Genomic DNA, 60,948 nt, shown 5'->3' with positions numbered 1-60,948 from the left:
TAATTTTTTTTTTTTTTGGGTTGGAATCTTACCGAGTCTGAAGTATTTATGTATATTGTTATGATTAATTGTTGCTAAATTATTTTAATTATATACACTATGCAGTATGTTATTAATTTAATAGATTTAAAATAATTATAACAATAAAAATACAAAAAATGCCTTATTTTTATACCCAAGCTTGTAAAGCTTGTGCTTGACTTACTGCCTTGTCAAGCCTCTATAATGTTACTCCAAATGCAACCAAATATAAGAAAAACGGATAATTGGAAAGAAAAATTTTTTTTTTTTGATATTTGAAATAAAAAATTCAAAATTTCAATCATTATTCAAAAAATTAATAAATTTTACCATTGACAATTCTTGCATGGACAAAAAAGAGAAAAATCCTTGATAATAAATTTTTTTTAATTTTTTTTTTACTGCAATTTGGGAAGAGGGATATTCACTCAGATAAAAGTATATTTTTAGTGATTTTACGGATCAAATCTAGAATAATGACATAAAAAATAATATGAATTATACAAATATTTATCTTACCTTCCTCTCCTTGGGATTTCCGTAGAGGGTACAATATAAGCAGACGGTCAGATTGCGTCAGCTTGCAATTAATTCTGATTGTGGGCTTTTGGGGGGCCATATATTAATGGGCCCACAACTCATTCTTGTCCAAATCAACTGACATCACAATCATTGGGTCCATAACCGGCATCCTTAATAAATAAAAAATAAAAAAATAAAGATTTATATATTGTACAGTGTCAATCAATGATAATTGACAAATTATTTAATTAATTAAATTATTTGGTAATTTCCTGGTTCTCGAACAATTTCCAAATTCAATGCCTCGTGTAATCCATTTTACACGTTTAAGAAGTTAACTTGTAGGGATTCTCATATGTTCATTCCATACAACTTCCTATATTACAACTCTAATCTTGACCATCCACATATTATGTGATAAAAAAAATCTTATTGATTTTTTATTATTATTATTTTTTTTATGGGTCAAATCTAACTAAGGTATCAAAATTTAATTATTTTTAGCCAATGAATCTTTGTATTCCGAATCATAATTTTGTTTTATTGGTTTTAAAAGGATAAAAAATAATAGTTAATTTAATTAATTAACGAATAAATTTTGAAATTAACGATGGAGTTATAGAGTTGTCAAAGCATTTTCAATTAAAAAAAATGAAAATGAATATAAAACTTATGCATTAAAAAATTTGACATACAAACCAACAATTCTTCAATTATAAACTCCTCTGAATATAAAATATATATTTAAGAACTATATATTATATTCGTACAATTAAATGTAATATTAAAAAATTTAAAGGCTTTATAATCCAAATCATAAACCTTGACCGTTGATAATTTTTTTCGGTGAATACCTTGACCGTTGATAATGATAAGAGAGAAGAATGTGGAAAGTATAAAAACATTGTACGAAAACTAAGGGCTGAAGAGGTAGTAAAATGACCAAAAGGACCTCGTGGAGGTGTCGAGGCAATGACATGGTATGCGAACAGTCAAAGTTGTCCGATATTTGGGGCAGATTATTGATTTTATTACGCGAGGAGACGGCCGTGAGTTAACATCAGAGCCCACCATCTCCTGCTCTGCTTATTCTTCTTTCTTTCTCTTTGTTGGTCTTTATAATTTCGGCCGGTCTTTGTTTCGTTTTCGGCTTTGCTTCTGGGATATTTTTTTTTTTTTTTTTGTTTTTCTTTCGTGTTCTCACAATCAAAGTCGGTTTCTTGGAAAGCTTTTATCTACCTTTTGCATCTTTAATTCAGGTTTGGTTGTTTTTCACCGTTATTAGATTGGTTTTTTGAAGCTATGTTGATCTTTGTGTTGAATTTTGAACTTCTTTTGTTTTTGAAATGTTGGGCATTCGAGTTTTTTTTTTTTTTTTTTTTTTGATGTTTTGTGATGGGTTTGTGGTTTCTGTGATTTGGGTATGTAGCAATTCGGTCAAAACTTTGGAAAGTTTTGGACTTTTGAGTCATTGGGGTTTGGATTATCTGCTATTATACCATCTGGGTTTTTGTTCTTTCTCTTATTTCTGTATATCTGTGTATTGAAAGACTTTGCTTGAATTTCCTGGACATGCTAGAAATGGAAAGTTTGATTTCTACGCTTTGAATTTCCTGGACTCTGGTAGAAATGGAAATTTTGATTTCTCTTTCTGTTGCTTTCTAACCAGCTTCTTTACTTTCAGGGATTCTCTTCTTTATCAAATTGGTGCAGTAGGATTCGTAAAATTAGGTCGAGCTTCAAGGTAGGTGATGTTGAAATTTGATATTGCATGTTTAGAGTGCTGAGCTGAAAGAGGAGTCTGCTCTGAAATTCGCTTTGTTGTGAAGATGGAATAAATTTGTTAAATTTCTTAAAAGTTACTGGCATCTACAAGTCTGTGCTTCATGGTGGTGACTGCCAGAATACGGAGATGCTCGCTTTACCTTTTAGTTCTGAAGCATCGGAACTGAATAGCAAATCCTGTTGAGAATGGATATAACTGTGTGGTTAGGTTTGCTTGTATTGGTGCAATTGCCAACACTCTATGCTTCTGGTTTCCTCATCGAGTCAGAAGTCTGTGGTGGCCTCATTGCCTATTCAACTTCATCTGGCCATGAAGTGTTTAGCATAAATGGGAATTCAGTTGAAGTCTGTGGTGGCCTCATTGCCTATTCAACTTCATCTGGCTATGAAGTGTTTAGCATAAATGGGAATTCAGTTGACAGAGATCTATTCTGTGAGGCTCTCCAAATATACAATGCAAATGGTTGTATTCTTGAGGGCTATCTTGGAAGTAATCCCTGTAGAGTGGATCTTTTAGCAGGTAGGGTAGTATGATATGTTGTGCGTAAAACATGTAGTCACTCATTTTCGATATATACTTTCTTCTTTTCCTTTTTTTTTTTTTTTTTTTTGTGTTTTTGGAATTAAAGTTAAATTTTTTATTACCTTTATTATGTGTAACTTCTTTTACAGCTGACAATTTGTCTGAGACAGGAAGGAAACTTTTGCAAGAGGATTCAAGAGATGAACCGACGGTCCATGATCCCAAAAAGATTTATCGAACAGGGGGGAATGATTCCAAAACTGTGTCAACACCAAAAACGTTTGGTATGGTAGCAGCCGGAGCTTTTTTAGCATGCTGTTTGTTTCTTTGTCCCTGCTTTCATAGGAAAAGGAAAAATGCTGCGCACAGTGTTCTTGAAAAGGATCCACATTCAAGTAAGTCTATCTTATATACCTTGCCATCTAAGATTTTTTTATCTTAATCTATGTTGCAATGGAAAAATGTCACAAATTGTTTTTGATGTGCCCTTTAAATGAGTTCGACATCCAGTGCATGGTTCCCTCCGGCTTGTCTGTATTGTCTTTTTGCAACATTCTACTATAATTGCATTTTTATCATTGCTTTCAAATCATTTCCAGCCTAGCTGATTCCTTAATGTAACTTAATTTTCTCAATTTGTTCTTAATATAGAGATGAATGGTTCTGTTCCTGCAGTGGATTCAACCACTTCTTTTGGAGTGAATTCTCCTGCTGAGAATATAAAGGCCAGCCCTCTAAGGATACCAGCTAGTCCTAAATTCTCAGCGTCTCCAAAACTCTCCAGACTTGGGTCCGTACATCTAAATTTGAATCAGGTTGCTCGAGCAACTCGTAATTTCTCGCCATCACTACAAATAGGAGAGGGGGGGTTTGGAACAGTCTACAGAGCGCAATTAGATGATGGCCAAGTGGTTGCCATAAAACGAGCAAAGAAGGTAATGATATACGGCTACTGCAATACGTTTCCTGCTGATGATACATGTTGTCAGTAGTCAAGAAAATTTTGTCTAATTGAAAATATTATCTAGTGGTTTGCTTGCTATATTAAATTCAAAACACTTGTTTACCCTAGTCAGAAGACTACAAAAGGTCAAAAGGAAATTTACTTGAAGAGAATTATAACAATGGAAATCTATTAAAACTTTATTAAATAGAGAAGAGAACTAAATTAGCATTCTGAGTGGTTATTGTTGAATTTCGCAAATAAAAGTTTTATTTTTACAATGTGAATTGAGACGGCTCTATCATTGCACTTTTAAGACAAATTAACAGGAGCAAATGCAAAACATCACCAATAAGAAGTATCTTCAATGAAACCTAATTATTCTAAATTCAGTGGATAACTGTCCTAGTGATCATTGAATAAAGATCTAAATACAACATCTAAATACAAAAACATATTATTAAGCTGCACTTTGTATAATATGTTTAAAATTAGAAAATGGATAAAGCTGCACAAATAATGATCAGATAAAAATTTTAGTTTTCTCTTGTCATTTATTCTCTATGATGGGTCACTTTATATTTGCAGTAGTTCTAGTTGTTGACGTGGAAAACTTTCACAGGAATACTTTGAGAATCTCAGAACTGAATTTAGCAGTGAAATTGATCTTCTTGCCAAAATCGATCATCGGAATCTTGTAAAGTTACTTGGTTATGTTGATAAAGGAAATGAACGCCTTATCATTACAGAGTATGTTCCAAATGGTACTCTTAGAGAACACTTAGATGGTAAGTATACTTAACTAGAGGATCTGATAATAAATTATTTTAGATAATAACATCAGTGTTAAATGATTTTCTGCTATTACTGGCAGGTATACGTGGAAAAATTCTGGATTTCAATCAACGACTTGAAATTGCCATTGATGTTGCTCATGGTTTAACTTACCTCCATCTATATGCAGGTAAAAAAAAAAAAAAAAAAAACTCGTTGATTTGATAGACATGTTACTGGAATGATTAGAATTTCAAGGATCAATCTGATTTGAGGAACCATATCTGTATTCGAAATCTATACTGTTTGTTGTTTGGAGCATTACTGTAGGATTTGCTATTTCCTTTTCTCTTCTCAAAAAACAAGCTGAATGTATTAGAAAGCCCATGGTGCAGATTTCTTAATTACCTTTGTCTTACTTATTTGACTATGAAATTCACATGTAAAATAGTCCATGTCCTAAGAGTCCATCTATGAATAGGCAACATTGGACCAGTATCAACTCACAGAGCCAAAATATTTGTGTAGACATTGTATTGTACTGGCAACGAAAATTACGAATGAGGCTATCAGATAATATGTTTATAATCTCAAATGAGAGAAATTTTCTTCTCAAAATGCACCAAAAATATGCCTTACAGCGTTTCATACCATGTTTAGCATCCATAGGACACTTTGTGTCTGATACGTTATTCATACATTTGGTGTTGTTTAGTAGTAGTGTTTCACATAATTTCTTACAGCCTATGTATTGGTTTTTCCATCAAACTTTTGATGGCTAATCTTCTGTTCATCTCAAAACAGAGAAGCAAATAATCCATCGAGATGTTAAAGCATCCAACATTCTTCTGACAGAAAGCATGAGAGCTAAAGTGGCTGATTTTGGATTTGCAAGGCTTGGTCCAATGGATTCTGACCAAACACACATTTCGACTAAAGTGAAAGGCACAGTCGGTTACCTAGACCCTGAGTATATGAGGACCTATCAACTCACTCCAAAGAGTGATGTCTACTCATTTGGAGTTTTACTTATTGAAATTATATCAGGGCGCCGTCCTGTGGAGCTAAAAAGACCTGTGGATGAGCGGGTGACACTCAGATGGGTGAGTTTATCTTCTGTTAAACAATTTTTTAAGTGGCAGCATTTGAACCTTATAGCATTCATGAAACATTTGCTTTGTAAAGCCATTTGCACTGGAACACCAGGACAGATAGATATCTAATGATAGGAGCACTTTGATTTTATCTCATGAGAAGTTCACAGATAATGGTTTTTCAACAACATGATTAAGTGGTAGAAACTTTACTAAGCATTCAGAGATTTAGAGTTTCCATGTTAGTTTCAAGATTGGGGTTTAAATGATTCCATCATGGTCAAAAATAAATCATGGCAATCTAGATTTGCACTGAGCCCTCATGGGGAGAAGGAATGTAGTAGGGTCAAAAAAAACTATTTGCGCATGTAATTAAATTGTTCTTTAATGGTTTGATATCCTTAAAACGTAAACACAAGCAAGCATTGTGAAGTAGTATAGTCAGCTTGTAGTTATACTCTGGTGCCTAGTTATCCTTTCCAATCTAATTCAAATTTACCATCTACTATAAAGTACTCTGCTTTCTTATGGACAATATACAATATTTTGCAGGCCTTCAACAAGTTTAATGAAGGAAGTGTAGCAGAATTGGTAGATCCTTCAATGGGGGAAGTAGTAGATGCAGAAGTACTCACGAAAATGTTGGAGTTGGCAATCCAGTGTGCAGCGCCCATCAGAGCCGATCGGCCAGACATGAAATCAGTGGGGGAGCAGCTTTGGGCAATAAGAGCTGACTACGTTAGGAGTACAAGAAGAGGGTAATTAATTCGAGGAGTGGTCCCCTTTTTTACTCTTTTTTTTTTTAATTTTTTTTATAAATTCCTTTCTACTACTTTTTAATCCATATAGTTTTTTTCTTCAACTTTACCTGTAAAAATTATTTGCTTTTGAACAATGTTTATTTTTCAGTATGTCTATCCATGTCCATTGTCATTCTTGGACATGACGTTTGAATATGTAATATTTGTGCAAAAGAAAAGCGTATTCACTTCCTAAATTATGTGAGGCTGATGATTAAAGTGTTGGTGATGGCAAACAAGTTGTTGATTAATTTTCGGACATGGTAGGTCTGCAGCTGTCATGGTATCATTTTTCCATTTTTCCCTTTTTTAACTACTAACTACAGCTTTAAAATCGTAGAGGGAGAATTATCAAGAAATAAATTGGTGGGATAATTATATAAACTTTTATGGAGTTTGGTTTAAAATTTTGCACATTTACCATTATACTTCCTTTTATATGTTATTTTCTTCTCGAACCCATCCATCTTTTGCATGAAAAAAGAACACTCAAAATGGTACAAGTGAAAAATATGGAATGGCTAAATAAAACCTGTAGAACTGCAAGTCCATTTCGAAACAGACAAAACCATAGTTTCCAACTAATAATAATAATAATAATAAATAAATAAATAAAATATAGATGGCCATAGAAGAAACGTAACCATTTTGAAGTTTCCTCAGTCTTGTATCCATCTGCATATATTATCGTAATAAGAACTACATCCTCGACGATGGAACGGAATGTTCATGCTAACGTGTATATGACAATAATTGGTACATGAAACGACGTTTCTCATTATCTCTTAACTTTTTCTTTAATATAGGCAATAAAAAGTTTTGCTTTTCATTTACTTTTCACAAATAAAGTTCGAATCTATTTACTCTCTCTCTCTCTCTTTTTTTTTTTTTTTCCCCTCTCCTTTTGGAGGAAAAAAGTTATTGAAAAAAGGTGTACTAACGTAAAGTTACAAGATTACCCTTTTTGGCTTTCTTTCACATTAAACAGTCACATTTCAATTACTCGGTAATTCACATTTGCGCATTTTCATTCGTTTAATTACTAGTAAAATTTTCAAATAATTATGTGCCAAATTGGATACATTCTAACAAAAATCTGTGCTTCAATAATTTTAAGAAAATACGAAGGCCTATATGAAACAAGTAAAGCAAAGAGGTTGTTAACTATTTGTTTCTTCGAACACAAAAAATACAATAATCCATTCTAACAAACATATATATATATATATATATATATACACACAAAAAGAAAAATGTTAAATTATAAAGATAATCTTAAGTAATTATCCCAAACTTTTTACCTAGTAGATAAGAGGTTCCATGGTTAAAAGATTAGATTATACACATCTTGTATTGAATAATAATTTCCCTCCAATTGAGTACCTTTACTCCTAGATTTACTGGGCTATGTAGCTCAACAACTTCGGGCTGCCTATGACAAAATCATCAACCTACGTACACCCTCCACAAAAATTTTGTCAAGCAATGTCAGCCAACGCTATTGAAAAATAAACAAAATGTCCACCATACATCATCCTTACCTGTCGAACTTGGAGAAAGGAATATGATGAGGCTCGTTACCAGTTACCACATCCCCATAGAAACAAATTTTCAAGTATAAGTTCTCAAATAAGGGTATTCAGGACTTATTTTTGTAAGCAATGTACAATTCAATTGTCGCACAAAAGAAACAACATTACATGTAGCAGTACATCATGAAACAATTGCTTACCCCTATCTCATCGGGCATGTATTGGTTATATTCAGATTAAACATATGCGACCACCGTTCTCTTGTCATCTTCATCTCTTGGCTCCATGAAAAATTTGAAAAGGTGGAGACATCCACTTCTCATGATTTCGTAACTTAAAGCAGCTCAAATAAGGATATTTACAAACTTCTCTTCAATGGCAATGGAGATGCTTGGCCAAAATGCCTTAAAACATTTTACGAAGAAGGGGGAATCGAATTCTCAATCTTTTCCACTTGCTCTTCTCCAGCAAAGGGTGCAAACTCAGTATATGTTCAGGCATGAAATCATGTCTCGTCAATATACCAACCACAGGAGATCTCTGAAATTGGGCACGCATGGTAATTGATTGCAGTTAGTTAACAAAACACATCAGGATAGGCTATTTCGATAAACACATCAAGAAACAAGAAAATGTAGCTGACGCATCCAGACTATAAGGGTATATCACTATGCTTTCATGCACAAACAGCAAGGTCCAGATGACCAAATATACACTCTTGTCAGTGAAAACAGGATTCGGATAACTCAAAAAAAAAAAAAAAAAAATGGAAATCTAAGGTAGCAGAGTATGAAAATACCCAGATACCCATGTATTAAGATAATGAAAGTAAAAAACCATTTTGGAGATACCAGACTTAGAAGACCATGTGAAAAAAAGAATTCATCAAACAAAGTAACAGATTAAATTTTTGTCAAGCACGTGCTGCAATGGACAAATAAGTTCCCCAGATAATTTAATCTTTCTAGGATTGTGATGTTAAAAATGAGGGAGGACAATATCACTTACGCCAGAGATCTTGGGTATCACCAACAAGTGCCTTAAACCAACTTCCCGAAAAAGTATGAGAGCCTTTGCCAGTGACATTGTTTCCACAACAGTATAAGGTGAAGCATTGGTAAATGGATGCAAGTCTATGAACATTTCCTTCTCCTCCTCAGTCAATTCTATATCTTCTATCCTGTCACCATTGCCCGATCCCCTCTTTGCAAAATCCACCGATGAGAATTGCTTAAAGGCATCGATATTTGAGCGTACTGGTGAAGATAAGAAAGCTTTCTTCTTCAATAACGTAATAAGATGGGCGCGGAGTATTATACCAAACAAAACTGGAGTTTCAGAGATTGGAGGCTCATCAATTACAGGGAACCCATTGTGCTTTGTGTTTCTGAGAACATGTAATATGTTACCAACCTTCTCAATACCACTAAAGAGCTGAAGTGGACCTGTTACCACATCGCCTACCGTGAGCTGCCTCATATATGGTTCAGCATGAGTTTCCAGATAAGGAAATCCCTTTAATTTCATAATAAGATCATATATGTTCCCATTGAAAGCATCTGCCACAGTCTTGGAAACAAGAAGAACCAGCATTATTAAGGGAAGCAATAACAGATTATTTGTCAGTTCCAAAATGATTACACAGAGAGACACCGTCATCCTCATAGATCCACCAAGAAAAGAAGCAGCACCGAGCACAGCATAAAGACCATGGTTTAAGTTTGAGTGTGAACCAATTAACATTCCGACAAAACGTCCATAAGATGCACCAGTCACAATAACAGGCACAAAAAGACCCGCAGGAGCAACAATTCCATAGCTAAAGATGCTTAAAAAAAAGCAGGTGACAAAAAATACGCCCATTGACGAGTAGTGAAACTCATCATCGGTGTTTTTGCTGAAAAGATTTCTGATAGCATCATCATTTGTGTTAAATATTAGGCTCGCAAGATCATTATACTGATCAGGAAGACATTGGAACTTCTTGTAATTACCAGACCGGCCAATTGTTGGACAGGCTTCTGATGCATCAGATGGACAAGCCCGGCAAGATGCAAGCCATGGCAATCCAAAAAGAAGGCAAGATGTGAAAATGGAGATTGAACAAGCAAGAAAAATTCTGTAAGCAGCACTTTTCCTGGAAAACGGAAACATCAAGGAAATTGAGCTAAGCAAATTAAATTCATTATTCTACTGTCCAAAAATGAGAGAGCCCAAAAGGACACTTACTCATTGATGATATTGTATAAACGGAGAACTTTGTCCAAGAGAAAATTGTATAAACTTCCTAATATGCCCCCTACAACACCAAGGACAAGCACAGGAGGCACATCGACAAGGTGATATGAAATACTTGCTGAATAAACATCAAACATTATCAGCCCCCCTGTACCAAATAGACCACATTTGCCACTTAAACAAACATCAATCAAAGCCCGGAGCACAATAGCAACTACAGCAGTTGAAAAGAAAGATCTCCACAGAAGGGCACTTCTCCACCTGCATAACAAAATATAGGGATTAATAATTAATTTAAAGTTTTTAGAAAAAAAAATTTATTTAGTCAGATGCAGCAATACATTTTCAAGACAAACACTGATACCCGTAAACTAGAGTATTGTTGGACCAGAGAAAAAGGAAAAATAATAGAGTAAAATATTAGTATTAATTGTGGAAAAGTAAACAAGAAAAAAAAAAAGGGAATTCCAACTGAAACTTTGGTGAATGTAAGTATAAAATGATAAAGTCAGAAATTCCTTATATTAATTAAACCATGAAATTGATGTGTTCAACAAGAACATGATATCTAGAATGTTAAAACTGTGATTGCAGAAGATTAAGTTGTCATTTAGGTAAAACAGAGAAAATATATTCAAGAACAAAAAGCTAAAAAATATTACTAGTTCAATAATAAGGCTTATAGTAAGTAGCCAACACACTTGAGTTTCTTGGAAACCTGAGAGTATCATGTTTACCAGAGATCAATATGGCCACTCAATACATAATATTTCACAGAAAGTAGTAATTGCTTATTTGCTATTTCCTTTATCCATAACTTTTTTTCAACTATGTATTGTGCTAGCTTAATATACGAAGTTAGACTCATTTCTCATTTCCTAACTGTTTAAACTTTGATATTGATGGTTACTCGAAATGCAGTGGACCCTGATTATTCAACAGTACCAGTCTAATCCTAGACAGAATAACAAAAATTAAGTACAATAGCTTTGAATATGGATGACCTACGCAACCCTAAGGAGCAGTTATAAAAATGATGTAGGTAAGTCTGGTAAGACAAAACATAGTTGTCAGCTTTTTATTACTACAATTATTGTTTTTTCTTGAATGATGGAATAAAAAGATTTTTAGAGTAGTCCCAGATACTGATACAGTATGGAAAAATGCAGGTTTTTAATTGGAAGTTTAAAATAGAGTTACAAGGGAAAATCAAAGACAAATGAAGAAGTTCAGCTAAAGGGACGGTACCAAGAAGACATCTCTTCAAGAGCAAATAGCACACCACCAACAGGGGAACGGAAAGAGGCAGCAATGCCAGCTGCTGCTCCACATGTTACAAGATCTCGTCGGTCTCTATCATTTTTGAAAAAACGTAGCCATCTCCATGTCAAACCATATCTCCTTGATCCACCCTGACCCAATAGTGATGCAACACATGCACCAGTATGCACCATGGGCCCTGCCTTCCCAATAAGAAGAGATGATGAGACTGCAGTTACACTGCCAACAACCTGTATATAGAGGAAACATGACTCTCAGATCTCCCCATAAAATGATAGCCTTCCATTCTTTTGAAATTAACATATATATCTATATATAATATAAAATTATTTTTTTCCAGAATAAGAAAGAAATATAAAGCACTGAATTTCTAGCTCTTTAGTAAAGGTAATTAACATACTTCCCAACTACTTCCCATGAATTAACCAAATCGAACGCAACTTCTGCAAATGGTGTTCCTTCCCCATAGTTTAATAATAGCCTAAATATTGGTTTGGATCTAAACAAAACACAACTAAAACTCAATGACTAAACACAGCATGTACCTAGTCTCTGTAAAATTTAGATAGGAAAACCAAAAAAATAAAAAAATAAAAAAATTGCATCCCCGTCGAGTAACAGCTTCGGCAAATTAAACAATCATTCAATGACAACAATGATGCACATACTAATTCAGAATTGAATCAACTAAATATCAAAGGATTCTTCACACTAATAAGCAACTCCAATCGAACTTATGAGAAGAGAGTAATACACAACATCCAAAACAGTAAAAGCAATCACTAACACTCCAAAGCATTACCTTCACAACCAAAGTCCGCAACGAAAAGATTCCAGGCGCGTCAACGCCATTCAGGTAAGCCTTCACTTCCGGTATACCCGAACCTGCAGCCTCAGGTGATATAAAGGCCGTGATCATGGACGCGAACAGAGTGAGAACCAGATTTGAAAGGGAAAACACAAGAAAAGCAATCCCGTACCTATAAATTTCCACACATTGAACACTTCAGAAACAGAAGCAGAAACAGTAACATAAAACTGAAAGTCATTTTTAACTTGTTCTACTAATTTTCCAGGGAAACAAACAGAATTTAAAGAGTAAAAGACTGGTATTAAAAAAAGCCAAAAAAAAAAAAACTACCTCCCCTTCAACATCATGTTGGAGGTGACGACGAACTTGACACCGGCTAGATTCTCAACGGCGAGGTTATTACAAAAGCCGATAAGGCTGACGATCAAACCTATAAGGAAAGCCAACAGCCACTTCATGAATATGTACTGAAATATATGAATCTTTTCGCGGCTTCTCCAGTCCTGCTTGAAGAACTCGTTCTCGAATATTCTGCACACAACCAATCCACACAGCTCAGACAACAACCCAAAAAAATTCTATTATCAATTTCCTAGACAAAAAAAAAAAAAAAAAAAGACGGACTCGTAATCGAGGCTCTCGATGGGGCAAATACTGGCGCCGACGATGGCGACCTGAGAGGTGTTGTTTGGGGTCGATCTCTGAATGGAGAGTAGAGGAACGGTGAGTGAATCCTGGTCATGATCATAGCCATTTTCGTGCTCTGCTGCATTGAGATTTGCTGAGTCATCGCTGTTGCCAGACATATCTGTTTGTTTGTTTGGAGGTGTGAGCTCCGATTCTTCAGAGCTTCAATGGAGGTCAGGGAAGAGAGAGAAAGGATAGTCAAAACGATGAGCTAGGTGCGTAGTCCTGAAAAACGTGGTGGGGTTTTCTATTTTTTTATTTATTTAATTAGTTATTGAGTTCTGAATTCTGGACCGATTGGAAGGTGCTAGCAATTGCAATGTTATGGCCACACCCCCCATTTGGATATGAGAACGACAAGTTCTGAAATCGAAAATCAAATCAAATTAAAACTTTCTCTTATTTTTTAATTCCATTTTTATTTTTCAACTTGACACGTATATCGTGTGCAGCATTTTTTTTTTTTTTTCTTTTGGTATAATCATGTGGAGCTATTATTTATGATTTCTTTTTTCTTTATGATGATTTATTTTATCATGATTTTGTTTTTCTTTTTCTTTTTATTATATAGTTAGAGTGCTATTACCACAAGCAGGTAAAATATGTACTTATTACCAAAAATAAAATATGTAGAAGAATGTTCATATTTTTATGAATGCTTCAACAAATTTATTTACTTACCGATTAGGAACTATCATATTTAATGCCAGAAAATTATATTTCTTTGATCATTTGTGAAATAGCAGTTGGTATTTTCTTCTTCTTATTTTTATTATTATTATTATTTTTTTTTTTGGAAAGAGATTTTATCAGCCAATTCCAACGAAAAACACGTACTAAAACCTTTCTAGGATGCATTCTATAATTTTGTTACCTTACATTTTCTCATAAATGGTTTACATTATTTTCATTTAAAAAAACAAAAAAAAAGAAGAAAGAAAGAAAGAATAGTTTACATTATGTCTTTTTCATCAGTAGTGTTAAAGATGTTGAAAAATAGTTTATATTATGTCTTTTTCTTGAGTAGTGGATAAAGATGTTCTATTTTTTATTTGTATCTATTATATGTATGATGCCACTTAATTTAAAATAATAAAATAAATTAAAATGGAAAAAGTAATTAATTTTTAAATAAGATAATATTGTATCATTCATGATAACCCATTCTCAACTTAAGTCTTAGAAGGTAAAACTTCTACTTCAAATATTAAAAATAATAATAATAAAGGCAAATTTTTTTGTTTTTACATCTTTAATTTTGTTATTGTTTTTTTGAAATATATTTTGAAATATAGGATTATTAAATATTTTTATAGATTTTATATTCATATATTTTACTAAATTTTTATAGAGATTACAAAATTAGAAAATATTTTTATTAACTTATATAGACTTTCATTTTTAAAAGATTTAAGAGAGTTTTTTTTCTCAGGTCAATAAATATTTGTTTTTAAAAAAATAAAATATAAATAAATCACGTCAAGAAGGAAACTTTATTTACAAAAGCCAGCAGTTTTGGAAATTCATAATAATTCTATAAAATCTATATGATACAATCGAATAAGCTTTAATTAAATAGTTTTTTTATTACTAGTTTATTAAAATTTAATAGGTAGTATCAGTGAACAAAAAAATAACAGACCAAGACCCAAAAAAAAAAAAAAAGTATTGGAAATTTTTTTCACTTTATCTAATTTTCTTTCACATGAAATGCAGAAAAAACACAAGAAAAAAAAAAGGTTGAATAAAATGCTCAAAGCCCTACACAAGGACAATGGAGAGAAAGAGGGTTTGAGAAACAATATATAATTCATTTCAATTGAAGTCAGGAAATCTTCAAAAATCAATAAAAATTTTGAAGGTGAAGGATGGAAAAATTTTAAAACAAATATTTCCTTTTTCAACAAGTCTACTGAAATTTTAGATTTAGAAAAAACTATAAAAATATCATTATCTTTTCTAATACACCCGACTTTTATAGATTTTTTAAAAAATTTAATTGAATATTTCATAACTTTTATACTTTAAAGGCTTACATTGAATGCTTCGAGAGTTTGCATTGAATACCTTAATATTTTTATAGAGTTTTTAAAAGTTTATATTAAATATATCCAAGTTTTTCAAATTTATAAAAATCTTTAAAGTTTTTTAATTGTTTTTAAACCTTTACTTTTGGCTTGTCAAATAATTTTTTTTATTAAATGTAGTGTTTGGCAAGCCTATATGTTTTGAATTCTCTAATAATATACCCTTTCCATAAGCTAAAATAAGAGAAACAATGAGGGTAGCTTCTCAAATTCTCCTAATAGAATAACTAGAATTTTCAAATTAAAATTACTATTATATCATTATTTTGGTAATAATACATATATATATATATATATATATATATATATATATATATATATCATTATATATATTATTACAATTACATATATCGTCAACTAATAATAACTTTTTTTACCATTTTATATATAATAATATATATACATAAAAAAATAATTATTCATATTTATTTTGATTATCATATCTAATCAAGTAGGTTTTACTCAAATTCTAATTCTTTTCGAGATAATTATTCGCTAAATACTAATCAGATTAGTAGAAAATTTTATTATTGCTTTAGCTGAACTTTTGCTAATTCTTTCTAATTTACAGCAACCTCAAACTAAACGTATTACATGCTTTAAAAATAATCATTAACTTCTATTTAGTTCTTTATATCCATTAAAATAATTTATTTATCAATTTTTATCAGTTTTACTAATTATTATGATTTATAAAATTTTAGCTTTAATAGATAATATTAATCTCTTTTGATAAATTTTAAAAATTTAAAAAATAATAATTTTCTAAAATTATTTAAAATAATAATAAAATTGAATAAATATAAATAAAATTTCCTTAATAATGATGATGATGATACCGATGATGATAATAATGATGAGGATGATAATAATAAGCTTTACTCGAAAACAAAATTTTTTATTTTTTATTTTTATTTTTATTTTTTTGGTTGTCTATACTTACTTTCTTCCTCTCTCAATAGTTACATAAAGTTCGGGTTACATGAAAGCTCACCTTTGGAAGTAAGAACCCGACTTTAAAAAAAAGACAAAAAAAAAAAAAAAAGAATCAGCCAACTTAAAACAAATTGCACTTGGAAAATTCAAAAAAACAAAATACGTTAAATATTTATTGTAATTGTTAGTATATTAAGAAAGAAAAAGGATAAGAGGCTGTCGGCTCCGTTTCTTGATCCAAAAAGAAAAACAAAGGGAAAAGGAAAAAGAAAAAATATGAAAAGTAAGGCACGTGGTTAGAAGGAGATTTGGGAAAGCCGCAAAACGGTCCTAATAGATTTGGATTCACCCAGACATTGATTCAACGACGGAAGCTTCGTCAGCAAAGCTTTTGGCGTGGAAGCCATGCATTGCTGCAAGTCGTTTCGCAATCCCCTTCAATATGGGACCCACGCATTCTCTGCTTTCCTTCCTTTCCAACCTCCCACTCCCTACCCTGCCACCACGTTCCAACTACCACTCCACCACCACGCTGCTACTTAAAATTTTCTTCGTATAAATCATCATTAAATTAGAGATAAGTCATACAACATCTATTTTCTTTTCTTCTTTTAAATCTGGTCATGATAATTGTTACTTTAAAAGGGAAGAGATATATCTCAAATGTATGTGAAACTCGTGCCGTTGAACCAATCTTATTTTATTATAATTTTTTTTTTAATCCATTTTCTTGTTGGGCTATAAGCTATTTTAACCTTTTTTTTGCCTTTTCGATAATATAAGCTCTTTAACCTGGAACTTCTAATACGGTGGCACATTCTTTAACGGAGAGTATTTTTAATAGTTCTGTATATTTATTTTATTCATTTAAAAATTTTTTTACCACATAAGATAAATATATAAAATTTAAAAAAATTATTTTCAATGATTCTGTGTATTAGCTCTGTTAAGTTGATGTGGCAATAAAAAAAATACAAACTATAAAAGATACTGTTTACTTTTGAAATCTCTGATAGATAGATTGAATCAGCATTTTATTTATTTTTATTGACTTTTGTTAAAAGAAAAATAACTACTATGTGGGTTTTTGATTTTTTTTAATTAGATATAATTTTAAAATAAAAAATTACACATTAGCATTCCAAAATATTTTAAACAAAATCCATTGGAGAAAAATTATCTAAAACATCATTTATTAAATAGAAAAAATACTATATAAAACATGAACACTTTTCAAAATTAATGGCACATACATTCCAATAAAAAGAACCATTGGCGATATTTTAAACATGATTTTATTTTATAATGAGATCTGTGTTTGGGTTGAGGAAGGACCCTGGGGCTTAAAAGTTTTTTATGGAAGGATATTTCTATTCCTTATTAATTAATGAAATGTTTATTTCTTTCAACAAACAACAAAAAAAAAAATCCTTAAAACAATGGATTTTATATTGAAATAAAAAAAAAAAACTATATCATAAATAAATTTTAATTAAATTCAAACACTGTACTTGTATTCTGCATGTGCAATTTAGCAATAAAAAAATTCGGCATCTATTATCATTGCTATTTATCATCACAATTTTTTTTTTTTTGGGATAAAAAATTATAATTCATTTTATTTCTAATATGATAAGTATTAATTGATTATATTTAATTTTCTTTTAACTTTTTACATTAAAAATTTAATATTTGAAAATATATATTTTTTATCAGGTAGAAAAAAAAATTGAATAGTCAATTAAAAGATTAAATGGAAATACAAATCCCACGAGAAAAAATTGTATAATAATATGATGGTGCGATATGATTTTTTATTACTTTCATTAATCATGTGCTATACAGGTTTGATAATTTATAATCACGCTCAATGCTACACTTTAAAGTAAAGCATATGATCCCTTCAAAATATTTATTAAATGTTTTATTGTGAGTGATTTGTTGCAATATTTATAGTGATAAATATTTATTTGAGCTATTTGTTGCAATAATTATAGTAATAAATATTTATTCATACAATATTTATATATACAAGTTTTTATGTATATTTCATGGATTATGGTTTTTTATAGTGATAAATAACATTTTTTCTAATAATAATGATACAATATGCTCAAAAAATAATTTTGAATTGGAATACCCCACATTCAATATCAAAGACAAAATATAAAAAGGTCTGAACACTCTGTCTAAGTGAATTAAATATAATACCTGAGTAAATGTTATTACCAAAAAGATATATATTAAAAAAAAGAAAAGAAAAGAAAAAAGTTGAATGAATGTGATTTTTTTTAGTTAGATTACAGGTCATGTTATTAATTTAAATAAAAAAAAAATCGAGGTTGCTGTAAAAATAATATAATTTAAATTCAACTTGTGAACCATGGTTTAAATAAACAAAATGATTATAAAAACAAAAACAAAATGACTGGTTTAGGTAAACAGCATGATTATAAAAGCGTGAGGATGCTTTCCATTGTTATTATTTATATATTTTTCGGGTCATCAAAGGCTCTCGCTGTTTTCATTAAAAGTAAAAAACGGAGGCCTCTCGTTGTCGATTGTCGTTTTCATTATTTGCATGATTGCTTGTGTTTGGATGTGTATTGTTTTTTTTTTTTTTTTTTTTTTCATATATAATTTTATAGGGCATATTGGTATATCATAATTATTGTCTTTTTATAAGGCAAATTGCCTGGTCCTTTTGTTTGTTGCTCTTGCAAGCAAACACGCTCCTAGTGCGAGTCTCATTGGATGAAATGAAGCATCCATTATCTTAAAATTATGTATATATGTGGCATGAAACTGTTCTTTATGAAAAGAGGAGAAACTTCTATTAATTTACAAAACTTGTATACGGTAACAAATATATTTATATATTGGAAAAAAAAAAGTTGTTTTTTATGACAACTATATCCAAATTTATAATTAATTGAAGTGTTGCTATGCATCTTCAAGTTCAACTAGGGTTTTTTTTTTTTTTTAATTATTTTCATTCACCCCAGAAAAATATTTTTTTTGTTTAAAATAATTAGTTGAAGTTTGAGTTCTTTTTTTTTTTTTTTTTTTTTGATGAAAATTGAAGTTTGAGTTCTACAGTTTACCATAGCAGTATATCAATACATTGTAAGTTAGGAATAGTTTTTAGGAATACATTAAAGGGCTTAATATGATGGGTTTTAAAATCAAAAGCTTATATTGTAACATTTGAAACTAGATTGTATAAAAGTACAATTGACCCTAATACTAATTGACGATGGAACTATCTAAAATTTCCTTTTTAAGAAATAGATTTTTTTTTTCTTGACAAGGATTTTTAAAAATTTTTGCTGAATAATCATACTGTCTAACTTTTTTTTTTTTTTTTTTTTTTGGGGCCAAATGTCTAACTATATTTCTAATGTGGCAAAAGATAAAACTATATTTTTTATATGAGTAATTCTAGTTGCACTACTATTTGGACTCTATACAATTTTATTATTTATTTAAAATTACTATTAAAGACATTTGTTAACTAAATCTATTTAAATAATTTTTTTATACAGTTTTATTCTTCTTCTCAAATAATACGTTAATTATATCCATCTATATTATACTCCATTAAAAATTAGAATTGCAGATATAACAATTATTCACAAATTCTTGAAGCTCAAAAATATAAAACAGTAAAATAAATTTAGTTTTTTTTTATTTTTTTTTATATTGAGATGATTGATTTAATTTGGATTTTTTTCTTTTACTATCGCTTATCAACAACCAGGTCGGAACAACACTCTTATATTTGATCCTGGTATATTAAAATTTATTTTTTATTTGAAAGTTTAAAACTGAACATTTTTTAATTGTTTAGAAACGTGCATCTGAACATTATTAAGATGTTTAGCTTTTATCTATCAAACATTGTATGTATATACATATATTAAATACCGTATATTATGAAATATGCCAATTTTTTTTAATCATTGATAATTTATATGTAATTGAATGTAAAAAATATGCAGGATAAAAAATATATAGATAATGGAATTATCTTGGAAAAATGTGATGGAAAAATAATAATAAAACTTTTTGGTATTGAAAAGAGCAATTATCTTGAAAAATGAGATGGTCATGTCAATCCCAATCTCCAATACCCTCCATTGTTCGTTGATTTTTTACTTTCAAATAAATAACCATTTATGTCGTTAAAAAATGAAAAATAAATAAATAAATAAATAAAAATAAACCCTAATTCAAAACAAGAAATAAGAAAGAAGAGAATAAAATATTTTTAGTAAAATTAATTTTTATCGGACTGTATATAGTTATTTTATAATTGTAAAAATAATTCTTATTTGTAAGAGATATATAATTTTAGCATGATATGAATTAGGTATATTTCAGGAATAAATAATAATATTAAGTAATTTTATATTTTTTATACATTTAAGTAGTAGTGTATAAAGAATGGAATTGTAAAAAGTCATTTTGGAATTGTAAAAAGAACTACTCTTTTGATATAACAAGCAAATTTTAGCAAATGTATATAATTATTAAAGATGCTCTTTCTATATAAAAACATATATGCATTTATATATAGGAGGAGGTTACAGTGCGGTTCGTCCGCATGCGAACCCGCACTAAAATTGATGTTTTTTAAAAATAATATCGGTTTTGCTGTATATATGTACACAACAAAATTAATAAAATTTTTTTTAAATATCATTTTTGATACAGATCTGCATATAGATAGACTGTACCTTAGCTTTTCTATACATATATATATATATATATATATATATATATATATATATATATATATATATATATATATCCTTTAGTCTATACTATAAGCGAGAAGGGCTCCCAAGTTTTGGTCATGTTTTACTGTTCAAAATGGTTCCAAAACGAGTACTTTTCGTGCGTTTTGGCTTTTCTTTTCTTTGTTTTTTACTTTTTTTTTTTTTTACAATTTCATTTATCCAAATCTATCCTTTTTTTGTTTCATTTTACAATAGTATGCCAAGGATAAAAACATCGTTAAAAACCTATACATAATAGTTTTCTTTTCTTTGTTTTTTACTTTTTTTTTTTTTTTACAATTTCATTTATCCAAATCTATCCTTTTTTTGTTTCATTTTACAATAGTATGCCAAGGATAAAAACATCGTTAAAAACTTATACATAATAGCCGATGTTTTTACATAAAAAAGTAAGATTTTTTCCTTTTCAACGACTGAATTCCAAAAACCATCGCTAAATTTTTATTTTTTTTTTTATTTTTTTTTTAGTTCTTGCTGCCAAAACGAGAACAAATTGAAGATCTAAGAAGAGAAAAAGAGTCAGCAGTGGACAAATGAAAGAAATGGATAGGATATGATTATTTTCAGGTAAATTATCACATTTAGTTATTTATTTATTTTGATATCTATTTGCAAATATTATGGATTAACGCACGAAAAGTAGTCGTTTTGGAACCATTTTGAACAGTAAAACATGACCAAAACTTGGGAGTCCTTCTCGCTTATAGTATAGACTATAGGATATATGATTTTCAAAGTAAATTAAAAAGAACAAATTTATTAAATAAATTTCTGTTAGTTCGGCCAGACACAATTTAGCTCGGCCAGAAATATTAAATAAATTTCTGTTAAATGGGCTGGACTATTTTGTTAATAAATAATGGATTCGACTTACTCCAACTATTGATTTGCATTAGCCTTTTATCTTTTATCTATTACGTTAATTAAAATCCTTGAATGTTCCATCACATATTTGATCTTCAACAGTTGCCATACTGGTGAGATCCACATTTTATGCTTCTTTTTTTATTTTGCCATACAGGTGTCAGGGGTTGTGGTATGGCATGCATTATGGTTATGATGACTTATAGTATGGTAAGGATAGAGTTGGTGTACTTTATACAAAATTCTAGACTTCATTATTGTACTTCAGAAAAAACTTTGCCTTACCATGTAAGTAAAGATTTTGATTTATAATATTTTAAAGCCTATTTCCTTGGTTTTCAGTATTTAAATGCCATTGGCTTTTTTTCTTTTCTATTTTTTTTGTTTTTTTTGTTTTCAGCTTTTCTCTCCCCCTACTCTCTTTATCAGTGATGACAAAGAACCTGAGGATTGTGTTATTCACTACAAAATTGGTAACTTTAATTTTTTCCATTCCTTTGTCTTATTACTTAATTTCCTCGTGCATTTCAATTCTTTTGTGAGTTCATGAATTTCATTGTCCATGGATCTTTGCATTTTTCATTGCTTTTATGTGCATATACATATGATTTATATTTCAGTTCTTCACCCAATATCACATATTGATATATGAAAAACCAACATGTATTTATGTTGGGGAAAAAAAAAAAACAGAAAAAAAAACAGAAAAAAAAACAGAAAAAAGAAAAAGTAGTAGGAGAGCATGCAATCGCACAAGAGATCGTGATGGTCATTGTTTTTTTTCTCTCAGTCTAAAAAATAAATAAATAGTCAATGACTATGTCATCTATAATTTGGTTTATTTGATTCATAGTGATTTCATTTTATGTTTTTCTAAAATATAATATAGCAAAATGATTAGAGAAGTAAAGCTAATCAAGGATATTCAAGCTCAACAAAGAGGTTGGACAGTAAAAGTGGTGGTTATTGAGAAAGCAATGCCACGAGTTTCTAAATCAAGTCCAAACAAATATCAAAGGTTAATCTTAGCTGATGAAGAAGTAAGTTTGTTTTGATAATATATTTATTTTGTATAATTTGTTTCATATATAACTCAATTTTAAGTCTCTTGTTTTTCTTATACAGGGTAATAAGATCCAGGCCACAATATATGGTGGAGACATCCACATCTTCCGAGACACACTCATAATTGGGAAAAATTATTATATTTCTAATGCTTGGGTTAAAGAAATTGGTGCACAATATCAGATTGTTCAAAATAATTTGCAATGGACTATAAATGGTCGAACCATTGTGGAAGAAGTGACTGGAGATTCAGAGATAATTGTGCCTGCTGTTTACAACTTTGTTCCGTTCTCACGACTACACACTTATATTGATTCTCTATCCCACGTCGGTATGTTTGTCTATATAGTCAATTTGTTCAGCTATATTTTATAACTTTTCATTTATATTTAATTCATCATGTGGACAAATTTCTAATGATCTATAACATTTTAATTAACTTTTGAATTTGTTTATCATAAGATGTGATTGGAATAGCGATTGAAATCAAGCCAAAAAAGGAGATAATCACGAATGATGGCTTAGAGACTGTCCAAGAGATGACTTTGATGAATGATAAGTAAGTACTCCAAAAAAATAAAAATAATTATTAATTATTAAATAAGTTAATAAACATTTTTCTGAATTTTGATTTTAATTTTATGGACAGTATGGATACTGTGATGCTCACCATGTGGAACCAATTTGTGAACAATGAATGTACTCAAATTTTGAATATTATGAATAGAAAACCAATCATAATTGGATGTCGACTTAAAGTTAGCTCATATAATGGTATGTTTCCTTAATGACTACACTACAATTGATGTTATTTTTGAACAATTTTTATGTAATTAAAATAGTCAGCAATTTTCTAAATTAGTTTTTATTAATTCAATTTTTACATGCATATTTGTATTATTTATATCATCATACAGGTATTTCGCTTTCAACCAAATCCTCCAGTTCATTTGTTATTGAACCGGAGATACCACAAGCAGCTGCTTTATCAATTTGGTAAACTAATATTGGAGTTTAAATTTAGAACAATTTTTCTTGTATAAAAAATAAAAATAGCAATAATTAATTTGAGCAATTACAGGTATAATGCTAATGCTGAAAAAGCCATGGACATAATATGTGGAAGGATTGGTCTTGAGACAAAGTCACTGTCTACACTTCCTTCTGCTGAGGACATCATTACCATTAAGATGATAGATAATCAACTTAATACGGTAAATTTCTTGACTATTATTTTGTTTATAATTATTAACAACTATAATATTAAGATATGTTTGTACTTTTCATTATGTAAACAGAGGAGAAGCTTTTGGATCAATGGTCACATCAAAGTGACAAATTTGATTCAACCTTTTTGGTACTTAAGCTGTGAAAAATGCACAAAAGCAACTGGATATGAATTTGAACAGAGGTTTAACTGCTTGTATTGCAGACATGATCAAGTTAAAGCTATGCCAAGGTATGCATACAAATATTTGTTGTTATTATTATTATTATTATTGTTATTATCGTCCAATTATGCAATCATCATTATATGATTGTAACTTACAACTACTGGGTTTTTTTCCCCATTAAAAACACACTAATTAATTATGCATGAAAAATTTATAATCAATGATATTATATTTTTCATCTCATGTGTGAAACATAAGATAAAGCTTTGATCTAAATGAATAGGACAAGAATAAAACAGAAAAAAGATATGATTATACCTTGCACTGATCGATTTGTACATTTGTTGAGCCCCATAGCAATCACCCCATTCTACAACTTTTGCTCATTTGTCAATATGCTGCATTTAAAAGCAAAAACATGCTACATTATGATTGAGGATCGTGCTTGCTAGCCAAAATAACAAGATTTGTTGCAAGAAAAACTCCACTGTCTTTTGAGTATTTTCGGATATTTAGTTGCCATAATAATTGAGATCCACAAAAATTAATAATTGAAATTAATCATCATTATTTGAAACTCAAAAATCAAACTTAAACAGAGATCGTGTTTAAGGATTGCAACACAAAACAAAGAAAAATAACAAAATGAGCCATCTTTTATGTTAAGCATGTTCATTAGGAATTTTTATTTATAGTTTAGTAAGCAAAATATAGAACTCCATAAATTTTTGTTCTCTAAATACTTAGCTTATCTTTGTCATATAGATTATTACTTCATCACCTTTTGTTGTAATCCATTAGGTTAATGCCTCAATCTTTGCCTCTACTCTCTCCACCCAGTGCCACTTCAATTTTGTATAATATGAAATACTTTATTCAATTATTGTATAAGACATTTCATATTATTTATTTTATGATTAATTATAACCTCTAATTGGTAATTCTTCTTTTATTCAGGTGCCGAGTCATTGTTGATTTGATAGATGAGTCTTCATCATTGAATGCTACATTGTTCGGAAATCAAGCTGAAAATTTTCTTGGTTGCACTGCATATGAGTTGATGAATAAATATGATGGGGTAATATAATTCTTTTCATATGTGTTTGTGGAAATGACTGGTTAGTTTTAACTTGTTCTTTGAAAAAACATATATAAATGATGTAAATGCTTATGTGAGTACTAACTGTGAATCTTTCTTTTTTTTAGGATTCTGTTAAAGATATTGAAAAAATTGCCACATTATCCAGTAGTCATAAGCTTCTAATTCAAGTTAAAGCATCTAAACATGAATATCGTGATATTACAAGATGGAAATACACAATCCTTTCTGTTTGTGATACTATTTCAAAAGAAATCAACACATTAACATAAACAGATACTTCAAATGATGCTGAAGTTAGTCAAGTTTTAGAAATTGTTGAAGAGTAAAGTGGAAAATCATTAGGCATAACTGAATTGAGAGGTATGAACATGTTTGATACGTTATATCCTAAGTGAAATTACATGAGCTTTTATTTAATGTTCTAATGCATATATATTGCAACTTTCAAAATCAGATATATCTGGAAGTGTTGACAATGCTAAGATAGAGCAAATGAGCAATGAAGATAAAGTCCTAGCTGATTTGGTTTCAAAGCCTCCTGCAAGAAACAATGCAACAAAGAAACTAAAGCTGATGATTTCCAAAAGTGCAGGTGAGGCAGATCCAATAGCGCTGAATCTTGAAAGTTCTCATTTACAATTTGGTGAAGGGAGTAGGAAGCAGTTTGCCGAGCTTAAAGACAATGCTTAATTCGTTATCATGGGAACCATCTTTTTGTTAATGTGGACATGATAGATTACTATAAGTTCATAAGTAGATTATTATCAGTCTTTTGTGAATTTTGTACATTGCAAGATGTAATAGAAATTGATTTAGGTATAACCTAATACATTTCTATTAAATCTTGCAATTTATCTTAGGAATATAGCAATGATGCTAAGATAGATTCATCTATGACACAAGTATTTTATGACAACTTTTTGTTTAACGAAAGTAAAATAGTAATTATGAGTATTTATGATTGTACTTATATTTCCTATGATCATTTTTTATTTTTTGTGTTTCTTTTAGTTAATATATAAATCCATGAATAAATTAAATTTCATGATAATGGACTAGAATCAAAATAAATTGTTTATGTTTTCATTAGTTTTAAAATTAATTTATTCTCACTAAATATCTAAAACATCTCAATATTGATTGGTGTATAAAAAACAAATAAAATTGAAAGGATGAAGCTAGAATCTATTACGAACAATAATGGTTTTTGCTTTTTCAGATTTTCTGCTTTTCTAGATTTTCTGTTCATCTAAGAGTTGGTGATGCAACCTTGCTGCCTTTATCTAGAAAGTAATTCATTCTCAAAAGGGCGTGTCCATACCTGAAGATAAAAGACATGTTTTAAGTATTCAAGTGGTGGAGGCTGATACATCGGACACCCATACATCGAATATTTTATATCGGACACCCATGTCTCGGACACAACTTAGCTCGGACAGACATCAGTTAGCTCGGCTAGACATAACTTAGTTCGGACAGACATCAGATAGCTCGGCCAAACACAACTTAGCTTGGCCAGACACAACTTAGCTCGGACAGAAATCAGTTAGCTTGGCCAGACACAACTTAGCTCGGCCAGACATCAGTTAGCTCGGCCAGACAAACTTAGCTCGGCCAGACACAACTTAGCTCGGCCAGACACAAGTTAGCTCGGCCAGACACAACTTAGCTCGGACAGACATCAGTTAGCTCGGCCAGACACAACTTAGCTCGGCCAGACACAACTTAGCTCGGACAGACATCAGTTAGCTCGGTCAGACACAACTTAGCTCAGCCAGACACAAGTTAGCTCGGCCAGACACAACTTAGCTCGGACAGACATCAATTAGCTCGGCCAGACACAACTTAGCTCGGACAGACATCAGTTAGCTCGGCCAGACACAACTTAGCTCAGCTAGACACAACTTAGCTCGGCCAGACATCAGTTAGCTCAGCCAGACACAACTTAGCTCGGCCAGACACAACTTAGCTCGGCCAGACATCAGTTAGCTCGGCCAGACACAACTTAGCTCGGCCAGACATCAGTTAGCTCGGCAGACATCAGTTAGCTCGGCCAGACAGACCTTAGCTCGGCCAGACACAACTTAGCTCGGACAGACATCAGTTAGCTCGGCCAGACACAACTTAGCTCGGCCAGACATCAGTTAGCTCGGCCAGACACAACTTAGCTTGGCCAGACATCAGTTAGCTCGGCCAGACATCAGTTAGCTCGGCCAGACACAACTTAGCTCGGCCAGACATAAGTTAGCTCGGCCAAACACAACTTAGCTCGGCCAGACACAACTTAGCTCGGCCAGACACAACTTAGCTCGGCCAGACATAAGTTAGCTCAGCCAGACACAACTTAGCTCAGCCAGACACAACTTAGCTCGGACAGACATAACTTAGCTTGGCCAGACATCAGTTAGCTCGGCCAGACACAACTTAGCTCGGCCAGACATAAGTTAGCTCGGCCAGACACAACTTAGCTCGGACAGACACAACTTAGCTCAGCCAGACACAACTTAGCTCGGACAGACATCAGTTAGTTCGGCCAGACACAACTTAGCTCTGCCAGACATCAGTTAGCTCGGCCAGACACAACTTAGCTCGGATAGACATCAGTTATCTCGGCCAAACACAACTTAGCTCGGATAGACACAACTTAGCTCGGCCAGACACAATTTAGCTCGGACAGACATCAGTTAGTTCGGCCAGACACAACTTAGCTCGGCCAGACACAACTTAGCTTGGACAGACATCAGTTAGTTTTGATCCAATATGTATCAAAAAATAAATGTAAAATGAAGAAATAATTTATGTTTTGATGTGTATATAAATATGTGCATACAATATATATATATGATTTTCAAAGTAAATTAAAAAAAATAAATATTTTTGTTGAATATTTTATCATATGTGAGATGCAGTAAATTTTTTCACTTTAAATATTAAATAAATTTCTGTTAAATGGACTGGACTTTTTTGTTAATAAATAATGGATTGGACTTACTCCAACTATTGCTTTGCATTAGCCTTTTATCTTTTATCTATTACGTTAATTAAAATCCTTGAATGTTCCATCACATATTTGATATTCAACAGTTGCCATACTATCCACATTTTATGCTTCTTTTTTTATTTTGCCATACAGGTGTCAGGGGTTGTGGTGTGGCATGCATTATGGTTATGATGACTTACAGTATGGTGAGGATAGAGTTGGTGTATTTTATACAAAATTCTGGACTTCATTATTGTACTTCAGAAAGGACTTTGACTTACCATGTAAGTAAAGATTTTAATTTATAATATTTTAAAACCTATTTCCTTGGTTTTCAGTATTTAAATGCCATTGGCTTTTTTTCTTTTCTATTTTTTTTTTGTTTTCAGCTTTTCTCTCCCCCTACTCTCTTTATCAGTGACGACAAAGAACCTGAGGATTGTGTTATTCAGGTATTTATACATTTGGCCTCACTTTTTAGGTGTTTTTTTTTTTAAATAAAGAATTAGCAAGTGTGGTTTTCTTTAAATAAAAAATAGAAAATTTTTTTTCTTTGCTGATGTCTCTGTAAACATTTTGTTTTTTAGGTGTTCGTTGTTGCTATAGCTTAAATTTGGCCTCACTTTTGTTTATTAGAGAGTTTGGTAAGCTTGTATATATTTTCAGTTCTAATTTATCATTGATAGGTGAGAGTATGGAAAAACAAAAACAAGATCAACAAAAATATGATAGTATGTCAAATGCTAAAAGAGAAGAAAAAAATAAAAAATGAAGAGAGAAAAGGCTATTACGTAATGAATTACTAAACATAAATGTTAGACGAGATCGTTTATTTTTGAAAACTTCATTTGTTGAATGTCACAGTAATAACATTGGAAATACATCTGAAGTAATGATAGGTGTTGATGAAGGAAGAAGAAAAGAAGATAATTTAGGAATAGAAAACACCTATTCTAAAAAGAGCAAGACAAATGGTATGCATATAAAAGATAATGATAATTTAGTAATAGTTAATAAGAAGGAAGAACAATTAAGAAAAAGAAGAGAAAGATATGCAAAAAAATCGAAAGGGAAAAAAAAACTAATTAATAAGCAACAAACCAAAGAAGGAAATGCACATAATGAAGTGTTAAAAATTATATATTTAGGATCTTCATCAAATCAGGTTGGTATTAATGATGCAGAAAATTTACCCATTGGATATGTAACTAAGAGTGGCATAGTTAATGCACATTTGAAAAATCAAATTGAAAATGAGTCATTAATATCTAATAAAGGAACAAGTGTTTGTAAGAAAAGAAAGCAACGAAAAAACATTTTGAAAGAAATAGTTAGTAGTGTGCATGTTCTATCAAATCCTACATTTTGTAATCATTGCAATGCTAAAATATTACAATATGAACCCAAGGGATTTTGTTGTTCAAATGGAGAAGTTTTATTGGTTCATAATAAAATGCCTATTGAGTTGTATGAATTATTTACTTTAGATGCTGAAGAAGCAAAAGAATTTAGAAAATATGTTAGAACCTACAATAATACATTTGCTTTCACTTCTTTTGGTGTCAAATATGATAAACAACTTTGTATGAGAAATAAAGGTATTTACACTTTTCGTGTACAAGGACAGGTCTATCATTACATAAATGAATTGTTACCTATGGATAAGCAACCATCATATCTACAATTATATTTTTACGACACTGAACATGAGTTAGAAAATCGTCTTCGCTGTTCTAATTCAATGAATTTAATGTTGCTACAAAAAATAACCAATATTCTTTCTGTGAATCCTTATGTAAAGTTTTTTCGAAGCTTGAAAGATATTGAAAATTTACAAAATTATTCTATTCATATCAAATCTGATGTCGGATTAGATCAGGGAGTGTATAATCTTCCCACTGCATCTCAAGTAGCTGCTATATGGATAGAAGATATGAATTCTGAAAATAAAAATCGTGAAATTGTTGTGTATAATCAAGCTGGATATAGTCATAAAATAGAATACTATTTTGGTTGTTATGATGCATTACAATATCCTTTGATATTTCCTTTTGGAGATGCTGGTTGGCATCAAGGAATAAAAAAAAATAACAAAAAAAAAAGACAATCATATTGTGAAGGTCAATTTTTGACCAATATGACTGAAATGGATTCTGTTGTAGACATGCTTGATAAGGAAACAGAAGGTGTATTTTTTTTTTTTTAAACAACAGAATTTATGTATGTATATATATTTTCAATAGTCCTGCTAACTTATCTTCTTTGCAATTTTTCTACAGTGATGGGAATGAAGAAGAAAAGAAATAGCGTTTTATGTCGTGAGTATTATTCTTATAAGTTGCAAATTAGATCACTAAATGATTCGATGATTTTGCATATAGGACGTCTTTTGCAACAATTTGTTGTAGATATGTATGTAAAATTAGAAACTTCTAGGCTTGATTATTTTAGAAAAAATCAAACTGAAATTCGTGCTGAATTGTATCAAGGAATTATGGATAGTGTTGATGTTGGAGAAACTAGGGGCATAAAAGTTGGTCGAAGAATTATATTGCCTTCTACTTTTATCGGTGGTCCTAGAGATATGCGTAGAAGGTACATGGATGCAATGACTTTAGTTCAAATATTTGGAAAGCCAGATATTTTCCTTACTATGACATGCAATCCAAATTGGATAGAAATTAAACAAGAATTGATAAAAAATGAGGAAGCACAAAATAGACCAGATTTAGTTTCACGTGTGTTTAGAGCTAAATTAGAAGAGTTGAAGAAAGATCTTTTTAAAGATGAAATTTTTGGTCCAGTAGCTGCACATGTACATGTAATTGAATTTCAAAAAAGAGGTTTACCACATGCTCATATATTAATCATTTTAAAATCTAATTCAAAGTTACTATGTCCCGATATATTTGATAAGATTGTATGTGCTGAAATACCAAATAAGAATGATAATTTACATTTATTTTCTGCTGTAAAAAAACACATGATGCATGGACCTTGTGGAAAATTTAATCCTAAAAACATATGTATGAAAAAAGATGGTACTTGTAAAAATAAATTTCCTATGTCATTTACATTAAAAACTGTTTTAGGGAAAAATTCTTTTCCATTGTATAGAAGACGTGATGATGGTTGTAAAGTTAAGGTTAGAGGATCTGTTCCAGATAATCGATGGGTGGTTCCTTACAATCCTTATCTGCTTGCAAAGTTTGACTGTCACATAAATGTTGAAATATGTTCTACAATAAAGGCTGTTAAATATTTATATAAATATATATACAAAGGACATGATAAAGTTGCAATGAATATAAAGTCATTTAAAAATGATGAAGATATTGATGAAATACATAGTTTTCAGTCTGCTAGATGGATATCACCGCCTGAAGCGATGTGGAGAATTTATGGCTTTTCTTTAAATGAAATGCATCCACATGTAATGACATTACAAATTCCTTTGGAAAATAAGCAAATGATGAGTTTCAAGAATTCTGTTAATTTACAATCTGTTGTGAATAATGATTTCTTTGCAAAAACTATGCTTACTGAATATTTTGTTATGAATCGTGTAAATGTAAACAGTAGACAATTATTATATAGAGAGTTTCCTGCACATTATGTTTGGTCCTCCCAATTTAAAACTTGGAATATACACAAACGGTGTGATGTTGTTGGTAGAATTGTAAATGTGAATCCATTTGATCATGAGAGGTATTATCTAAGATTATTATTAAATCATGTTAGGGGAGTCACATCTTTTGATGATCTTAAATGTGTAAATGGTGTTCAATGCTTATCATATCGTGATGCAGCTTTGTTGCATGGTCTATTAGAATCTGATAATAGTTTTGAGTTATGCTTGGAGGAAGCATCTTTGTACCAAATGCCTTATAGTTTACGAAGGTTGTTTGCTACTTTATTAGTATATTGTAGTCCAAGTAATCCGAGAGATTTATGGATTAAATATGAGAAAGCATTATCTGATGATTTTAAATATTTAAATTATAGTGATAGAGTTAAAAGATCAAAAGTTTTAGGACATATTAACATTATCCTGGAATCAATGGGAAAAACTTTAGCTGATTATGATCTTTTGGAATTTGACATTGATGACAATGATATTCATGATGATAATAGAGAAATTAGTGAGGAATTATCGATTGTTATAAATGATGATGATATTGCATGTGCACAATCTTTAAATATTGAACAAAAATATGCATACGATCAAATATTAAATAAAGTGTTCTCTAAAGTACCTGGTTTGCTTTTCATTGATGGCCCTGGTGGAAGTGGAAAAACTTTCTTATATAAAACAATTCTTGCTGCTGTTAGATCAAAAGGTTTAATTGCCCTTGCTACAGCATCTTCAGGAGTTGCAGCTTCCATTTTACCTGGTGGAAGAACAGATCATTCCAGGTTTAAAATACCTTTAGTGATGGAAGAACATAATACATGTCATGTTAGTAAACAATCAGGATTAGCGAAACTTATGAAAGATGCAAGTTTAATAGTATGGGATGAAGCTCCGATGGTAAAAAAGGAAGCAATTGAATCATTAGATAAGATGTTACAAGATATAAATGAATGTGATTTGTTATTTGGTGGTAAAGTAGTTGTTTTTGGTGGGGATTTTAGACAAGTTCTTCCTGTAGTTCCAAAAGGTACTAGAGAAGAAGTTATAAATTCATCTTTAGTTAATTCATATTTATGGCCAAAATTACATAAAATAAAATTAAGTCAAAATATGCGAGCTCAATTTGATCCTTTATTTAGTCAATATTTGTTACGCATTGGTGATGGAGTTGAAGAATATATTCATGATGATTATATTAAATTGCCATGTCAAATGATTGTTCCAAATGTTGACAAAGAAGATGCATTAGATAACTTAATTAAACATGTATTTCTTGAAATTGAAAAGTATGCTGAAAACTTAGATTTTATGATAAATAGAGCTATTTTAACACCTAAAAATGATTATGTGGATCAAATTAATAATGTCTTAATAAATAGATTTGTAGGTGATACAATAACATATTATAGTTATGATGAATGTTTAGATAAAAGTCAACAAGATATTCATGAAGATTTCTTGAATATGTTAGTGCCTAATGGATTTCCTCCACATGAATTAAGATTAAAAGTAAATTGTCCAGTTATACTATTAAGGAATATTAATCCTTCTGAAGGGCTATGCAATGGAACAAGATTAATTTGTTGTAGATTTGATCAAAATGTGATAGATGCTGAAATTAGTGTTGGAGAATATCGAGGAAAAAGAGTTTTCTTACCTAGAATTCCATTTATGCCAATAGAGAATGTAAAAGATGTCTTACATTTTAAACGTAAACAATTTCCAATACGATTATGTTTTGCAATGACAATTTATAAAGCTCAAGGACAAACATTAGACTACTTTGGTGTATATTTACCGGAACCAGTTTTTTCTCATGGTCAGTTATATGTGGCTTTGTCTAGAGCAAAGATGGGACAATGTATAAAATTTTTGAATATTATGCCTTCAATAGATGAATTAGATTATACATTGACCAAAAATGTTGTATTTCATGAATTGTTGAGTTTAGTAAATTCTTCAAATAGGTAAGCTCAATGTATGTTACTTATATTATTGATGTTATTTTTATTTATTTATTTATTTTAAATTTTCTGGTCATTTTTTATATATTTGAAATCATGCTTTTGAACATATATGATTGTTTTGTTTTTTTAGGGATTGAGGTCAATTCCATTAGAACATATATGATACATCGGACATCCATACACCGGATATTTTATGATGCGATTTGGATATTAAATTTATGAAAAACTTGGGATAAAATGATTAATTTCTTTATGTTTGTTAATAATTTAAGATTAAATCCTTCTAAACAAATTGAAAAATGTTAATTAAAAAAACTAATTTAACAATTTTTTTATTCAAACTTTTCCATATTACTTAAAAACTATTAAACATTCAAATTTTAATCCAAACCACGTACATTGCACGTGGCCATCCCTAGTATATATATAAGAGCTGATATAAACAACCCATCGATCACTGCCTGATGCATGCGTGTTTGGAAATGTTAGTGACTTCTCTCCTAGCAGCATTTCCTAGGGCGTGTGTGCATATATATATATATATATATATATATATATATATATATCATGTTAGGGCTTAAATTATTATTATTATTATTATTATTTTGGACAATGGCTTAAAATTAGTTTACATGCTATCTTTTTTTATTTTATTTGTAATTTTGTATTTGCTGTCGTCTAATTTTATTCATTTATTTTCTAACAATTAATATCATATTATCTTAACGCTATGCAATGTTTAATATTTAATAAATAAAAGTAATTGATATTATTAGTTTTTGTTGGAATTCAAAGACATATAATGTCGAAAATAAGGAAATTAAAAACTAGCTAGTAGTAAATTACTGGTTACATAATGCACGGAACAACGAGTCACCAACGACTAGACATGTACGAATAATTTCCTAGGTGATACTTCAATTATCAAACAAATAAAAGAGTTAATCATGGTACAATTGTATATATAAGAATTGATTGGTTTGTTTGTTTATTATTATTATTAATTTTTTTTCCCTATTGATTCGTTTTGTTGTGTTATGTGAAAAAAAGGGGCATTGTAATTTGTATGTTGTTTTTATCTAAAACTTTTATACATGCTTTTTTTTTTTTTTTTTTTTCCTTGTTTTGGAATATGAGAGTGAGATAACGAGCCCAGAAGATAGGGTGTGTAAGGGGGACCCTTGGTGAAAGTACGACCAAGGCAAGGCAGTTTCCATGGCTCCATAACAAAGCAAGGTTGACATAGCCTCACAGTGTGAGGATCGAATGATTGTTGCCTTAAGGTTGTTGCTTGAAGTTGCAATCATGGTTTAAGTACAAAAAACAGTGTTTCACAAATAAATAATGACACAAGGACAGTCTGTTTTTCCTTAATTAAGTCTCCCTCTGACCCTACCAGAAACAATGAAGGAAGTTGACAATAAATTAAGGAAAAGAAAAAAATAAAAATAAATATATATATATATATATATATATATATTAATGATAAAGGAGAGAGTCAAATAATTTAATCTCATTGTCTAGGGCGGGGTCAACATGTGCTTTACCAGGCCCTTTTTTTATGTGGCATTGCTTGTGGATTCTCCACGTGATCAGGATTCAGGAGATCATAACAGATTCTTTATTTTCAATGAAAAGCAATTCAAAATTGATTAATAAGATAAATGCCGAAATTAGCAACTTTTTTTAGTAACCAAAACATAATTAAGTTTTTCAAACGGAACAATTTGCTTTCTTACGTAGGGGATTGTGGAATTGGAGAAATATTAGGTTTGCTTCTTTAGTGGGTTTCAAACTTGCATTTTGGAGCACATATTTCAGCTGATGAATTAATATAATAAAGTGGGGGAAGCCAGCAATCGGATCGTGTTTGGAGACCATCACACTGTTGGTCTTTTACGAAGGTGAACTTGGAGGGTGCCTCGTCGGTGGAAAAGCGGGTAGTTGGTGCTGGAAATTGTTGTGCGTCATGGGGTGCTGTACTTCGTCAGTCTAGGTACCTACTTTTGGAGAAAATCTTCGGTGGTACCAACTGCTAACTCGGTACCACCCCAAATAGTTTAATGCCGTCTGTTAAAACTTTACCACGTCATTTTTTTCAAATTGCCATTTTATTTACTTTTATATATTTAATTTTATTTTAATTTACTCAAATACCCTTACCTTCTATCTTTTTCAAACTTATATCTAGGTTTTTCTAGATAACTCATATAGAAACCAACAGCCATTGCTGTCAGAGAATCGCCGGCGGCGGCTGCTAGGCTTAGTTCCAGTTTTTTCTTTTTTCGAAAATTTTCATCAATATTTTTTTAGATTTCAAATCTCTTCTTCTCTTATCAACATTCACCGGCAACAAAAGTAACGACGATGGCCTGCCGTTTGTGAGTTTGGAGGATGAACCCCGATTCTCAAAACCACTTTATCTCTTCCCTTTTCAAAATCGGATGCATAGAAATTACATCTTGAAATGCCTATTGATTCTGCCAAAATCCTCCATTTTGGTTCACCCAATCAATACCACCACTACAAATTTCATACAGGACCATAAGAGCCTAAAAAGTGGAGCTCCTTGTCTGAGTCGAGTCCTGGTCCCTACAAATTTTCCACCGGTCTCACAGTAGCCACCAGTCACTGCAGGCCATGGCGGAAGGGGAAAAGAATGAAACCCTAAAAGGACGACAAAAATATACCCTTTCCTATTTATTTATTTTTCTATAAGAATTTATATTTTTGAAAAAAAAATAATTTAAAATGGTGAGCTGGATATTTTTAAATAACATGGCAAACTTAACATATATCACTAAATTATGATTTTTTTTTTTAAATAAATGTCATTAAATTATTTGGAATGGTACCAGCTCAGCTCAGCTGGTACCACCGTTGCACCGAAGACTTTTTCCTACTTTTGACAACAGAACCAGGCGCAATTAATAAAAGAGGTTTATCTTTTGCACTCCATGATACGAGATGGTTTCATTAATTATTAGTATGGCATAGGCCGAAAGAACTTACAATCTATGCATATTCAAGTATAAACTTAATCTTCAATGATTTTGTTTTAATTTTAATTAATTAATAATATTTATAATTATTTTTTAAATAAAATAATAAAAAATTATAATATATATATATATATATATATATATATTTATTTATTTATTTGTTTTATAATGAATATTGTTTTGTTAAGTCTCTAAAATTTGATAGTTTTTTTAACAATGTTTACTTTTTTCTTTTTCTTTTTTAATTTCAAATTAATGGAATAGTTAGATAGAGCTACTAAAGAGTTTTTTTTTTTTTTTTTTAAATATATCAATATTTTTAATGTGACAAACAACCTTTAGCAATATAAGCTATTGGAAATGCTCTTAGCGACTTTTAAAGTAAATTAGTTGGTATTTGTCCTAATTTGTGAGTGAATGGTTTCTTGGTGGATGATACTAGTTAAGCAGGTTTTATGTTATTTTGTAAAATGCATAGTGTTCATTTGCCCCTAGCAAGTCGAATCGAGTAGCTTATGAGCTAATCGATCTCTTTTATCTTTAGATGTATTTCAATCCTAGATGGAAGTTGAACTCGATCTCAGCCATTCACTTAATCCAATGGCTATTAAAAGCCTTCTTGATTGTAATCCCATTTAAGAATCCCTGAGGAGAAAAAACTCTCTCTCTCTCTCTCTCTCTCTCTCTCTATATATATATATATATATATGCATATATACACATATATCTTTATAGCAAACATCTACAAATATAGTATTTTGCTATGATGAACTCCTTGTAAAAAGCTTCACATGATTATGGAGAGCTTCACTTGTAATTTAATCTAAAAAGTTCATGATTTCTCGTGTTTTTCATTTGTACTTATTGATACTTCAATATTCTTGTTAACATTTCATTTACATGAAAACAACATTCAATTTTAAAAATTTTCAAATTTTGCTTTATGGATTGATCGATATTTTTTTTTTCCCTATTGAATGTTAATTTTATGTTTAATGAAATATGAACAAAAATATTAAAGCAAAATAAAGAAAATGTGAATGAGAAATAAAAAAGAAATCATATTATTTATTTTTTAAATTAGATGACAAATGAAGCTCCTCATAATAAGCCCACTATAGCCAAATTCTCTGTCCATATCTTTCATATATGTATATATATATATATATATATATATATATACTGACAGACAGGGAAAGAACTTTGGCAAATGTTTTTTTAAGTGAAAATTTTAGTAAACATATTTTTAAATGCTGAAGTACAGTGTGTTAAATTGTTATTTATATATATAGATATTTTTTGTGAACAATATGTTAAGTCGACAGGACACCATTTCTTTATTCCTTTATGTTTGAGTATTGTAAGATAAAAGATAAATGTACCTCCAAAGTCATACTCATATGGGTAATTTGATATATTTACTTTTTCTTTTTGTGAAATTGAGACTGATACAAATTTGAATAATTGATGAAGAAAAAAGACAAGGGCAATTGCTACATAGATTTTTTTTTTTCAGTAAACTTAGTTTAATATATTTATTATGTTAATCATTACAAAACTATTATTTATCATAATTGATAATAATGTATTAACGTAACTCATATATAATATGATAGTTTAATTGGCTGTTTTAAAAAAATAAAATAAATAAAGATGTGAATTGCGATTTATATGGTATAAAGGTTGAAATACTTTGCTATTTATGCGGTAAAAATGTCAGCTTAAAGCGTTTCCAATAGGAATGCGAATAGTAAATTATATGATACAAAAGTTTGTAGGATTTATTGTTTATATTGCATAGATGTTTATTTAATAGACAGTTAATTGAAAAATCAGTTTCCAATGATTCTTTTCAATATTGCTATTTCTATTTTTTAAAATAATATTCTTCACAAATATTATTTCTACCATTGATAAGGATTGTTTTTAATAATCACATAGTCTAGTTTTTTGATGGCCTCTTAGGTTTCTCTTAAAAGTGTTAGTCAAGTTGTTTTTGGAACTAAAGTCTAACACTTATATACCATATTAGAGCAGTCTGTGATCATGTGAGACTTCAACTTTGGTGGTACCTTTCAAATGTGAGGTTCTACATAAAACTAATTTCCTATGAGGTGATAAAATATGAACCAAATTTTGTTTAGACCTCTTTAATTCTATTATAATTACACTTATATATGCAAAGTGCTAATCAAGTTGTTTTTGGATCCAAAGGCTACACTTATATACCATATTAGAGCATAGTCTGTGATTAATGTGAGACTTTAAGTTTGGTGATATCTTTCAAACCTGAGGTTCTACACAAAATTGATTTCATGTTAGGTGATAAAATATAAAGCAATAATTACACTTAAACACTACACATAATCTTCATGTTTTGGTAATAGTCTTTAATCTTCTTTTAATTTTCTATAATCTATCAAAATAAATTTATCTGTTAACTTTTTTCTAGTTAATTTTTATAATTAAAAACCAATGAAAGATTAAAAATTACCATTTTATGATTGAATAATATTTTAAATATACAAATATTGTATTTAACTATTAAAATTAATTAAAAAAATTGACAAATATATATATATATATATATATTCCTAGATTTGATCTGGCAATAAAGTCATTCAAAGTACACCTAGGATAAAGATGATGTTTTTTTTTTTTTGGGTCGGGGCTTATAATTGTCCATCTTCTTTTATGGGCTTATAAGGTCCTTTTGGTTTCTCCTAAATTTGGTAGGAGTCTTCTCTTCTCCAAATGCTGCCCATTACAGTGATTACACGATCCTATTCGCATCGTAAAACCATTAGAAGGAGAAGCCATAACTCCAATTACGGCGAGTAGGTAGCACGAAAGTTTTACTATAATTCCTATATTAATTTGCGGAGAAATTGATAGATTTTATTATTAATATATTAAAGATGAGGGGATTTAAACTTAGATATTTCTTCATGAACTTATCACTTTTATGAGTTGACTGTCCCATCCCATTATGGCACATTTCTATAAAGCAAATGTCAAATTACATCCACCAAATTTATTTTTCATAGCAAGTAATATAACTAAATTTTACTTTATTGAAAAAAATTAAATAAGATCTGTGAATAAATTTGACGATGTCTAATGGCGTAAGCAATTTTTTTCTTTTTTAAAAAAACAAGGCAAGAGATTAGGGAAAAAAAAGAAAAAAAAAGAAAAAAAAAAGGTTTTTGAATTCAAGGTTTCAGAGACTGTGATCCAACACATACTTTGCACTGCCATGTGCTCTTCTGCTATTGACCACAGATTTTATTTAATGAGGAGCATGGAGAAAAAAATGGTAGTGGGAGATAAGGCTGGGTCATCTCGAGCTACTCTTTTTCTTATTGTTATCATTATTGCTCCAATTTGTTTTTTTGTATGAGTCACAAATTGTACACCTCAATTTCACAAATCCCATTATCTGCCATTTTGCTCTTTCGACTTTTTTATTATTATTATTAGTTTGACCCAAAAGAAAATATAAAAAAAAGTTTAGCAATTTTCATTTTTCTTGTCGGCAAAAGACTATTTTCCACAATTTTCGAGTTTTTAAGACACTGAAACAAAAAGTCTACAGCGATTTATCCGCCCAATCCCAAATCCTTCGATCAAAGGCCAATGAAAATTAACTAGTACCCACAATATTCATTAACGCAACTGTTCCACCAAACTCAAAAAACCCAGTTCGAATTTTTCCTTTTTTTGTTTTTTTTTTTTTGTTTTTTTTTTTTGGTGTGTTTATCTGGGGTTCTGTTCTATCCTCTTTCACTTCCAATTTCACCGTGCTCTGCTTTTCAACTGTTGCAATGGCTTTCTTCTTTGGCCTTGTGTGTGGAGTTCTTTTCGGGTTTGCTCTTGTCGTTGGCTTTGTTAAGTCTGAGAATTCCCGGTCTAAGGGTCGGTCTCAACTGGCCACCACCATTGCTGCTTTTGCAAGGATGACAGTGGATGATTCGAGAAAGATCTTACCTTCTGAGTATTACCCTTCTTGGGTTGTCTTCTCTCATCGCCAGAAGGTAAGCTCTCACTTTCATTACTTTTTTTTTTTTTTTTTTGTTTCTTTTTTTTTTAAAGTCAAGTTTTCGTGGGCTAATATTTTTCTTGGCTATTTTTTGGTTCCAGTTGAAATGGCTGAATGCTCACCTTATGAAGATCTGGCCCTATGTTAACGAGGTAATTCTTTTCTGGTTTATTTTATGTTATTTTATTTTATTTTTTTATTGGGTCTCTAATTTGATGGTTTAGGCAGCGTCTGAGCTGATAAAGACTTCAGTGGAGCCAGTTCTTGAACAATATAGACCGATAATATTATCATCACTCAAATTTTCCAAGTTTACTCTTGGTACGGTGGCACCACAATTTACAGGTCAGTTTATTTATTTATTTATTTTGCATTAAATGGTTAAAATTACTGAGTTGTTATGTTTTGTGCAATTGGGTTTACTAGAATTTTGTTTGTTGATTTACTTTGCTAATAATTGTACTGTTTAGGAATGGATGAATAATTTGTTTTCCATATTTTGTTACCTGTAAAATATGTTTCATTTAATTTCTTCTGTCCAATTTCACCATTCGAGTTTATTGCAAGTTTCGAATTTTCTCTAAAATTCAATCTTTTGAATTTTCTCATATGATGATTTTGTGTTTAAATTCCATTTAGGGCATATCATATATGATATCCACGCTGGGTTCTTGTTATATGCTTGTCTAAAGTATCAATGGTGTACAATATAAACTTTTTGTGGCCTATGGGTCTTTGATATCGTGATGGTTACACTTAATGCTCATGAAAGGGACACTTTAAATGAAGCACTTAAGGATTTTTGTGATTCATTAATTGTTTTTATTTATTTATTTATTTATTTTTCCCCTTCCCCCCCTTCCTTATTTAGGAGTTACTATTGTTGAAGATGGAGGTGATGGTATTACTATGGACTTGGAAATGCAGTGGGATGGAAATCCGAATATTATACTTGATGTTAAAACTAGGCTTGGTGTTGCATTGCCTGTTCAGGTAAATCCCCAATAGTTATTACCTACTTGATTCTGTTCACGAGCTTGGACAGATTAAATGCAATGATATCTTCTTGTTATTATAGTATTTCATTTTCTATTTCTGAGTAATGATCACATACTGAATTGGTTCGATAATCCAACTGAAGGACCAAAAACCCTCGAGCACTAGTACATTTTTTAAGGAATTTTCTAACTTCAATTTGAAGTTAGATCAATAAGGCTACTATTTTATTAATTGGCAGGCTTCTAAAGCTTTCAGGCTATCTATTAACGGATGCATGTGAATGTTAGTTTTTCAAAGATAACCATGTAAGAAATTTAAGTGTAACAAGTTTTTTGGCTTCTTTTTGGGCAGCTACCTCAAAGGAGCTTAGGGATATTCCAACTTCTTTGATTTTGTTGAAGGATTTGACGTAGTTTGGCTGCTCATATCAATTTTTTGGGCTTCTTTATCTTCCTTATAGTTTTGTGGGAATGGGGAAGAGGAGGTGTCAACATGGCAGGTTGATTATGAAGGAATATGTGATATCTAATATATATCATTATTAAGAGTTCTCTAAAAGTATTAAGTGAAATTAGTAGCTTCGGTTGAAATGATGCATCCTTGCTCTTCGAATAGCATGGTAGCCTAGATATTTGAAACTTTTTCCTAAATATTCCATCATATTCTTGTTTGCAAAGTGTAATAAGAATTTGAAATAAAATTTCTCTCTCTGATATTCCTGATTACTAAAATAAGTAGCCAAAAAAAAAAAAAAAAAAGATCCCCCTTTTCATACATATATATCAGCAATCTGATTTCTTTGGAATGCTTGGATCTTTAGAGGATTTTAAGATGCTCAATGATTGGTTTTCTTGTTTTACAATGATAGAATACTATGATTGAACTTCCTCTCTATTATGATATTACTTTATGTTTCCTCTGTTCAGGTGAAAGATATTGGATTTACAGGAGTTTTCAGGTTAATATTCAAGCCTTTGGTTGATGAGTTCCCTTGTTTTGGAGCTGTTTGCTATTCTCTGAGGGAAAAGGTGAATTATCTAAAATTTTGAATTGCTCACATATTGGACATATAAATGGAAAGAAGTTACATATATGAAGTAGGAGTATCTTTGCATACCAGTAGACTTCTTCATATATCATGTTGGAAGTGTTATGGATATCCAGTGCATAACCATTTATTTTTTCGGTTTATCTTTAACATTTGTATCGATCAGTGACTTAAAGAATGGGTAAAAGAGCCTTAACGATAATTGGACTTTGAATTTGCTTTCTAGGTGGGATAGAAGAAATTACAAATGCTTATTTGAGGTCATATATGAGAGAGTGGTTTGGTTTATCTAGAGTCGGTAAAGTAATGGATTGAATCTGGAGACAATAATGTTCGTAGATATAATTTGTTGAGTGGATCATAGGCAAATCTATCTTTCTTTTATTGTCTCTTCATATAGTCTGTTCAGTTTACCACATTAGAAATATAAAGAGAATATAGGATTAGTGTACTAGATTTACCCAGGACCTTATGGTTTAAATTTGGGTCAAGTTGGATTCAATGAGGTATGTTTTGTCCCACTTATATGGATACCTAAATCTTTGCCAATTATAAGAAAATTGTATATGAGCCAGTGTTGTAGATTTTGGATTGAGATAACAATTTTGGATGACATAACTCTTGAAGAAGATGTGTAGCTGGATGCTCTGTGAACAGGATCAAGGCCATTGTGTTGCATACAAATCATTTAGCCTATTTTTGGATGAAAGGGTGGAGTTTTGGTTTCTCATCGACTGAACCTCTGAGTAGGATAATCAATTATTGAAGGATGGAACAGTGGGTCTGAAGTCATATATAAAACATGTATCTAAACTGCTGAAAGTTCAAGGGAATACACAAATTAAATACGTGATTAATATATTAGATGGACATGATATCTAATGAATATCTGATGGCTTAAAATTTTAGGTCAAGTTGGGTTCAATAAAGTATACTAAGTCCCACTTTTCTGGATTCTCAGCCTCCCTGAGAGTTTTACTATGTGCATGTATGGCACATTGCATCCCTCACCATATGCTAGTGGTTCCTTTGTTTTTGCTAACATTTGTTTTTTGCTTCGCAGAAAGATTTGGATTTCAAACTCAAAGTTATAGGTGGTGACATATCCACTGTTCCTGGGCTTTTTGGTGCAATTGATGTATGTGTGAATTCCATAAGCCTATTCAATAATTTATCATTGTACTCTCGTGCGTGCCTATATGTATGCATATGTGGTTTTATTATAGAATAGGTGTAAAATTGTATGTCAAGCTGACACAATAAATATTTATATTTCGCATGCTGGATTCATATCATATTGGTTTGATTAAGGTGTAAACAATTCATACAGGGAGTGATACGTGATGCTGTTGAAGATTCAGTAACATGGCCTGTTCGAAAAGTTGTTCCCATTTTGCCTGGGGATTACAGGTAATTCATAATATAGGGAAAGGATATGATCATCATAATTCAGTGTACCCAGAAATAGAGAAGTATGCAGGTGCCTCTGAATAAATTATTTGAGTGGTTAGCATGGCATATGGCAATACCTCTGTTTTTCATTTGTGTTTATCTTTTGTTTTTTTTAATTTCTATTATTCATGTTGTCATTGTCTTTATTCATTGTAGTGACCTTGAGCTAAAGCCAGTAGGGGTATTAGAGGTGAAGCTTGTGCAGGCGAAGGGGTTAACAAATAAAGATATTGTTGGAAAGTCAGATCCTTATGCCAAATTGTACATACGTCCTTTACGTGACAGAACAAAGACCAGCAAGATAATTGTACAATACTCTGCTTATTCTGTTGCATCTGTGCCTTTATCTTTTTTATAGCTGACTTTTACGGACTATTATTGTTTTCATCAGAACAACGACTTGAATCCAATCTGGAATGAGCACTTTGAGTTTATTGTTGAAGATTTATCCACTCAGCATTTGGTGGTAAAAATTTATGACGACGAAGGTGTTCAGGCATCTGAGCTCCTTGGATGTGCTCAGATACATCTGAGAGAACTTCAGCCTGGTAAAGTGAAGGATGTATGGTTGAATCTGGTTAAAGATTTGGAGGTTCAAAGAGATACTAAAGATAGGGGGCAGGTAAGAATAACAAGTTTCCTCGTGCTTTGCAAAGCACTGCATGATTATAATTGATTGTGCAGAAAAGAGAAGGGGACTAGAAAATTTTATTCTACGGAAGATGAGAACATGTCTTTTACTGAAGTTTAAGAATGGGGAATGAGAACATCTATTAAGGCTGACTTTTCTTAGTCTTTCAAACTGCAAGGGCTGTAAAGCCTGTAATATAGTTGATAATCTTATTTTGCAGGGCATAGGTCACTGCTCACTTAGTAATGCTACCTTCCTTCCTTCCTTTCCTTCTTTCTTTCTTTCTGTTCCTTGTTTTCTGCATAGACAACACTAATTCATTCTGGAAATGATGATATTGATAATTGTATCAAAATTCTTTATTTACCATGTAAATATATTAAAACCGGCAACTGCTTACTCTGGTGCAAAACATACTTTTTGGAAACCTAAGCTGAATGCAATCTGCTCGATCATCTTGAATGATGTAGTCAGTTATAATATGCAGTGGGTGGCTCATAATATTGTTAATTCTAATTTCATCATTTTCAGGAAGATATTGTGATGTGAATCTAGAAAATGAATGCTTATAGTTTGTATTTGTTATTATCTATTCTGTGAGTTGTTTCCACTTTATTCCTAGTTATATCAAAGCATGTTTAAGTGTTTATAAACACACAGTAACGGACCCAGACCCAGATGTCCACTTTATTCCTAGTTATATGTTCTGATTACTTCATCGCTTTTCCTTGTATTTTAGGTGCACTTGGAGCTGTTGTACTATCCGTTTGGCATGTCAAATGGCTTTACCAATCCTTTTGCTTCCACTCCTTCAATGACTTCCTTAGAGAAGGTTCTTAAAAACGGAGTGAATGGAACGGAAACTACTGAAACAGAAAATGAATTCACACAAAAGAGAAAGGAGGTTATAGTTAGGGGTGTACTTTCTATCACGGTCATATCTGCTGAAGATTTGCCAGCTACTGATTTTATGGGAAAGGCCGATCCTTATGTGGTACTCACCATGAAGAAGACAGGACTGAGAAACAAAACTAGGGTAAGTTTTGGATGGCCTCGACCATTATCCTTGAATTTCCATGGACCTTTGAACATACTATAAAAAACATGCTTCTTTATCTGGACGACAGGTTGTGAATGAAAGCTTGAATCCTGTCTGGAATCAAACTTTTGACTTTGTTGTCGAGGATGGATTACATGACATGTTAATTGTTGAAGTCTGGGATCATGACACTTTTGGAAAGGTAAAAAGTCCCACTTTTGTCCAGATGCTCCATTTGTTGGTTACCACAATTCTTCCTGGTTCTCTTCCTGGATTATGTGATGCAGAAGTAGCAATCCTTAACCATACTGATGTTATTGTTGTTTATTCTCATATAAATTATGGTTTTGATAATCATGATCATGATCATCAATATTATTATGGTTTTAATTATTATCAAGCCTTGTGTGGCTATCATCTTGGTTTTTCTTTTGGGTTATGGTTTCGCTTTGCCTGAAAAGTGGCTGCATCCATGTATCCATATTGATGAGTTAATGTCAACCAGTGTAGCTTTGCAAGCGTATGAAGGACCACTAGGCATGCTACCTGCATATAATACATGTAGGCAATGATGGTGCACGCCCTTGTCTGCATATCTCTGTGCATGTATATGTCTATATTTAATATGCTTTGATTTCATGTCGTAGAATGCAGAAGCAGCCATTTATACAAAGTGCTCATGTAGTTTTTGAATGTGTGCTGACACACGTCTTCTATAAATTTTGCAGGACTATATGGGAAGATGCATCATAACACTCACAAAAGTTATATTAGAAGGCGAATACAAAGAGTGCTACCAGCTAGATGAGTCGAAAACTGGAAAATTGAATTTGCATCTCAAATGGATGCCACAGCCAATTTACCGTGAGTCTTGACTGAGCCCTGTTATACAAACCGATGGTAAATCCTTAGGTTGAGGTGGATATACTATCTACCATATAGATTTTATACAGAGGACATGGAAGAGGCAAGTTCATAATCAAATAAGTCTCGGATCATGTGTCTGTGGTGGCATCAAAACTAATGGTGTATATAATTGTTTCATAACGCCAGGCATTATGTAGTGAAAGAGTTTCACATAAAAGTGCAATTTTAAGGTGAGGTTACAATGTTTTGCTTCGTGGATTGTGAACTTTGCCAGATTATTAACTTAAAAGGTGTTTCTATCAGCTGGTCATTTTTGTATCTAAAAGTGGAGGAATTAGTCATAAATGATTTAGATCCATGACAAGAAACTAAGAAATTATACTTGATATCAGTGCTGGATTAGGGCCTAGGCAAGTAAATCTGTGCATACGTCCCTAGATTTTAGAGGGCCCACTTTTAACATACAGGGCGAATTTCATTTACATTCGATGGGTTTTGGCATTATTTCATTTAAATATCACCTTTTTTTAAAATTGATCATTAATTTGTTTTTTAACTTTCTATATTTGTTAAAATAGGTTTTTTGATTATTAAAATTAACTGATAAAATATATTAGAGAGAAAATGAAGGAAAGGTAAATCTCTCAAGACCATGCAGTTTAAGTGAAATAATTATAATAAAAATGAAGTTTGCCTTTTTTTTTTAATTCATAATTATAATTTTTTTACAATAAAATTACATTATTTAAATTTTTTATTAGTGATTTAACCGTAATAAAAATGTAGAAGATCCTTCAAATTCTATGATATTTAAATGAAAAATTATTGTTAACACAATTTTTTTATTTAAAAATTCCTTAAGAGCATGGTTAGTTTATAGAATAAATATAGAAATAGAATATTTATTTTATAGATTTTGTTTTTATTTTTATTTTTATATTTGGTAAGTTTTTGAATTTGAATTTGAAAATAGCTGTTACATATCTCCATTTGAAGAAATAAATTTTTATTTTTTTTTTAAACATGAGAATTCCTATTTGTATGTTTTAATTTTGAAAAATTTTAAAATGTCTTTATCATATTTAAATTTATATTTATTATCACATACTAAAATATATAAATAAATATAAAATTTAATTTTTAATTACTTTTTATCAAATTTGATTTTTTTTAAAAAAAATATTTATGAAAGCTAAAATAGGAATTATCATTCTTTTTTTCATTTTCTACCCTCATAAATAACTATTTATATTTTTAAAATAATGGTCATTCTATATACCAAACGCATATTTGAATGAAAAATCATTGTAAACATAATTTTTTTTTTTAACTTTTAAATTTTAATATGAAGATTTTCTTTGAGCCATTTGTTATTTAAATTTAACAAATTTTCTTCATCAAAATTTGTGATCTAATAATCAAATCTATAGTTTATGTACAATGATAATTAAAATAAAGATGTCATCTAGAAAAAGGATAGTTAAATAATAGCGTCATTGCCAAGTGGATGAACTTTAATCTGTTACACATTGAAATTGACTGAAAAAATAAAAATAATCTCACTTCAACCAAGTAAAATGACAAATATACAACCACATTTCATTGGGGTGATACAATTCCACTTTTTTCTAATTTATTTGATGTATATATATAGGTATATTTAACTTTTTTTTTTTTTTTTTTTGGTGCCAAAAGATATAATATTTGAGAAGAAAAATATTAAGGGTTTCTTTAGTATTGTTTTCCAAAACAGTTTTTCATTTTATAAATTGAAAAAGATAAAAAAAATGTGTTTGAAAGCTATTTTTGAAATGCAAAATTTGAAAAAAATTGGAAACATTTTCTAAAATATTGGTAAATTAAGAAAATGTTTTTACATGTATTTGGAAAATTTTAGAAACACGAATATTGAAGGGAATTGATAATATTATCATTTTAAATTAAAAAAATATTTGTATTTAATAGATGTATACCATATTTAATATATATCACATACAAATATGGATAATATTTATCATTTTCAATATAATTTTTTTTCCCTTATAAATGTGTATTATATTTAACATCTAAAAAAAAAATAATTTTACCATTTCATTTTTTATAAAATATTTTCAAATATATTATTAGACATGTTTTTAAATTCTAAAAAAATGATTTTACCATTTTTATTTTTATAAAATATTTTTAAATATATTGTAGGACATGGTTTTAAATTTTAAAAATAAAAAATTAAGGTCCTATTTCATAACAAGTTCATTTTTTTATTTTTGTTTTTGTTTTTCTTCCAAATTGCATGTAGTTTATTTAATTCAGTAGTTTGTAAATATTTGTTGATGTTAGTTAGACATTTCTTTTAACTATAAATGTAATAAAAAAAACCATAATCAAAAAATGAAACACAACTTAAAATTGTGTGGTTTTTAATTTTAGTTTTTGTTTTTGTTTTTTTTTTCCTTCTTAATATTTATAGTTAATTGATAAGTATAATAAACTCTAATTATTATTAATTAGAATTAATAAATTAAATAAGCAAGCAAATTACACACAATCTAGAAGAAATAAACAAAAATAAAATAAATAAAAAACATATTTATTATCAAACGGGGCTACCATTTTAATTTTAGAAAATTGATTTATAAGAATGGTTTTAGAAACCAATAGCAGATGGGCCGTAAATATTTAAAAATTTCGATGTTGAGAAAAACAAAAAATCATTTCAAATTTTATTATTAGGATTATAACTTTTTGTTGAATTACATTTTATTATTTAAAAAATTTATTAAAGGTTGAAGAAAAATTATATTTTCAATGTTTTCCAGTTGAAAAATCATTATTTGGTGCACAAAAGGAAAAAAAAAAAAAAATTAATTTAATGCTGTTATAATACTTTCCGATTTAAAACCTTTGCTATGGCACAACTTTAATCATCGACTCTTTTCTGCATGGATGGCATAAAATAATTGATCCAAATCTAGATTTTTCATTCCTATAAAAATGCAAAAGATTCAAATCCATCAACGAACTCGAACCATCACCAAAGTGGAGCCAGGATTTTTAGGTTGTGCAAAAGTTTATTTATTTATTTTTATCAATATTATTATATGCTAGTATATTTCATATCAAATAACATATATAGAACATAAATACCAAGATAAATTTTTTTCAAAAATATTTCATAAAAAAAAGGTAAAAATCATTGTAATTGCAGTATTATCTATATATATATATTGAAGAGTATAGAACCTATATATATATATATATATATATATATATGAGTAAATTTAATTAGATCTTTTCAGTATTATCGTAATTATTTTTATAATTTTTGAATGTAAAAACTTAATTAAAAAAAAAAAACTAATAAATGAGTTTTGACTATGATTTTCTGAAGGGATTCAAATGAAAATTTCCCATATATTTGTATATATATATATATATACAGGGAAGCATTTAATGTATCAAGATATTTGACAAATCATCTTAATTTTTAATTGGATACATTTAGTGATTGATGATAAATATTAAAAAATTATAGATGGTTTTTCTAATGACTTGTATACCATTAGATCTAAACATTTAATGGATAAAACAAACTCTTCGTTAAATATCTTGTTCACGACATCGACCTCATAATATATATATATATATATAAATATTCCAAAGATTATGCTTATAAAATAACATAATTTTTTTTTTCTTTTTCTAACATTGTGGAGTACAATAATATTAAATAGTAAATACTAGAGATATATTAATATGATAGAATCAAAAATCCATTTCAAACTCGCTGGCAACAATCAAGCATCCATCCAAAATTTTAAGTTTAAAATTACTTTTATATTTGATTTATTTATTTATTTTATAATTGTATTTGATATGTAAATGGTGAAGTTCTTCCAAAGATGGATGAAGAACACTTATCAACCACTGTTTATTATCTTTATTTTTCATTGGGACACAATTCTCAAGATACTGCCAGAGTTGGGCAACTCGGAACTTAATGAGTCTGTACGTGTTATGCTTGTGGCTTATAGACTGTAACTTGGTGGGTGAGATTCCTACGTCTTGACTCGCTTTATGACTAGGTCGACTCAAAAGATTTGGACTTGATCGTAAATGCAATAAGGGATATGTTTTTTCTTTTTTAAAGGAAGAAGAACACAATAATAAAGTGAACATTTTTTATTCTTTCTTTAGAGGAAGAAGAAGAAATTCCTCCCTGTAAACAAGAATGCAGCAAGCAACGGATTTGTTCCAAAAGTTTTTTCTTTTTTCATTTTATAATATATAATTAATTAACGGATTTGTTCCAAAAGTTTTTTCTTTTTTCATTTTATAATATATAATTAATTATTTATTTAGTTGAAATATATTGTTTTTTTTTCCTATTTTTATTGATATTATACGTTTATCAATGCATAATGCAATAATTTTAGCTCTTTCAAATTTTTTAAAATGTTCAATTATAATTTATCATTTCCCATTTAAATCTATCAAATATTGGCTAATCGAGAGGATGTTTTTGAAATCTTTCAGACATCTAGATATAATTTAAAATAAGGGTAAATTTTAAAGGCTTTAAATGATATTATCTCCTTTGAAATAAACACTTAAAATATTAAATACTTACTAAATAATGAATAAAATTTTATATTATAACAATATGTTACATATTTATAAAAGAAACAATTTTAAACTTTATTAAACAATTTTAAATAGTTTAGAATTTCCTTACAAAAAATAACTATTTATTTTTAATTATTTTTTGCGTTTTGATAATTTATTTATTTTTTGGATATAGGCAATTTTAAATTTAAAAACGTGATAATGTTTATTTTACTTTTTTTTTTTTTTTTTTGCTGAGAATAAAAGAAAAAAAGGTCCTAATGTTTTATGATGGTGATACCTGTCCCATGTATTTGTCATGTTTTTACATCATATTAAATAATTTTTCAAATCATGCAAACACCCCCTCTAGTTTAAAATATCTTCACATATACCCTAACTTTTTGTTATTGCATATATTTTCTCTTGTGTTTCAAATTTTTTTTTGTAAAAGGTACCCTTAGGTTTTAATCAACATATGAAAGAGAAGTGTTAGTTGCACTGTAAAATTAACTTTTTCTCCTTTCTTTATTTCTCCACAACCCTCTAGAAGACATTGCACCCATCTCCTTCTTTCTCTTTTATATGAGGGGCCCATGGCTTTTAAAATATAAGAAACAAAATCACAAATGATACAAAAGCTTATATATGTACATCAACAAAAAAACATAGATGTAAAAATTGGCTTAGATTCAGGCATCACTATTTTTAATATTTTTAATTCTATTGAAGTTTATTGCAAATAGAAGAGTGGATAGTGTCTTCATAAGATTAAATAAGGAGACCCAAAGGAAGATATGATGCTTCAAATGAAGATTTTGCAAAGTAGGTTGTAGATTTTTGGATGAATCTAAGTTAAAATAGTTCCCAATTTTGTATAGAAGAGAGAGATAAAAGACAGAAAAATAAAACTGGCATTTTTTTTAAAGAAAAGGGTGATTTGGTAAATTAATAATATGCAGAGACTGAGAGATCATATCGTATTATCCGTTAATAAATTGGTCTATTTGTGTTCTTATCATGTTTGTATGGATCTATTTATTTATCATATTATGCTAGTGCTAGTCCGTTAATTTATTGTGTTGGCACATTTGTACTCTTACCAATATATTTTGTAATTATTTTAATAATTTATACATCAGAACAATTAATACAAATAACTTAAATTGACTTCAATAAATTTATTTAGGATTTATTTAGTAATTAAACTAAAGGTGTCTTTAGGTGTAAATTTTTTATAATCACTTATTTTTGTAGCACTTTTGCCAAGAAATGCTTCATAAAATTGTTAGATATTTTGTGTGAACTAATCATACCCAGTAACTCACTTACAGACTTATTTATACTAATAATGGATATTTACTGATTTATACATAGGATCTTTGAACACATATTCTCTATAATACTTCAAGATCGGCTTTCTCTAGAAGCCCAATTGGCTTATCTGATTTTATTATTATTATTATTATTTTTTATGTGTTAAAATAATGGATAAGTAATGTGATTTGCATATGTTTTTAACCTCTAAAAGGCTAAGGGATTATTGGTATTGTAAGTTAGAGAGAATATGATAAAGTATTTGTAATTAGGATTTTAGGATCACTTTTGTGATCTGTTTGGGAAAACCTTTGAAAGAGAGTTTTAGAGAGCAGTGCATTCATTAGGCATTACTATTATGATTGTTTGTTTTATATTTTGTAAGCTCATAGATAGATTTTTAATAGTTGCTTTTGGAGGTTAGTGGTTCTAATTAGTTTTATTCATTTAATACAGTTTAATACTATGTGTATGATCTCTGGATGATTACAGTACTTAATATGTTGATTGGTATTCTACCAAAAAAAAAAAAGTTAATTGATGATCTAATTATTATGAGCATATTAATTTAAATTATTATTACCACTAACAATTGGTATCAAAGCCTCATACTTTATTCAATTGTATTTCATGATCTATATTTGATTTATGATCTATGATATATAAGAGTTATGTTTTGCTAATCTAAATTTCGTCAGGTGTTTTATGAGAGCCACATTTATCAATTATTATTATTATTTTTTTATGATCGGTGTTCTATTATAGTTTATGTTTCATGATCTATAACCAGTATATGTAAATTATAATCCGTCCAAGATTGTTTGTGAAATAACGTTTTTATCAATTAATCGATGGTTTCATTTATTTTATTTGACTGTGCAAACAAATTGTTATCATGTTCTATTTTTCTTCATAACCAAGTGCATGCAATTTTCGAAAACTCATTTTTAATTGATTTTAAGGCCTGAGCATCTTGGTTTTAGAATGGAATGGAATGAGCTTAAACCTTTGTTTTGGTTTGAAATCCCTTTTGAATACCATTGAACCCGTGGAAAACCTTGGCCGAATCTAAACTTTTGGGCATTTGTTTTGGCTAGTTTATCGGTGAAATTGACCATGGAACATTGTTGACGATCATTAGATGAATTGACTGCCATTAAAAATGCCAAAATGTTGATTTTCAGGCGGGTCAGGCTTGCCCTAGTTAGTTGCAACCCGAGTCAACTCGTGCACTTGATCTGGGGTGAAGACAAAGAAAACCACTTGTCATTTGGCTACTCCCTTGGCTAAGCCAAGCAATGTGTCATATGATGGAGGGTGATATTAACATGCTGATGTCATCAACATGATTTTTCAAAAAAAAAAATCCATATTTTATTTATTTTATATTTCTTCTTTATTTTATTAAAAAATCATTTCATTCCTAACTTTATTTTATTTATTTTATTTTAAAATGGCCATGGTCAAAATTGAATGTGTATGGCTTTCCTTAAAAAGGCTTTATGCCTAGTTTGTATACTAATGTAGAATTTTAAATACTCACCTATTGTAAGATTTATTTTGTCTATATTATAGGTACCAACAAAATATAGGTTGATATAGTAAATGAAACTTAGGTACTTAATTTTTATGATACCTAATTTGTTCGATTTGTGGATGTCAGTATAATATTAGCTTAGTGGATAAGATATTTAAGTACTTATCTATCACAAAGCTTAGCTTGCCTATCTTATGAAATTGCCAATATATTTATTCCATCTCATTTATGAACCAGGATCTATATAAGTGATTAGCTACCTTGTCAGTGGTTTTAATTACTTTGTAGGACGCTTAAAATGGCCGTTGAAGTTCATTAAATACCATGAATTGTAGTACCTAAGTTACCATGTCGATGATTTATTTAATGCATTTAATTGTTGTGATTTGGTTGACTGTCCTTGAGTAGTGTATAAGTATCTTTTATACTACAAAGGCCCTCGTAATAATTGTATTTTTTGCTTTACATTAAAAAGGCTTGGAAGATAGTATTTGCATTTGTTCTATATTTTAAATGCATTATTGTGCTTTTTCATTCCTACATCCGGTAGCACTCCTAATATTCTACCTATGACTGCCATAATCAAATTAGATAGGACTAATTACTAGAAATGGAAGAAAGTTCTGATAATGAATTTGACTTTCATAAAGCTGGATATGACTTTGAAGATGGATATAACGGAGTTTCCAACTAATGATAATAATGCTACGATCAAGAAACTTTATAAGGATTGGAAGCATTCCAACAATTATTGCATGATGATGATGGAGTTATATGGATGACTCCATATACGTTAACATTCAAAGATGGACACTGCCAAAAAAAATTCTTAGCAAATTAGGAAAAAGTTCATCAAGTTTAAAATGAATGAGAAATATCGTTATTTAGATTTTTAGAGCAATACCAAATATGATGAGATCAAAAGTGCATGAGAGCATATTATGTTACTTTCTTCCTATTACAACAAGCTCAAAGATCTAAAAATAGATATTGGTAAGGAGTATTTGACCTATACTATGACAAGACGCCTCCCCTCTTAATTTGATAGCATCAGGTCAAGCCTCAATACCAAGAAGATGTAGCTTAGAGGAGTTGATTGCTATTCTTGTCAAAGAAGCGAATGATGTCAAGCTGAACAGGTCGAGATCTGTTGCTATGATATCACATTAAGGGGACAAATCTAAGAAGATTCCTTCAAAGAAGGGATAAGGATTCAAGCTTAACAAGATAAAGTCTTCTAGTGTGAAGTCAAAGGGACACAGGGACGATGCTTCTATATTAGGTGAGAAGAAAAAGTTCTTCAATGGAAAATGCAATTAATACAATGGACAAAAAAATGCTGATTGTTGGAGGTTGAAGGCAAACCAAGAGAAGAGGTTTCTAGAATAAACCTCAAATTATTTGTAGAAGCAGTTGATAATAACAGTTAATGGTTGCTTTATACGCTATTTATTTTCTTCTAGAGTTTGTTTAGGAATAAAAATTCTTTCATAAAAATCATCTAGTTACAACTAATTAAATCTATAACGATTACACCCATATTCCCTAAGAAATAAATAATTGCACCACATAGTGGAAATGTGTCAATATTAATTAAGCAACAACTATAATAGTATAATAGATAACTATAACACCCCTTGCTATGTTGTAATTGCTCTGTCACCTCACCCACCATATATTGGACATGCAGACATGGGTTCATATCATTCCTTCCCCCTTGAAACATCCTTGTCCACAAGGATGAAATCAAGTTATGTTCGGGAACCTTAATGTTTGGACTTTCACAAATTGTTTTGTGTTTTTCCCATTCACCAAGGGAATTGATTCTCCAATCATATAAACTTGTGGCTGTAGGCACCGATGATCGGAAGTAAACTTTTCATCACAGTAGAAACACAATCAGAGTCAGTGTACCATGGATACCTATAGAAAAAATAAAAGCTAAATTTCGTAGAGAAATTCAAGCCATTCTAGCCAAGCATGAGACCAACTTCCAACATATCAATATGACATTTTAGATGATACTAGCAGAGTTGTAAGCACTGCGTGTTTATCAACCACAGCCATACATAAAAAGTCTGATGAAGGGCACTTTGATGGACAAAAAGGATAATGCTTCAATACTTAACATGGACCCCAAATCTACTGTCGATGGTGGTGTTGAGGAGTTTCTTTCGGTCGTTTATACTCCTATAGTTGGCAACGCTTGCCAAAAAAATGGGAGTATCTTCAAGCAACCTCAAGGTCTATTTTATATAAGTTTGAATGAGAAGGGAACGATTCCAAAAGTATTAAAAGGAAAAGTCTATGTCCCAGGATAAGCCAACAATGCTTACATTTTTCTTGAATTTGGTGTGAGTTTGGACAATGTTGAAGCCATGCATGATGATATGTTGTCGACAGCCTCTGAAGCCCTAGTTGAAGCCCTAAAGAATGAAGCTATCTAAGAGATCAAGTGGCTCTTCTCCAAGGACATTACTTGATCCTATCCTTGAGAACAAGCATGTTCCAAGATGGGAGGAATCATATGGACCTATATTATTATTATATATCTTTTTATTAAATTATTAGTTATTAGTATTATTACAGATCAATTAGTTGCCATGATTGACATCATTTGGTGGTGGTTATTTATTTCGTGTAGTTGTGGTAGAATGAATATATAAGTCTGTTACTTGTATGTTAAAGATATGAATGAATAAAGTTTATTCCTGATCAGACTCTATTTTTATCTCTTGATCTCTTTCCTTTCTACTTATTTCTTCTTTTATTTTCTATCTAAAACTATTGTTTTCCTTTTGATAAAAAGGAACGCATCAATACTCTCAATAATAAGGAACTTATTATCTGTTTCTTTTCTAGATAGTTAGAGTTACTGTTTTTTGTTTGATAATAAGAAAGTTGAACTTTGTGAGGATGGTAAATTTATTGGTTGTGGAATTTTATGTAGCAATTTATATCATCTTGATTTATCTGGTAATAGTTTCAATTCTTCTATTAATATTGTTGTTGTTTCTATTGTTGTTTCCAAAAGTCCAAGAATTAATAATAGTTATTTTATGTTGTGGCAGATGTGTCTGGGACATATTACTGGACACATAATGTAAAAGTTGGTGAAAGATAGAATACTTCCTAATCTTGACTTTTTCGATTTATCAACTTGGTGTTGAATGTGTGAAAGGGTAAACTAACTTCTAAAATTAGAAATGATATGATTGCTAGGTATAGAGATGTTTTGGAACTAATCCATAGTGAAATCTTTAGTCCTTTCACATCAACCACTTTGAGAGGTTACCGGTATTTTATTACATTTGTTAATGACTTCTCTCATTATAGATATGTTGAGCTTATCCATAAAAAGACGAGCTCCTTGTTACCTTTTAAGATGAAGATAGAGGTTTATAAGAATAAGAAGCTGAAGGCTGTGAGGTCTGACAGTGGTAGATATGATGAGACTGGACAAAATCTAATATCATTTGCAATTTATTTGCATGAGTGGGACATTGAAGCATAGTATATAATACCCGATTCTCTTCAGTAGAATGGCAAAGCTAAGAGAAGAAATCGCATTTTGTTAGATATAGTGGGATGCATGTTATAAAATTCTAGTTTGCCAGATTACTTATGGGGAGAAGCTTTGAAGACAACTGCTTACACTCTGAATCAATTGCTGAGTAAATTTGTCCTTAAAACTTCGTAGGAGTTTTATAATCCCCAAATGAAGAAGTTGAATCCTAAAACCATTAGCTATGAGTAGGGGTGGGCTCGGTGTGGGTCGGTTCGGTTTTATGGGCTCTTTCTCTGTTTGAGTTTGGTACAAAACTGAACTGAATCAACCACCACGTTCAACTTGAAACCGAACCAAACCGATGGCCATTGGTCGGTTTGGGTTGGGTTCATGGTTTGGATCAGTTTGGGCCTCATGTTGGGCCTCAGCCCAAACTTCTTTATTTATATATATATTTTTTTGACATGTTTATTTATGCTATTTTGAAATATAAATTTTACACATTGGACCAAAATTGTATAAAATTTCTTTAGGCTTTTTTAATTATCAATCTTCAATTATAAAACATATTATGTAAGATGGATCAGATTGGGTTGGGTAAAATTTCTTCCAACTCGTAACCCGAATTGAGTATGACGGGTTATTTATTTATTTTTTTTTAATATCCGTAACCAAACGACCAGTTTAAAGACTTAAATCCAATCCAAACTGAACCAAATAGTTTGGGTCGGTCGGTTTGGTCGGGTTGATTCTCGTTTTGCCCACTCCTAGCTGTGAGGTCTGAGGGTGGTGGATACTATAGCAGATATGATGAGACTAGACAAAATCCAATGTCAATTACGATTTATTTGCATCGGGCCGGTATTGATGCATAATATACAATATCCAGTTATCTTCAGCAGAATGACAAAGCTAAAAGAAGAAATTGTATTTTGTTAAATACGGTGGGATGCATGTTAGAAAATTCTAGTCTGCCATATTACTTATGGGGAGAAGCTTTGAGGACAACTGCTCGCATTCTGAATTAGTTGCCAAGTAATTTTGTCCCTAAAACTCCATACAAGTTTAATAATCCCCAAATCAAGAAGTTGGATCCTAAAACCATTAATAGTTATTTTGTTGTTTATCATATACGATCCAAAGGTTCTAGATTGTTTTGTCCATATTACAACACCACAATAGTTGAAATAGATAAGGCTATTCACTTTGAAAATGATTTTGGCATTGAAGACAACAAAGGTCCAAGGGAGCTTGAATTCAAAAAAGAAAGCGTCTTCATTCCCAATATTGATGTTTTTGCTAGAGATATTGTTGGTTAGGTTATAGATGAGCCAATGGTTTGATTAGGGTGAACCCATTATAGAAGAGCATGATGTTCCAACTACAATAGACGTGATGTGCCTTGAAGGATTTTATAGAGGGTTTGGAGATCCGCTATACCTGATGATTGTGAGATTTATTTGTAGGATTATGAGTTTGACATAAGTTAAGTCAGATTCATTCATTTATGAGGAGTCCATAAGCAGTTAGTACTCAAACTTTTGGTTAGATACAATGGAAGATGAAATGAAATCCATTGTATCAAATAGTATAGTGACTTGGTTGAGTTGCTAGATGGTAGCAAAAATATTATGTGCAAATAGGTATTTAAGACCAAGAGAGACTCCAATGGTCAAGTGGATAGGAATAATGCTAGACTTATTACCAAAGGGTTTAGGTAGAAGGAGTGAATTGACCATAAATAGACATTTCCCCCTTTATCCACAAAGGATTTGTTTAAAATCATTATAACTATTATAGCTCAATATGACTTGGAGTTACATCACATGGATGTTAGAATGGCTTTCCTAAATAAAGATTTTATGAGGACGTATATATGGTTCAATTAGTTGGCTTTCAAATAGTGGAGAATGAAAATTTGGATTTTAAGCTTGAGAAGTTAATTGATGGTCTTAAGTAGACTTTGAGATAGTGGTATCTTAAGTTTGAAGAAGTTGTTATCAAGAATGACTTTAAGGAAAATGATGTTGACAAGTGCATATATATGAAGGTTAGTGGAAGTAGCTTCATATTTCTAGTATTGGATGTTAATCAAATATTTTTGTCTACTAATGACACTGACCTGTTAACCAAGACAAAGGAGATGCTATACAGCATTTTGACATGAACAATCTTAGAAAGGCTTCTTTTGTTTTGGGCATTAAAATTCTTCAAGGCAGGATTAATTATGTGTTAAAGTTATCTTAGAGAGCTCACATTGATAGGATCCTGAAAATGTTTGATATACACATTTGTTCTCTTGTAGGTGTACCGACCACAAAAAGTGAAAAGCTTTCTAAGGGCAAGTGTTCCAAAAATAATAAGGACATAATGTCAATTAGAGACGTCTACTATTCTTCTCTAGTTGGTAGTTTGATGTATGCTCTAGATTGTATATGGTTTGATATTGCTTTTGCAGTGGGTGTGCTTGATAGATTTATAAGCAATTTTGATGTCAGGACCTACCTAAGATTCTTTATCAGAACTCTAGATGAGCCTTGACTACGAAAATACTACCGGACCGTCCTATGAAAAATTAGGCAGCATCTCTCCTAAGGGTTTGAGTATGTCTCAAAAATTCTATGTACATAAAACATACTCCAATATTATACCATCTTATTCCTCTCACCTTGCTATAAGATTTTCTACAAATTTTCAGGACTTCTATAACAATAGCACAAGGTTATAGATGTAAGAAATAATTTAATAAAACATAAATATATTTATGACTCATGTTCACCCACACCACCAACTTAGTACAATAATACGTTATTATAATGTATCGCAAATATTTCAAACTTGTAAACGCAAGTAGAAGATAATAAAAACAACAATGTTAATAATGATAATAGCCACAATAATAGTGATGTTAGGACCTTTTAAAAGTTTGAGTAACATGTCCAAAGGCTACAGTATCTCGCCCAAAGGCTATAATACTTGTCCGTTTGAACAAATACAATAAGTATGCAGTTGACATTAATGATGATAATAACAGTAACAAACTCACAAATAATAATAATAAT

At 30.4% G+C, this 60,948-nt stretch overlaps 4 protein-coding genes across 9 annotated transcripts; 3 read left to right on the top strand and 1 right to left on the bottom strand.

The window, feature by feature from the left end:
- Positions 1-1,570: 1,570 nt before the first annotated feature.
- On the top strand, positions 1,571-6,659 carry LOC107428009 (calmodulin-binding receptor-like cytoplasmic kinase 3). 4 transcript variants are annotated; one of them, XM_025078115.3, is made up of 8 exons: positions 1,571-1,592; positions 2,228-2,848; positions 3,001-3,246; positions 3,503-3,786; positions 4,417-4,582; positions 4,669-4,758; positions 5,373-5,671; positions 6,215-6,659. In XM_025078115.3, exons 2-8 carry the CDS (start codon positions 2,515-2,517, stop codon positions 6,422-6,424), a joined length of 1,629 nt encoding a protein of 542 aa, XP_024933883.3. In that variant the 5' UTR covers positions 1,571-1,592; positions 2,228-2,514; the 3' UTR covers positions 6,425-6,659. The 4 variants fall into 4 exon arrangements, with proteins under 4 accessions (XP_024933883.3, XP_015893937.3, XP_015893947.3 ...); XM_016038451.4 differs by lacking the exon at positions 1,571-1,592 and adding an exon at positions 1,659-1,802; XM_016038461.4 differs by lacking the exon at positions 1,571-1,592 and having other exon boundaries at positions 1,972-2,848; positions 3,527-3,786.
- A 1,047-nt stretch (positions 6,660-7,706) lies between these two features.
- On the bottom strand, positions 7,707-13,371 carry LOC107428001 (putative chloride channel-like protein CLC-g). Of its 3 annotated transcripts, none has more exons than XR_009635454.1 (8): positions 12,949-13,371; positions 12,655-12,855; positions 12,316-12,493; positions 11,481-11,743; positions 10,224-10,493; positions 9,003-10,131; positions 8,004-8,534; positions 7,707-7,924 (listed from the first exon to the last, which is right to left on the bottom strand). XR_009635454.1 is itself a non-coding variant. In XM_016038434.4 (7 exons), exons 1-7 carry the CDS (start codon positions 13,128-13,130, stop codon positions 8,400-8,402), a joined length of 2,358 nt encoding a protein of 785 aa, XP_015893920.3. In that variant the 5' UTR covers positions 13,131-13,371; the 3' UTR covers positions 7,707-8,399. The 3 variants fall into 3 exon arrangements, 1 of the variants encoding a protein (XP_015893920.3); XR_009635453.1 differs by having other exon boundaries at positions 7,707-7,913; XM_016038434.4 differs by having other exon boundaries at positions 7,707-8,534.
- A 9,207-nt stretch (positions 13,372-22,578) lies between these two features.
- Positions 22,579-25,613, top strand: LOC107431252 (replication protein A 70 kDa DNA-binding subunit B-like). The gene is made up of 8 exons (XM_060813802.1): positions 22,579-22,740; positions 22,826-23,096; positions 23,228-23,324; positions 23,415-23,539; positions 23,683-23,761; positions 23,847-23,979; positions 24,064-24,224; positions 25,117-25,613. The coding sequence occupies exons 1-8, from the start codon at positions 22,594-22,596 to the stop codon at positions 25,244-25,246; spliced, it is 1,143 nt and encodes a 380-aa protein (XP_060669785.1). The 5' UTR covers positions 22,579-22,593; the 3' UTR covers positions 25,247-25,613.
- Positions 25,614-40,158: 14,545 nt separating this feature from the next.
- On the top strand, positions 40,159-47,221 carry LOC107427969 (synaptotagmin-5). Its single transcript, XM_048479758.2, has 12 exons — positions 40,159-40,878; positions 40,985-41,035; positions 41,108-41,228; positions 41,755-41,876; positions 42,809-42,910; positions 43,994-44,068; positions 44,261-44,340; positions 44,539-44,689; positions 44,774-45,004; positions 45,753-46,049; positions 46,141-46,254; positions 46,781-47,221. Exons 1-12 carry the CDS (start codon positions 40,669-40,671, stop codon positions 46,925-46,927), a joined length of 1,701 nt encoding a protein of 566 aa, XP_048335715.1. The 5' UTR covers positions 40,159-40,668; the 3' UTR covers positions 46,928-47,221.
- The last annotated feature ends 13,727 nt before the right edge of the window (positions 47,222-60,948 follow it).

The sequence above is a fragment of the Ziziphus jujuba genome, chromosome 1, assembly GCF_031755915.1.
Source record: "Ziziphus jujuba cultivar Dongzao chromosome 1, ASM3175591v1".
NCBI classification, from domain to species: Eukaryota; Viridiplantae; Streptophyta; class Magnoliopsida; order Rosales; family Rhamnaceae; genus Ziziphus; species Ziziphus jujuba.
The sequence above is the reverse complement of the archived record's forward strand: the minus strand, read 5'-3'. Positions and strand labels throughout refer to the sequence as shown.

Excerpts from the sequence above, each read along its gene's own strand:
- LOC107428001 (XM_016038434.4), bottom strand. The coding sequence starts at position 13,130 with ATGTCTGGCAACAGCGATGACTCAGCAAATCTCAATGCAGCAGAGCAC. Across the intron at positions 10,132-10,223 it reads TTATACAATATCATCAATGA|GAAAAGTGCTGCTTACAGAA; the intron begins GTAAGTGTCCTT and ends TCCGTTTTCCAG. Across the intron at positions 8,535-9,002 it reads TGATACCCAAGATCTCTGGC|AGATCTCCTGTGGTTGGTAT; the intron begins GTAAGTGATATT and ends GCCCAATTTCAG.
- LOC107428009 (XM_025078115.3), top strand. The coding sequence starts at position 2,515 with ATGGATATAACTGTGTGGTTAGGTTTGCTTGTATTGGTGCAATTGCCA. Across the intron at positions 3,787-4,416 it reads CCATAAAACGAGCAAAGAAG|GAATACTTTGAGAATCTCAG; the intron begins GTAATGATATAC and ends AAACTTTCACAG. Across the intron at positions 5,672-6,214 it reads AGCGGGTGACACTCAGATGG|GCCTTCAACAAGTTTAATGA; the intron begins GTGAGTTTATCT and ends AATATTTTGCAG.
- LOC107431252 (XM_060813802.1), top strand. The coding sequence starts at position 22,594 with ATGATTAGAGAAGTAAAGCTAATCAAGGATATTCAAGCTCAACAAAGA. Across the intron at positions 23,762-23,846 it reads GCAGCTGCTTTATCAATTTG|GTATAATGCTAATGCTGAAA; the intron begins GTAAACTAATAT and ends GAGCAATTACAG. Across the intron at positions 24,225-25,116 it reads CAAGTTAAAGCTATGCCAAG|GTGCCGAGTCATTGTTGATT; the intron begins GTATGCATACAA and ends TCTTTTATTCAG.
- LOC107427969 (XM_048479758.2), top strand. The coding sequence starts at position 40,669 with ATGGCTTTCTTCTTTGGCCTTGTGTGTGGAGTTCTTTTCGGGTTTGCT. Across the intron at positions 40,879-40,984 it reads TCTTCTCTCATCGCCAGAAG|TTGAAATGGCTGAATGCTCA; the intron begins GTAAGCTCTCAC and ends TTTTGGTTCCAG. Across the intron at positions 41,877-42,808 it reads GTGTTGCATTGCCTGTTCAG|GTGAAAGATATTGGATTTAC; the intron begins GTAAATCCCCAA and ends TCCTCTGTTCAG.